At 38.7% G+C, this 60948-nt stretch overlaps 1 protein-coding gene across 7 annotated transcripts; it reads left to right on the plus strand.

Annotated features, from left to right (window-relative positions):
* The first annotated feature begins 32420 nt into the window (after positions 1 to 32420).
* TRAF1 (TNF receptor associated factor 1) lies at positions 32421 to 60207 on the plus strand. 7 transcript variants are annotated; one of them, XM_074211697.1, is made up of 10 exons: positions 32421 to 32815; positions 36116 to 36479; positions 37414 to 37498; positions 43222 to 43320; positions 49530 to 49601; positions 49864 to 49929; positions 51083 to 51520; positions 53270 to 53447; positions 56893 to 57041; positions 58970 to 60207. In XM_074211697.1, the coding sequence occupies exons 2-10, from the start codon at positions 36271 to 36273 to the stop codon at positions 59186 to 59188; spliced, it is 1515 nt and encodes a 504-aa protein (XP_074067798.1). In that variant the 5' UTR covers positions 32421 to 32815; positions 36116 to 36270; the 3' UTR covers positions 59189 to 60207. The 7 variants fall into 7 exon arrangements, with proteins under 7 accessions (XP_074067798.1, XP_074067796.1, XP_074067800.1 ...); XM_074211695.1 differs by lacking the exon at positions 32421 to 32815 and adding an exon at positions 32825 to 33095; XM_074211701.1 differs by lacking the exon at positions 32421 to 32815 and adding an exon at positions 32928 to 33095 and having other exon boundaries at positions 36357 to 36479.
* The last annotated feature ends 741 nt before the right edge of the window (positions 60208 to 60948 follow it).

Raw genomic sequence — 60948 nt, forward strand, 5'->3', positions numbered from 1 at the left:
AGTTTTGGCCTGGAAAAATGTCTCACCCACATCTTGTGTTGATTCTGTCTCTCCAGCATTTGATTTGAGGCATTATTTCAAAGTTATTTAGAGGAGAATGTTGGAGAGGTTCTTCCAGGTTGCTGACTATATTCAGCCTTCTTGACTCTGTCCCATCAAACTTCTTTACACAAGGGAGTTGGATGCCTTGCCTCTTTTAAATATAATGTTCTGCTTCTCCATACTACTTCCAGGCATGCCCCATTCTACTCAGGGAAGGGACCTCAGATGTCTAATTGTTGTCCCTCCAATTTGACTCTTAGTTGTATCTCTCCACATTTTCATTAAACATCCTTCTCTTCTTATTACTTCTTGTTACAAGGCAATAAATATTGTTCATAACCTTAGCTAATCTTACTCTGGAAGCCAGCATTGTCTTTGGCTGCCATAGTTCTTTAATTGGCAATTAATCTTTAATTGGAAAGATAAACTTCTTTACAAAATTGTTATGGATAGTGTCAATATTTTTCCTCAATTCATTACTCCTTTTCTTTTAAGTTTTTTGCAAGGCAAATGGAGTTAAGTGGCTTGCTGAAGGACACACAACTAGGTAATTATTAAATGTCTGAGGCAGGATTTGAACTCAGGTACTCCTGACTCCAGAGCCGGTGCTCTATCCACTACACCGCCTAGCCGCCCCACTCATTTCTCCTTTTGAGGATGTTGATCACTTGCTTTAAAAAGTCAGGTTCTACATCACTGTATTTATTAGTTGCTGACTTTTATGTTGAATTCTGGGTAGCACAAAAGTAGTGGATTCTCCATATAATTATCCTCAATTTAAAGATGAGGAAGCTGAAGTTTGGAGATATGAAGAGGCTTGCCTAAAACTATATGGATTGCAATAATAATTGTAGTAACAAAATAACAATAACAAAAATAATAACAGCAACAATAATAGCCAGGCATGGCTATATATGGTCCACACCTATAATCCTAACCACTGGGAATATAAGAAGAGATCTTGCTTCATGGGAATATAGCTCAGCTATACTGCTGAGCTTCTGCAGTGGCCTGTCTTGAAACTTCCCCCTCCTAACTTGAGCTTCCATTCCTTGGGTCCTTTCAGCCTGGCAGGTCTGATCAGCATGCTGAGTTACATAAATTAGGTCTCTGTTACTGTCTGGTTTATGTCCAGAGGCATTCAAATCACTCAGTGTTCCAGACTCTATGTCCCAACAAGAGAACTCCAAAGATTCCAAGAAAGTAGCTTTGAAATGGGGCACTCATGAATACTCCCCCAGCCCACACCACTCCCTGTTCGCCTCCACCCAATATTTCCTGTTTCTGCCCACAGTATGGAGCCCCCCATTCAGAGTAGAGTGCATTAATCAGAGGCCTCTTCTTCTTTCCCTGGATCCTACAGAACTAACTAACCAAAGAGTTACCTAAAAAGAATGGTAGCTATACCTAAGCTGCAGTTCTATCATAAAGATCAGCAAACCAGCAATCACTTATTCCTCAGTTTATGTTTACTGACCCTGATTGTCACTGGTACCCTCCATGAAATATCTTTCACCTCAATCTTCATTTCAAGGACCTTGTTTGTGATCACCTCATTTCTGTAGAGTGGTGGTTCCTAGCCAGGGGTTGGTGAACCTAAAAAAATCTGATAATTGCATCTCGATATAATAGGATTCTTTTTGTAAGCCTATAGATTTTCTTTTTTTGAACTTAAAAATATTCTAAAAAGGAATTCATAGGAGTCACTAGGGGAACACAATACAAATACAGTTTTTAAAAAAAAAAACCCTTGCACTTATAGAGATGTTGTTGCCACCATCTCCCTCTCATCAAAGAGCAGAAGAAAAGTTTTCAGATGAACATTAAAATCTCAGTCAACTCTTCTTTGTCTTTCCCAGAGTCAAAGAGGTCAGGACTAAATAACAAGTTGTATACTTGAAATTGATCTGCAAAATACAGAGAATATTTTCTTATTTCTCAAAAGATTCAATATTTAACTCTCAAACAGATCTGTGATCTTGCCAATATAAGCATTTCCTACAGAACTGGTTCAGTACTAGGAAAACTAGTAGCCTAATTGACCATAACAATAACAAAATCAACAGAAACCATGAGATTAATTCAATAGATGCTGGAAAAGCTTTTGACAAACTACAGCACTCATTCCTATTAAAACTACTAGTGAATGTAGGAATAAATGAAGTTTTACTTAAAATGATAAGCAATATCTATCCAAAACCAGCAGCAAGCATTATTTATAATGGGAATAAGCTAGAAGCTTTCCAAATAAAATCAGGGGTGAAATAAGGATTCCAATTATCATCACTATATTTACTAGAAATGTTAGCTTTAGCAATAAGAGAAAAAAATGAAATTGAAGGAATTAGACTGGGTAATAAGGAAACAAAACAAAAATTATTTTTACAGATGATATGGTGTTATTACTTAGAGAATCTTAAAGAATTAACTAAAAATTTACTTGAAATAATTAAAACTTTAACAAAGTTACAGGATATAAAATAGTTGGTTCTTGTCGTAGTTATCAAAGAAGACCAAAATCATCACTATGTTAGAGACAAGTTACAGTGTATCTGTCTGTGGCTGATCAGACCAATAAGAGCTCGAGCTTGGGATGCCCTCCCACAGATCGAGCACAAGTAGTCCATGTGAACATCTAAGGTGGGTACACTAAATTATGTATCTCACATTTCCTTTGAACTGCTTCAATTCTACCTTGCTTATAGAGTACAGCACCCTCTCTGATGAGGGCACAATATGCTGGATGGTCCTGTGCCAATGTCTCCCATGATGCATGTCCCTATATCACTTCTTCTGATCCCTCCTGTGAGTGCTTGCCCATGAGTTTTCCATAAAATAATCTTTTTTTTAGTAAGTGTGTGTGTTTGGCATTCTAACAATGTGACCAGACCATCATAGTTGTGTTCTCTACAGTAATATTTGAATACTTGGCGGTTTAGTTCAAGAAAAAACTGTGTCTGTTATCTTATACTGCTGGATTTTCTTCAGAATCTTCCAAAGACAATTTAAACCCCTTCTAAATGGGATTGAATGAGGTGTGGAGCAAGAGTGAAACAAGGTGTATTACTAGTACTGTGTCCTCTAGGACAGGGAAGAGGTATTTTTCCTGGAGTTTTCAGGTAGCAAATACCATATCAACTGTTTGTTGACCCTTTTTGAAGTCACATTGGCTCTCAGGTAGGAGACCATCTTTTTCAGGTGAAGAATCAGCCTATTTCAGAGAACTCTGGAGGTGAGCAATGCTATCCTTAAAAGGTGCTCAGCCATTCATGATGTGGTAGAATCCCACTGCTGATTCCAGTAAGGAAATTACCCTATGATGTAGAATGCCTGTGGGCAGGGTTGTGACTACTGCTCCCAGTGTATTTGCACCTGCTACTTCATCCTCCCATTCCACCAGTGGAAGACTTCATATGCTTGAGGTAGATACCCCCCCTTATTTCACTGAAGGGTTTGAGGTTACCCTCAAGCTGGTTTACCCCTATTTGCTTAGTTTATAAGCATGCTAAAGTTTCTTGGAACCACAAAGTGAGAGTTAAGTGGTTCAGGTAGACATCAAAGGTGAAAAGCAGCCCTAAAAGCATCTCCATAGATACTAACCTTCCTTGAACACACCCATATAAATCATCAGCATCTCTATACATTTTCTTTTTTTTTTAATTAATTTTTTTTTTGCAAGGCAATGGGGTTAAGTGGCTTGCCCAAGGCCACGCAGGTAATTATTAAGTGTCTGAGGCCGGATTTGAACTCCAGGACCGGTGCTCTATCCACTGAACCACCTAGCTGTCCCATTTCAATGCATTTTCAACAAAGCCCAGAAGTAAGAGATAGAAAGATAAATTCCATTTAAAATAATTGTAGACAATTTAAAATATTTGGGAGTCAAGTTGCCAACAAAACCCAGGAACTATATAAAGCACAATTACAAAACACTTTTCATACAAATAAAGTCAGATCTACAACTGGAAAAATATCAATTGCTCATGGGAAAGATGAACTAATAAAATAAAAATGACAATTTTACCTAAATTAATTTACCTATTCAGTACCATACTAATCAAATTTTCAAAAATTATTTCATAGAGATAGAAAAAATAATAACAAAATCCATCTGAAAGAACAAAAGGTCAAGAATATCAAGGTAATTAATGAAAAATACAAAGGAAAATAGCCTAGCCATACCAGACCTAAAACTACATTATAAAGCAGCAATCAACCCAAAGACTTCAACTTCTGGAATAAGAACTCACTATTTGACAAAAACTGCTGAGAAATCTAGTGCAGTTTTCTATACTATAGTATATAGTATATACTCCTAGATGAGGTTGAAATGGTTACAGGTTTTAGCTATAAAGGATGCTGCCATAAGCAGATTAGGAATGCAAGGAATAGTTTACCTGTCAGATCCATGGAGAACTGAAGAATTTATGATTAAACACGAGATAGGGAACAGTATGAAATTCAAAATGGATGATATTGATTACATTAAATTTAAAAGTTTTTCACAAATAAAACCAATGCAACCTAGATTAGAAGGAATGCAGGAAGATGGGAAACAATTTTTATAGCAAGTGTTTCTGATGAAGGCCTTGCTTTTCAAATATATAGAGAACTGAGTCAAATTTATAAAAATGCAAGTCATTTCCCAATTGAGAAATGGTCAAAAAGTCTTCAGATGAAGAAATTAAAGCTATCTATAATCAAATGAAAAAATGCTCTAAATCATTATTGATTAGAAATTCAAATTAAAACAACTCTGAGGTACCCCCTCACACCTATCAGATTGACTAATACTACAGAAAAGAAAAATGATAAATGTTGAAGAAAATGTGGGAAAATTGGGACACTACTGCATTGTTGTGGAGTTGTGAACTAGTCCAACCATTCTGGAGAACAATTTGTCACTATGCCCAAAGGTTATAAAACTTTATACCTTCTGATTCAGCAATACTAGATCTGTAGATCATAAAAAAGAGATCACAAAAAAGTGGAAAAGAATCACATGTTCAAAACTATAGCAGCTTATTTTGTGGCGGCAAAGAAGATTCCCCATCAAATGGGGAATGGCTGAACAAGCTGTGATATATAAATGTAATGGAATATTATTTTGATATAAGAAATGATTAGCAGGCAGATTTCAGAAAAACCTGTGAAGACTTACATGAAATGATGCTGAGTGAAATAGAAGAACCAGGAGAACATTGTACTAGAAAGAGTAAAATTGCATGATGATCAACTATGATGGACTTAGCTCTTCTCAGTAATTCAGTGATCCAAAACAATTCCAAAAGACTCTTGGTGGGAAATGCTATGTATATCTAGAGAAAGAACCATGGAGTCTGCATATAGGTCGAAGCATACTATTTTCACGTTTTTTTTTGTTGTTGTTTTTTACTTTTCCCTTTTGTTTCTTCTTTCACAACATGACTAATATGGAAATATGTTTACATGATTGCACATAGATAAATCTATATCAAATTTCTTGCTGTCTTGGGAGGAGAGATGGGAGGGAGGGAGGGAGGGAGGGAAAGAGGGAGGAAAAAGTTTGAAACTTAAAATCTTATGAAAAATGAATGTTGAAAACTATCTTTACATGAAATTGGAAAGATACTATTTATCACATACATGAAGAAGATAACTCATTTCTAATTGCCCATCCTGAATTATTTTGTTCACATTCTCCTATTAGTTTGCCATGGGGATTCCATCCAACATGCTAAAAGCCTTTCTCATTTTCATTCAACATCCCAAGGACACTCATGAAGCACATAGGCTATATATTGATTATTGCTCACTCTCAGCACATAGCCTCCTCATTTTCTTTTTTTACTTTTGCATTTCTGTGATGAACTCTTTTACTCCTTTACAATTCCCCATTTGTAGTATGGTGCAGTCAACTTGAACCTTCTATATGCCTGTCCATGGCCTCTAGGTCATATTTATTTTTCTTTTTTATATTAATTTATTTTTTCCAATTATATGCATAGATAGTTTTCAACATCCATCTTTTTGTAAGCATCTGAGTTCCACATTTTTCTACCACCTTCCCTTCCTGCTCCTGCCCCACCATGGTATCAATTTCCCTGTAAATGTGGATGTCATTTTCTATCATAGGATTGTCCATGATCACTGCACTGCTGAGAGGAGCTGCATCCATCATAGTTGATCATTTCACAATGTTGCTATCAATGTGGACAATGTTTTCCTGGTTCTGCTCACTTCACTCAGCATCAGTTCATGCAAGTCCTTCCAGGCTTTTCTGGAGTCTGCCTGTTCGTGATTTCTTACAGAACAATAGTATTCTATAACATTCATTCCCAAATTGATTGATATTACCTTAATTTCCAATTTTTTACCACAAAAAAGAATTACTATCAATATTTTGTACATGTGGGTCTTTCTCCCCTTTCTTGTGATCTCTTTGAGATATAGACCTAGTAGTGGTAATGCTAGATCAAAGAGTATGCACAGTTTTATAGCCATTTGAGCATAGTTCCAAATTGATCTCCAGAATGGTTGGATCAGTTCACGACTCTAGCAAAGATGCATGTGTTCCAGTTTTCCCACATCTTCTCCAACATTGATCATTTTCCTTTTTTGTTATTGTAGCTAATTTGATAGGTGTAAGATAGTACCTCAGAGTTGCTTTGATTTGAATTTCTCTAATTAAAATGATTTAGAGTATTTCATATGACTATAGATATCTTTAATTTCTTCATCTGAAAATGAACTGTTCATATCCTTTGACCATTTATCAACTGGAGAATGACTTGTTTGACTCAGCTTTCTCTATATTTTTGAAATGAGACCTTTATCAGAAACACTAGATGTGAAAATTGTTTCCCATCTTTCTGTGTTCTTTCTTATCTTGGTAGCCTGGGTATTGTATATACAAAAACTTTTAAATTTAATATAATCAAAATTTTCCATTTTGCAATTTATAATGTTATCTCTTGTTTCATAAATTCCTCTCCTCTCCATAGAGCTGACAGATGGACAATTCCTTGTTCTCCTAATTGGCCTATGCTATCAGCCTTTATGTCTAAATCATGTACCTATTTCAATCTTATCTTGGTATAGAGTGTGAGATGTTGGTCTACGCCCAGTCTCTGCCATCCTACTTTTCAGTTTTGTCAAATAATGAGTTCTCATTCTAGAAGCTGAAGTCTTTGGGTTTATCAAACAGTAGGATTATTATAGTCATTTACTATTGTTTATTTTTTAGCTAATCTGTGCCACTGATCCTCTATCCTGTTTCTTAGTCAGTACCAGAGTTTTGATGAATGTGGCTTTATAATATAGTTGTAGTTCTGGTATGGCTAGTCCACCTCCCTTTGCATTTCTTTCCATCAATTTCCTTGATATTCTTGAGCTTTCATTCCTCCAGATCAATTTTGTTAACTATTTTTCCTGGCTTTGTAAAATAAACTTTTGATAGTTTGATTGGTGAGTCATATTCATTTTCAATGCTTCAGAGCCTATGACATTCCATGTCTCTTCATCAATATCTTCAGAAGATATAAATATATTTCTTATGGAAGAAAACTTCAACAGATATCTAGTAAAGTTCAATACAAGAATCCTCCCATCAGCAACCTTGCCAGGAGAGGTTGCCAATCTTTGCTGAAACACCACCTCAACCCCACCCCCAGTTATGAGAAGCTCACTGTGATTATTAGAGAAACCCACTTCATTTTTGGACAGCTCTAGTTGTCAGGAAAATTTTTCCGTACATTAAGCCAAATTCTGACTCCTCTTTTCTTCCCTCCACCCATCCACTGTTCTTATGCCAGCCTACGGGGTCCAAACATAGCAAGTCTAATCCTTCTTACACGTGACAGTTATTTGAATACTTGTAGACATAATTGTCTATCCTTCCTAAATCTTTCCATCTTCAGGTGAAACTACCCCTAGTTCTTACAATCAGTCTTTGGTATCCTAAGGGTTCCCAGATATGCCACTATCCTGTCCCACCCTACCCTGGCTCAGGTCCACGTCATTTCCTGCCTTGATTATTGTAATAGTCTGCTAATTTATCTTCCTGCTCTTAATTCTTAATTCAATCCAGACCATCAGTTGTCAAAACAGTCACAGATCTGGTGTCACCCTTTCCCTACCTGATAAACTCCAGTGGTTCCCCATCACTTCCAGGATCAAATATAAAATCCTCTGTTTCTCATTCAAAGTATTTCATAACCTGGCCTGTTTTCTCCTGTCTTTTTCCCCTTTGCTTACTTAATCATTATGACATAATGATTTCCTTGCTGTTCCTTAAATATTTCATCTCCCAACTCTGTGAATTTTCACTGGCTATCCCTAATGACTAGAATTCTCTCCCCATTTCTGCCTCCTGGTCTCCTTGGCAGGAGTAGTGGATAGAGCACTAGTCTTCTAGTCAGGAAGATGGAAGTTCGAATCTGACCTTGGATACTTGACTCTTACTTGCTATGCGACCTTGGGCAAGTTACTTAGCCCTGATTGTCTGGTATCCAGGGCCATCTTCAGTTGTCCTGATTAATATCTGGCCACAGGCTCTGAAGATGGCTCTGAAGGAGTAAGAGAGACTGGTGATTTAGGACAGCACTCTCTTACTGAAATCCAATTCACCTGCTTTTCATGACAGCACCTCCCCTGATGTTATGGTCTTCTTCAAAAATTAAGGACAAACATTATTAAGTCTTAGCTAAGATTCCACCTTCTACAAATGCCTTTCATGATCCTCTTTAAAGCTAATGTCTTCCTTCCATTGGTTATCTCCAATTTTCCTGTATGTAGCTTGCTTGTGCATAGTTTTTTTTTTAATGTCATCTCCTCCATCAAAATATAGGTTCCTTGAAAACAGGTACTGTTTTCTGCCTTTCTTTGAGTTTACACTGTGCCTGAGATGGTCCAGTGGATAGAATGCCAAACAAAATATTGTCTACATTTTCCTGAGTTCAGATCTGGTAACTCCAGACACTTACCACTGAGTGATCCTGAGCAAGTCACTTAACCTTGTCTGCCTCAGGGTTCTTAATTCTTAGAATGAGCCAGGGAAGGAAATGGCAAACCATTCCAGTGGCTTTGCCCCCAAATGTCCCTATGAAGAGTCAGAAAGGACAAGAAACCAACATATGATAGATGATTAATAAATGCTAGTTGGCTGAATGACTGATCACTTGCCTCAGAACATACTCCAATTTTCAAACTTCCTCTTAGAAGTACAATTTGACCTAGAAATAGGCACAATAATCTAGATACCTCTTCTCTCCCATTCTTTCTTTGAGAATCAACTATTTTTTGCTGACTTAACAACCAGTCAGTCAATAAACAGCATTCATTAAATACCCAATGTGTGAGGGCCACTAAACTTGTCACTGTGTGGTGAAGAGAATGGAAAATACAAGCCACATCCTCCAGAGATTAACAGAGACAAAAAACAAAAAGGAAGGCATACTTAAAATAACTAAAGAACTTAAAAGTCAATCTAATTACTCAACTTCTTTGACCCTCAGTTTCCTTATTGTTAAAAGAAGTTAAACTAAATGATCTCTGAAACTCCTTCCAGTTCTAAATCTAGATACCCACCAGAAAATGAAGAATGTATAAAGAAACCCCCGAAGCAGAAACAAGAGAATATTGTACACATTAACAACTTTGTGAGTTGATGGATGCAGTTCCTCTCAGCAGTTCAGAGAACTAGGACAACTCTGGGAGACTTGCTATGGACAATACTATACACATCCAGAGGAAGAAAAACAAAACAAAATAAAACAAAAACCATATAGAATCTGAATGATCACCATGCTCAGCTTTTAAAACTTTCTCTTATGTTTTTCCTTCCTACCATGGTTTTCCTTCCTTTCCCTTAGTCCTAATCCTTGATACAGAAAATGCCTAATCTGTAAACATGTTAAACATAGATGCACATGTACAATGTTTACCAGACTATTCACCACTGAAGGGAGGAAGGTGGGAAGAGAAAGTAGAAGGAAATTAAATGACTTATAAATATGTATATGCAATTGGAATGAATGTTGAAAAACTTTCACAATATGTAATTGGAAAAATAAAATATTAATGGGGGGAAGAAATTCTCAAGGGAAAAGATCAGCAGAGTGGATGATGCCAATAGAGGAAGATTTCCTGGAGGTCATTGAGATTTTTTCTTTTTAAATGAGTCTTATTCATTTCCTAAGATTATAAATGTCAAAGATAATGCTACCCTGCATTAGTAGTGGAAGTTGTTTCACTTGGTAGTGCCTTATGCCAAAGTAATCAAAGATTGTTTCTATCCCTTATAATGGACTAGGTACTAGGGAATTAGAGACAAAAAAAATCCTGTTTTATATTCTGAGGGGAGAACACAATGGTCTATCATCATCTGCTCTTGAGAGGCAATATAACATAGGGAGGGGATACAGAAAATTATTTGGAGTCACAAAGACCTAAGTCTGAATCTTATGTTAATACCCACATTGTATTGGAACCATACTCAAACATGTCACTTATATTTCTAAAATCAGTTAATACTACAAAATAGATTTTGATTGACTGTCTTATTGATTGTTTACCTAAGAAAGTTTTGTATAAAAGGTTAACAATACAGAATAAATTTTAAATGTATCAAATAAACTTTTTTGAGTCAGTTATTAGACATTTACCTGTACAAAAAATAAAAGCAGTCCTATTGATGCTTTTTGATCCTACATCACAGCCATTCCCAGACCCAATATTGAACTCCCTTCCATCCCAGCACTGAACCCTTTCCAGTAACAAAGAAAAACAATTAAGCATAAGCAATGAATATAATGACCATATAGGACACTGTAACCCACAAACTCTTCTTCCTGAGCCTGACTGCCCTCTGTACAGTAGAGAGAAAGGTCTGGCTCATTAACTGTACTTCAAAACCAAGATTTTGTTCATTACAATGACTCAGAGTTTGGCTTCCTTTTGCAGGCCTTTTCATTTACTTTATTGAGGTCATTGTGTATATTATTCCCCCTCTCATGTTTCTCTGAATTTCTCATATTTGTCATTTCTTACAGAACAATAATTTTCCATTATAACTGTATATCATGTTCAGCCATTCCCCAATCAAACTTTGTTTCCAGGCCATTGCAGGACTGATGCACCAAAAGTGCTGATATACACAAGCTGGTGAAGAGAGTAAGATGTGTCCAGGTGCAGAGATGTTATCTTTCTGTATACATAAGCATACTCAGCATAACACTCTCCAGTGTTACATTTTGCAATTTGATAATTCAATTTACCAAACATTTATTGAACACCTGTTAGTACAGAGCACCCCAGCTTTGCACTGTGTCTACAGTGTGGGCAATGAAAATTTAGGGAAAACAAAGTGTTCACTCAGAGACAAAAATTTAATGGGTGATAAAACATAAAATAAAATTCTACTGACATACAATAATAAAGTGCATGAAAGATCTATAAAATAAAGTATAATTTGGGTTATGAAATGGAAGGTCATTCCATTATCTATAGGGATAGTAATAGAGATTTCCTGTAGGAGAAAACCTATGAGTTGGGTTTAAAGGATTAGTAGTAATTCAACAGACAAAGAAAGGGAAGAGGTATACAGAATAGTAGAAATGATATGCTGAGAGCATGGAGGAGAGAGAAATGAGATTTCTTGAATCATAGGGTGATGCCAGTTGGTGGAGCACTTATAAAGCCAATAATGACAGAATAGCAGCATTCATTATTATAATCAAATCTCAGTGCTAAGACATAAAACTTTGGTTCACATAATCCTCAGCCTATTTATTGCCCAGGATGTAAATCAGAGACAGTAACAATCTGAGCTCATGTCCCCACTACTCTGGGAATTATTCTGTTTAATATCCCTTTTAGAACATTTTTCTATGGAATTCATTGCCTTCCATATGGCTATTTTTGCCTTACATGTTCCTACAGAACCAATTCATGAATTAAATGGGGGGGGGTATGCTGGTATTTTATGAGCAAATATTTAATAATTAGACTATAAACTCTATAAGGGCATAGACCTCATTGCTCTTTGCCTAATATCTTCTACACATGAGACAATATGATATAATAGCTAGAACTCAAATCAGGAAGAACTGGATTCAAATTTCATCTCAGGTTTCTACTTAGTTGGGTGACCATGGACAAGAACCTTAACCTCTCTGAGCCTCTGTCTCATAGGGTTGTGAGAATGTAGGTATACTGCTTTGCAAACTTTAAAACATTATATAAATAATAGCTACTATTACTTTAGCAGGTGTTTAATCTTTTGAGCTTTAAACAAATCTTCATTTTTAAATTCAGAAAAAAAAGTCAGGTAACTGCTAATCACAATAATTTTATGCTTTAGCTAGCTACTCCAGGGACTAAGTTTGATAAATGAGGATCATCAGACTACCTGCACCTACTAACATGTAGACTATATTGTAGGAAATAATACTCAACAAATCAGTGTTATCACCAGAAGCCAATTTGCTATCAAGCCTCCCTGCCAGAAGAGGTCATCAAGTCATCCAGATAGTTGATAAATACTGTAAAACTTCCCTCTGGGTCTTGTGAGCTCTGTAAGATTGCAAGAGATCCAAGGTTCCAACATTTCCTAAATGGAAATAAGACTTTGAGATCTAGAGAAGATGCTATTGACAAAAATAGTGGAGGAGTGATGCCCATGATAACCATTGGTTCTGCATTCTGAAGCTCAAGATAACAAGAAATGATATGGTCCTAGATTAATTCCCACAGTTCATATGAGCCTGTGGAAATGAATAGTACTGACACTCAAATTCACGCAGAAAGATTAGTCGTTGTAATGAACCACAAAACTGATTTATTACAGTCATGGGAAATATAATGTCCCTGATTAAGTGAACCAGAGCCAGTTGTTGTTTCTAGGTTTGGACCCCTTGACATATAGCAGGGACTAAGTCAATGAGCATTGATTGATTGACTAAATCCTCCTCCTTTTAAAAAAATGATTTGTATTACTATATTAGTCATGTGAATGAAGACATAAAAAAATACAAAAAGTGAAAAATAGTATGCTCTGAACTGCATTCAGACTCCACCAGTTCTTTTTCTGGAGCAGGATAGCATTTTTCATTACAAGTCCTTTGGAATTGTCTTGGATCATTGTATAGCTGAGAATAGCTATTCACAGTTGCTCTGTACTAACAGGTGTTCAATAAATGTTTGGTAAATTGCATGGTGGTCAACTGTATAGCTATTCTCAGCTATACAATGATCCAAGACAATTCCAAATACTATAAGTATTTAAGCTATATACATTCCAATATACTATAGTATATTCCAATATACTATAAGTATATAAGCCATCCAATATACTATAAGTATATAAGCTTTTCAAATATCCAAGACAATTCCAATAGACTATTCCAATAGACTAGAGCAATAGTACACAATTACCATTCCTATGTACAATGTTCTCTTGATTTTGCTCACTTCACTTTGCATCAGTTCATATAAGTCCTTAAAGGTTTTTCTGAAATCATCCTCTCATTACTTCTTCTTTTTCTTTTTTTTTTTAGTTTTTGCAAGGCAATGGGGTTAAGTGGCTTGCCCAAGGCCACACAGCTAGGTAATCATTAAGTGTCTGAGGCCAGATTTGAACTCAGGTCCTCCTGACTCCAGGGCCAGTGTTCTATCCAATGCACCACCTAGCTGCCCCCTCTCATTACTTCTTATCTCATGTGACCCCAACTTGTTCAGTCACTCCTCAATTGATGGGCATCCCCAATTTCCAATTCTTTGCCACCCCCAAAAGAACTGCTATAATTCTTTTTGTACAAATATCTCTTTGGGATACAAACCTAGCAGTTATATTGTTCTTTTGAACCTAAAGACTTTGGAGTTACAGATTATGAAGAATTTTATTATAGGATCACAGCTCTAGATCCAGAAGTGACTTTAGAAGTCTAACTCCCTCCTTTAAAGATGAAGAAACAGGGCAGCTAGGTGGTATAGTGGATAGAGCACTGGTCCTGGAGTCAGGAGGACCTGAGTTCAAATATGACCTCAGATACTTAATGATTGCCTAGTTGTGTGACCTTGAGCAAGTCACTTAACCCCATTGCCCTAAATAAGACAGAAAAAAAGATGAGGAAACTGAATCCTCTAGAAAGGAAACTGCCCAATGTCACAAAGATCCTTTGGCTGTAGTTCTTTTTATGATGCCATATCTTGCTTTTCATTAAAGTAGCTTACAGTATAATTTTCCATGATATATTTTTATGAATGATGATTTAATCACATCTTCAGCTACCCTTGTATTTTTTTCATGTCTTCATTCACAACATGATTGATAGGGTAATAAAAATCATTTTTTAAAGGAGGAGGATTTAGTCAATCAATCAATGTTCTTTGATTTAGTCCTTGCTTATATATCAAAACTCTAGACCTAAAAACAACTGGCTCTAGGTCACTTAATCAGGGATTTTATATTTCCCAGAAATGTTATAAATCAATTTTTTGGTTCATACCTCTTTTCAATTTAATATAACCAACAATTATTAAATGCCTACTGTTTGCAAAGCCCTAAGGGATACAAAGACCAAAAAAAAGTGTACCATCAAAGAGTTTATATTTTTCTATATACCTAGACTGATTGATACACGAAGGGTTGGACTGTGGAACTGACATGAATCAATGGAGAAACAAACAGCAGCACAGGAAGACTCAGCTTTTCATTCAAGAATTATGCTGGTCCCCTACTTCTTACCTTCTTCCTCATTCTCTCTGGCAGTTTTTTATGGATTTACATACACAAGTCAGTCTGGATACAAGATGCTCTTCCTGCTTTTCTTGAATGGTTCCCATCTGGGGAAGAGAAGCTGTATCTCTGCGCCTATCCAGCTGTTGAAAAGCAACTTTGATGCTTTTATGTTGCAGCTGTTCCAAGCCAAAGTAATCGAAGCTGGGGCTCAAGAGGACCAATTGTTTCAAGAATGAAATAGCAAACATTTCTGCAAATGTCCTGCCCTGACTGAACTCTCTTAGATTTATCAGTTGTTGAATTCTCTCTCAAAAAAGGGGTAGGGTTATTCTATGTCAGTCAGTAAACATTTATTAAGTGCCTTCTGTATACCAGATACTGTGCTAAATTATGTCTGGAGGAATGGGGTGGGAAGAGATTTGAATTAAAGGGTGGAAGGAGGAAGATCTTAGTTCAAATAGAAAAGAACTCTTTAATAATCTGAACTGCCCCAAAATGAAGTTGGCTGCCTTTATAGGGTAGTGAGTTCCCTTTCATTGGATGTGTCTGAGCAAAGGCAGAATGACTACCTCTTAGGGATACTGAAGATTATATTCCTGCTCTGGCTAAGAGCTTAGATTTGCTGACCACCGAAGGTCCATTGAACCTAAAGATTCTGAGGTTTTTCTCCTGAGATCCCAGACCATAAATCCCAGACACTAAATAATTTTTGGTTGCTGAATAGTCTGACAGCCACATAAGGGAGGGGAGGGAAATGAGGAAGAGGAAAAGGAGGATAGGTAGTAGGCAGCTGAACATAGATTTCCAAACTATAATTCTCCATTTCTCAAGATAAAAAGAAAACCCAGTGTGACCTTTTGTGTTCCTCCCCTCCAGAGACTCCAGAGTCAAAAAAAAAAAAAAAAGAAAAGAAACAAGAGAATTAAACACACACTATGTTCTCTTTTCTGGTGGTGTGTTTTGTTATTTAAAGACAAAGAAACCTGGGCAGGGTAGATAAGGAAGAAATAGCCAGATAAGAACTGATATTCAAAATATAAAATTTTGCATTAGAAGGAAACTTAGGAAATATCAACCAAACTTGTCTGTCCACAAGCATCTGAGGCACTATGTTAAACCGTGAGGATTATCCTCCCCCACTTCTGGGGAAAAAAAAAAAACAGCCTTAGGGATAGAATGGTAGAATATCAAAAACTAGTAATAGAAGAGACTTAGAAGTCATCCAAGTATTTAACAATAACAGAAATTCAGGTCCAGAGAAGGGCAGTGGCTTGCCCAATGTCACACAGCAATCATTGGCATCATATGTGAGTCCAAGTGCAGCATAATTCCACAGGCAGGACCCTCCTTTCTCCCTCAAAACCAGCCCTGGGACTTCAGAAAGTAGGGTGCCTTCCATGGCCCTGCCAGCCTGTCTCTGGTTCCACAGAATATGCTTTTTCTGTCATTTTCTCTCATCTCCAGGCTGGAGCCCAGATATAATGGCCTGTTGGTATTTCTAACTGAGGGAGGCTTGGAGTGACAGATAAAGGGAAGAGGCCCTTGACTGGTACCTGCTTCCCATTTGTATAATCTTTATTATTTCAAGGCTCTAGAAAGTTTCATTGTATTCCCCAAAATAGTTGTATAAGGGAGATAGGACAAATAAGAAAAGTGAGGTTCAAAGTGGAGACTAAATCGGGAATCATCTTAGGAACACACACACACACACACATAGAAATACTCATTAGAGAACTGCTGATCAATCAATAGGCATTAATTAAGTTCCAGCTGAGTGCCCTTGTAACAGTCTATTGTAATAGTCATGGAGATATAAAGACTTCTACAAGTAATTATACTTAGCATCTTCTCCAGGGAAGCAGTGAGTCCAAGTGAGTAGGAATTAGGACATGGATTCAGGAAGAACTGAGTTTAAATATAGCCTCAGACACTTATTAGTGGTAGAGTTCTGGGTGATCATTTAACTTCTCTTTGTCTCAGTTTCTTTAACTGTAAAATAAGAATAATAAGAGCACCCAACTCCTACACTGGTTGCAAGAATAAAATGAGATCCATTTGCAAAGTGCTTAGTGCCTTGGACATAGAAGATGCTTGATAATTTTGGTTCCATCCCCCTCCCCAGGGGTTATCCTCTCAATTAACACTCATGAGTTAGTTCCCCCTATGGGTTGCTACTATCCTTGGGTTCAGAGGCATTCAGTGAGTCCACACTCTCAGATCCCTCATGAGTCTTCACTTGCAGCTTTATTCTTAATAGTCAGCTAGTTTAACTCTCAAATTTTATGGCTAAAACAACTGATCCCTAAGGACTTTGTCTTGTCCATAATCACAAAACTAGTGATGAAGCCAAGATTCTGATCTTGCAGTTCACATCCTCCACTCTTGCCACTCTATCACACCACAGCACCACACTATACCACACCACACCACTATTCATAGAAATACAGCCACAAACACATGAACATATAGCAACAAACAAATAGATACGTGTATATAGACACATAAATATAGGGGCTTGCAGACACATATATAATGGACCTGCTTCATTTGCACAGCTCATTTGTTGCTAAGTGTGGTGTGAAGGAGTTAATGGTGTGAATTTTGTCAAACATCACAAAGGCTGAGGAAAGGAAGGAGACATTCCTCTGCATTTTCATTAGAGATTTCAGTTACTGAGCGTGTCAAGGAGACCTGGAATGAAGCCAGCTGGCTAAGCTAGGATAGTGACTATCTATCGGTGAAACGTGTTCTCGATCTCCTCTTTGACTCACACATGGAAATCTGCCAGGACAAGGGTTTTTTTTTTTCCCCCAAGCCAAAAAACAAAAAAATGAAAAAAAAAACCCCAACCAACCCACCTCCTGGAGTTTCCTCTATCTGAAATTTATGATCGCATTTTAGAAATTTTCCTCCTCACAGTGGTAATTTTGTTCTGGAACTTTCCCTAGCTTGAGAGGCCTTATGTGTTCTCTACTGCCAGTTCATTCCCAGGACCCCTGGGCCCAACTCTAAGGGAATAAGTTTTAAGTTTCTACTGAATATTAGCCTTGGATCCAAATCTGAAGAGCAACCACAGCTTCCCTGGAAAACATGGAAATAGAGTAACTCCCACATCTTATGAGGAAAGAACATTGACAGCTCAGCTCTAGACAACTCCAAGAATGATGATTGTAATCCTGAGGACCCACTTAACTCTCAGCACCAATGTAAATATGAATATTCCCAGGAGTACAGGAAAGTAAAAGGGCCTGTATACTCTAGGAGACCCAAAACTGAATTCCATAGCTATAGTTGGAAGGACCTCCTCAGGGATAGGGAAATTAGGTTGGATTGTTTTATAGATTAGACTCTAAGGATTCAGTGCTTAAAGGAACTTTAGAGGTCTTCTAGTTGGATCCCCTCATTAACAGAGAGGGAAACTGAGGTCTATAGAGGAGAAACAGCCTAGACAAGATTATATCAACCTGATCCTAGGAACCTAGACCTTTTCATCTCCCCTTATACCTCCACCCAACGTATCAAGAGAACTGTTTCATTTTTACTGAAAAATTTTCTAGAGTGATCCTTCTTCATTCCTCCTCCTCATTTCACATCACTCAGATGCCTATTGAAATCATCTTCTCCATCAAGTCCCACATGAAGAGGTGACCTTTTCTGTGTCAAGGTAAATCCTAAATGCATCAATGACCCCATCCCATCCTATCTTCTGTAGCAGATTGCTACTTTTATCAGCTCCCCTCATTTGTCTCCAATCTCTCCTCTCTACTGGCTGCTTATAGCCTATCCTCAAAAAACCCTCACTTGATCTACCCAAACCCACTGGTTATCATCCAGTATTGCCTCCCTTTTGTGGCTAAACACTTGGTACCTACTCTTCTGAAATCTCTATAGCCTGACTTTTGATCTCAGCACTCAACTGAAACTGCTCTTTTCAGAATTATTGATGGTCTCATAGCTCTAAAAGAACTGGAATTTAAGAATAATTCAAAAGACCAAGCTGTTTTAATTAACTCTTCATTTTTTTATCCATAAGGCAAAGAAAATAGAGATAGTAGGATGAAAATACTTATTTTGCAGTAAAATGATATGCCTATTGTTATTTTTGCACAGATAAGAGCAAAAGTTTATTACCAAATATATTTCTTTTTTATTAAAGATTTTATTTATTTTGAGTTTTACAATTTTTCCCCTAATCTTACTTCCCTCCCCCCACCCCACCCCCACAGAAAGCAATTTGTCAGTCTCTACATTGTTTCCATGCTGTACATTGATCCAAATTGAGTGTGATGAGAGAAAAATCATATCCTTAAGGAAGAAACATAAAGTATAAGAGATAACAAGATCAGACAATAATATATCATTTTTTTTCTAAATTAAAGGAAATAGTCCTTGGACTCCACAGTTCTTTATCTGGATACAGATGGTATTCTCCATTGCAGACAGCCCCAAATTGTCCCTGATTGTTGCACTGATGAAATAAGCATGTCCATCAAGGTTGATCATCACTCCCATGTTGCTGTTAGGGTGTACAGTGTTTTTCTGATTCTGCTCATCTCACTCAGCATCAGTTCATGCAAATCCCTCCAGGCTTCCCTGAAATCCCGTCCCTCCTGGTTTCTAATAGAACAATAGTGTTCCATGACATACAGATACCACAGCTTGCTAAGCCATTCCCCAATTGAAGGACATTTACTTGATTTCCAATTCTTTGCCACCACAAACAGAGCTGCTATGAATTAAAATATATTTTCTTGTAATCACTTATTTAGGAATTACATCTTGCATGCTTTTTCATAATGCATTTGCTTATAAGTGGATCTTTTGCAAATAATAGTCCCATCGTGTTTGTAGTATCACAAGTGCGTCTCATTCTGGGTGGAAGATCATGTGCTTGACTTCAAATATGACTGTTCTAACCTTTGATTTGCTATTAGACAATCTCCTGGAAACTCCTCCATTCTCTTTTGGATGCATTCTCAACAGCTCTTTGAATTACAAACTTCTTAATGCATTATCCAGCTTTCAATGAAGGCCATATCTTGAACATTGTAAGAAAAATGCATAGGCCATCTCCTACTCCCTTCTTTAACTGAATAACACCTTGTCATTTTGTCAAGAACATTAATCCTTAACCTTATTTTTTTTTTGCTTGGGGCTGTCCTTGACTGGAATCTGAACATCTGGAAGCAGGGAACTCATAATAGATATAGATTTGGATCTCTTCCACTGGTATGAAGTCACAGTAAACTTCTCCATCAATTTCAGAACCAGACTTTTATGCAGCTGACTTCATCTTAGTTACTTCTAGAGGTTCTCTGTGGTTCTGATAAATAGTCTCAACTATGCTGTACCCTTGTTCTGCAAGTCTCAGAGAAAGACCAAGGGATATAAAATCATTATCACTAGTGATATTATGGGGCAGCTAGGTGGCACAGTAGAGTACCAGATCTGGAGTCAGAAAGCCTCATCTTCCTGAGCTCAAATTTCGTCTTAGACACTTACTAGCTGGATGACCCTGGGCAAGTCAGTTACCCCCTTTTGCATCAGTTTCCTCATCTTTCAAATAAGCAAGAGAATGACAAATCACTCCAGTATCTTTTCCAAGAAATAGTGACCCAAATAACTGAACAATAGATTATATTATAACTTTTGTTGAATAGAGATTTCTTGAATTTCAATACTATATCTGTAGGTACACTGGCATCACTGCCTCTAGTATCATCTTTTCCCAAATAAGAGAATCCATTGAGCATGTATTTGTTTTCAATACCTATTGCCAACCAAAACTTAAGGTTCTCTTAATTAACATGTTAAATAAATTGCCTTGCAAAGCAAGGTAGCTGCTCATCAACCATAACATGTAATTTTATGTATAATGTCCTATGGACTACATGATTTCATTATAATATATTATATATAACATGTTATATATAACAATTTATACCACACAATAATATTGCATAATTTTTATTGAACAGAGGATTTCTAGGAGCTATTCTATGTGCCTTTTATTGGGAGGGTTTTTTTCCCCACTGATAATACCATGAGTGACAATAAGACTAATGCACTTTTCTTATTTCTCTCTTGTAAGTGAGCTGTTATCATCATCTGTCACTTGCTGACCTTCAGCATTTGTACATCTCTGAATGTTTCTAAAAAGTGGCTTACTAAATAAAATCTAAAAAGCAGAAATGGGCTTTTCTTGATGATACAGGTTGTAGATTATGGTGTGGGGTCAAATTGAATATTTAGCTGTTACAAGTACCCTCAAATTGACTGAGAAGCAGCCACATCCATTGTGGACTTTCAGATATTGTAGTTCTTCATCTCGTGACTTGAACTAGAATCCAAAGAAAAAGTGCATTCATTGTTCATCACTTTTTAGATTATCAGTTATAGAAGAAACTTCACTAATGATGAATACTCCTTCTCTGTATCACATATTATAATTGTATCATTCATGTTTTGGGGGGATTTTTGTTTTTTAAAATTTATTTATTGTTTTTTAATTTTACAATTTTTCCCCGAATCTTGCTTCTGTCCCCCCACCCCCCACAGAAGGCAATCTGATAGTCTTTACATTGTTTCCATGCTATATTGATATAAATTGAATATATTGAGAGAAATCACATCCTTAAGGAAAAAAATAAAATATAAGAGATAGAAAAATTACATAATAAGATAACTTTTTTTTAATTAAAGGTAATAGTCTTTGGTTTTTGTTCAAACTCCACAATTCTTTCTCTGGATACAGATGGTATTTTCCATCACAGATACCCAAAAATTGTCCCTGATTGTTACACTGATGGAATGAGTAAGTCCATTAAGATTGATCATCACCCCCATGTTGCTTTTAGGGTGTACAATGTTCTTCTGGTTCTGCTCATCTTGCTCAGCATCAATTCATGCAAATCCTTCCAGGTTTCTCTGAATTCCCATCCCTTGGGAAGTCACTTGTCCAGGTAATTGGCACTCTATTGTCTCCTTAAGTCCCACTTAAAGTTATTTCTAATACTCTGTGCTGTCTCTTTGGTTTGACACATTTTGAGTCAATCTGTGATGAGACAATACCAATCTGACTTCCTCAAGGAAGGATTGCTTGTGAATGCTCCTGACTAGGATCAGAGTAAGGAATCCCCAGGAAAGAGAAAAATATGGAAGGTACCCTAAAAATAATAGGATTTAGATATGGAAGGGATTTCAAATATAACTAGTCTAACTTCATTACCTCTGATTCCATTTAACAGATAAGCAGATGTGACTGTTGCTTGTTTGTCCTTCATTCTTGAAAAAGACCAAAGACATCACGGGGTGATATCTTGACTTGCTCACAAATTGTATTTAAGTGAGGAACAGTTGTAAAAAAAATTATCAGTTTCTATCTTCCTGAACCATTGAAGTAGCGGGACAAAAGTCAAGATGACTGGCAATGATCAGGATACAGAGGATGACTTTGGTGTCTTCAGTGTCTTACCAATCACTAGGTGCTCCACAGGGCCTGCTTCAGCTGTCTTCATGACTAATGGAACAAATTGTTCCCATCTGCCCATTCTGCTAAGGGAAGTCTTCATATGCTTGGGGTAGACATGCCCCTAACTCACCAGTGGGTTTGAGGTCTGTCAGTAACCCTCAACCTGATTTAACTCATCTTACAATAAGGTTATACTGGGTGTGTCTGCTGCTCGTGCTATAGCTTCTTGGAGTCATAGATGAGAGTTGGGTGGCAGATGGACACTAAAGGTACATGAGCAGTCCTGAAGAGGGTTAGGCAGTTCCTCGCACCAAAAGTGCTAATCCTTCCTGAGCACCCCAAGCATTCCATAGGGCATACAAGGGGCATACAAGGGAAAGGGAGGGCATGCAGGTGAACCAGAATCTGGACCCAGGTCCTTTGACTTTAGGTGCTATGTCTTAACCCAGTATGACTTGATTGATTTGTGGTGATAATCCCCCATCCAGCTATATCTGCCATAAGTGCAGGCTCCCTGTGGCCAAGATAAATTGTAGACAAAACAATTAAGTACTTGCCATGTGCCAGGCAATTCTACAAATGAAAATCCAAGCCAAGGTAGAGAGAGACACATGACTTTCAAGGAGTTCTAATAGGAAATAACATGACATATAAAGGAAAGAGTGTGAGAAGTTCAGAGATTCAGGAGATTAGCTGGTTAGAAGTGAATATGGCAGACCTGAGTACTTCTGCAGATGATAGTTCTGGGCAGGAACTCAACAAATGAACTGATTGAGTTCCTTTATAGGGTCCTAGAAAATGTATTCTAGGAATTGTATTGGAGTTTGGAGTTCAAGAATGTGGATTGAAATATTGGCTCTAGAACCTGTGTGACCAAAGGCTTAACCACTCTGGACCTTAGTTTCCTCATTCTTATATTGAGGGGATTATATCTGATGGCCTCTAAGATCCTTCCCAGCACATAAGTGTGACTCTGAAAAAGAATAAGATCTTTTGTGGAATATTGGTGTTCATGAGCAGCAGGTGTAGCAGGCTGGTAAATAACATTGCTTTACCTGTGTAGAGAATCAAAAAACATGATATTTGAAAGGGACTTTATGGAACACCTAGGTGATACTGTGGATAGAACACCAGTCCTGGAGGCAGAAGGATCTGAATTCAAATCCAACCCCAGATACTTGACCCTAGGCAAATCACTTAACTCCAAGTGCCCTGACAAACAAAGAAAAAGGAAAAAAAAAAAGGAACTTCATAATTAATCTAGTCCAATCCATAGCTGAGAAGGAACCTTTTCTACAGTAGTAGCCCTGACCAATGATTTCTAGACTGCCAATGATAGGTAAAGTAGCCCAGTCCTCAAGTTTTCATTGTTTCAAATCTAAATCTACCTCCTCACAAATGCCCTCTCTGGGTTCCCAGTTCCACCCTCTGAAGCCAAGCAAAACAAGGCTCTTCCCTTTTCCACAGAACACTCTTCAAGTTCTTGAAGACAGTTCTCATTCCCAACCTACCCTCCCCAAGTTTTCTCTTCTCCAGATTAAGCATTGCCAGTACTTTTAATAGGTACATAAAATATGTGCTATAATGAAGATAGCACTGACCAGTTAGAAACACCTAATTCAAATCTGAGCTATTTTCCTTAAGTTCCTTTGTGACCACGGGCAAATCATATTCCCTGTCTGGATCTGGGCTTCCTCACCTATAAATCAGAGATCATATTGACTGCCCTGTTTCTCTCTCAAGGTCATTACAAAGTTTCAGTGATGGTAACAAAATGAAAGAAGTTTGGTAAAATACGAATGAGTCTCTGAATGTAAAGGAGAGAGAGAGAGACAGAGACAGAGAGACAGAGAGAGAGGAGAGAGGATACTACTCACTTAAGGAACCCCCAACTCTAACAGTATACACTGGGGTGATTGCTAATATACAAAATTCACTGTTCATATCACAGACATTTGCCCATAAGGTGGTGGTAAATGAGGCGTCTCACTTATTTGCAGTTGAACAGGCAGTATCTGGTCCAATGTAAACTCACTGGGCTGAGACCTGGGAGACTCGACTGCTAGCCAATCGCATTCGTCTGTGAGCCCTAAAACGCCTTCTTGCCCAAGAGTTCCTAACAGAAGAAACTGGACCAGACAGCCCCTCCAGGTCCGAGTCCCTCCAGGTCGGAGCCCGCCCAGGTCGGAGCCCGCCCAGGTCTGAGCCCGCCCAGGTCCGAGCCCGCCCAGGTCCGAGCCCGCCCAGGTCCGAGCCCCTCCAGGTCCGAGCCCCTCCAGTCCCTCTCCATGGCGTCTCCTCGAGGGCCGGGTCCTTCTCTCCGCTCCCCCGGGGTGACGCTTCTCAGCCAGAGCCGGAGACCTCGGCAGAGGGCGCTCCGGGAGAGCTCTTCCAGAGAGGGCGCGGAGCCGGGGAGGGGGAGCCAGACATCCTTAGAGTGGAAAATATGAGGCCGAACTGCTGCTTTTATGAGTCCCAGACTTTGAAAAGCAAAAGTGCTGAGTTGTCTTCCTGACCCTGATAGAATAGGACCCGGCAGCTGCCCAGTAATTTCCAGGAAACCATCGGCTAAAGTGCTGGCAAATACTCCAGGGGAAACTGCCTGCAGTCCAAGCCCAGTTTTTGCCTGCGCTGTAGACTCTGCGTGTGTGTTTATGTGAATTTAAGTGGGGTAGTGCGTGCACCGAGTTCTATGCTTACTGGGTGAGCGTCTCTATGCACAGGGGCATGGGGAGGGGGAGTGTGTGCGTTCTGGGTAGGGATGTGCCCATCTGTATGTGGCTGCGTTGGCACATGGGTCTTGGGCATGCATATATATATATATATATATATATATATATATATATATATATTACATGATATTTGGGGCTATTTATACACTACATGTGAGAGCATTCAGGTATGTGGAAATAGTCGTATGTATTTGTGTGTAAAAAAGGATCTGACTCAATATCTGATGCCCTTTCAGTTCCATCACAATGATGTACATTGTCGGTTTGTGTGTGTTCATGTGTGTCCAAGCGAGTGTATGGCATACATGTGAGTATCCGTGTGCCCGTGTATGCTACACATGGTTGCACATGTATGTATGGCTCTTGAGTCAAAGAATTCCTTTTGACATGAAGGGCCCATCCACACTGTGGAGACCTTTAGCTGATCTAATTATTGATCCCAACCCCAATGGGTCATGGGGACTGCAAAAGTTGACATTTCCTCCATGGTCTTCACATAAGCATTCAAACTCAGGTTTACATGGACTCCAAACAGAATAATTTTATTTAGATTACTGGGTGCACACAAAAGACTAATTTTTATTTTGTTTGGGTTTTGGGGGAGGGCAAGGCAATGGGGTTAAGTGATTTGCCCAAGATCATACTGCTAGGTAATTATTAAGTGTCTGAGGCTGAATTTGAACTCAGGTCCTCCTGACTCCAGGGCTGGTACTCTATCCACTGCCACCTAGCTGCCCCAAAAGACTAATTTTTAATAATTAATTTACTTATTTTTTCAACTACATGTAAAGATAGTTTTCAACTATCATTTTTAGTAAGGTTTTGAGTTCCACATTTTTCTCCCTTTCCCTCCCCTTGACAGAAAGCAATCTAATATAGGTTATACATGTATCACTCTGTTAAACATATTTCCATATCAATCATAATGTGAAAGAAGAACCAGAATAAAGAGGGGAAAAATGTGAAGGGAAAACATAAATTTAAAATTTTGAAAATTGGAAATAGTAAGCTTTGGGCTACATTCAGACCTCATAGTTCCTTCTCTGAATGTGGATGACATTTTCTACCACAAGCAAAGTACTCATTTTTGAGCCCACAGATATTCTAAAGTATACCACCTCATCATCTCCAATGGGTCAAACATACTTCTCTGAGAACCTAGACCATACCTGTGACCTACAGTTCTATCCTGGATGGGCCCAGTAAGAGGGAAGCCTGAGTTCCCTCCTCTACTGTGCTGCTCCCTTTTACAAATAACTCTCCTCCCATTTGGGCTTTGCCACGAAAATGGTTGCAACAGAAATATACATCTGGTCCCAGGTTCCTTCTCACCACTCTCACTTTCTTTACTGTTGTTTGGCTGCCCCACATTTCTTTGATCTTTTTAGCTGAAGTTGAGAGTGTGACATCTCTTTCCCACGTCTGGAGCATCAAGTGCCTTCAAATTATTTAGACTATAGACTGTTTTACACGTGGTCCCTAAAGCCTCACTTCCTACAAAAGAGTCTTTTGGGGTTAATGTAGGAAAATCTTTTTCTTGGTCTAAAAAGGTTTTTATTTTCCACTTTGGGGAGTCCATAATTATTTAACACCTCCTTCTCCAGCTTGCCAGAACACATGTTGCCTTTTTTACCAAGTCTTTGGAGGTTCAGAAAGGCAGTTGTACTCTCTTTACATTTTTCTTTTCCATCTTTTCATCTTCCTATGGGCAGTTGAGTGGGTTCATGCAAATTGCCTTGGGATGTTTCTTTTTAAGTTTTCTAAAAGGAAGGGAGAAAAGTGGAGCCAAGTTCCCAATAACTACTCTTAGCATAGGCCTTATTATTCAGAAGGAGAAGGGCAACTTTTCTCTAAACGTGTATTAAAATATGCATTTATATGTATGTAAACACAAACACGTGTGAAACAGTTATGGGTACTTTTGTTATCACATTTGAACATGTGTGTTTCTGATTCCCATTGATGGATTTATTCATTCTCAACCAGTAGAGAAAGAGTAGTCCATCTAAAACACTGTGCTTAGGATATAGTAGGCATTTAATAAACGTTTTATTACTTGATTGACTGCCCAGACCAATCCTATTGTTCTTCAAGGAGTAACACCAATGTCCCTATGCTTCTCTCCAAACCTTTTTAATGTTTGTCTCCCACAGGAAGTTCCAGAACTGCAACTGAAAGTTTGTTCATGATGCTTTTCTTTACAAAGATCAAAGCAAAACAGCCACTGATGAGATCACGATGTATTTCTGACTTCAAAAGATGACTCCAGTGTCTGTAAGGGGTTATTCATGGAGATCTGTCTTGACCTCATGATACACTTTTTTTTAAAAATGGAATACTCACTGTAAAAGATGCCATGATACCCCAAAGTAGAAAGGAATGCATTTGAATAAAGAGTGATTTCTGTGCCAAGATCATTCAGCCAACCAATATGGAGAAGTAATGACCATATCCATAATCTTTCCAGAAAATACAGTTGGCTATCAAGAGTTATTATGATGAGGGTGGCTAGGTGGCACAGTGGATAGAGCACCAGCCTTGGAATCAGGAGTACCTGAATTCAAATCCGACCTCAGACACTTAATGATTACCTAGCTGTGTGGCCTTGGGCAAGCCACTTAACCCCATTTACCTTGCAAAAACCTAAAAAAAAAATTAAGAGTTATTATGATGATGTAGGGGAAAGTGTGCTGGTCTTTGCATCAGGAGACATCTGTGTTCAAATCCTTTTCTCTGCTCTTGCTCTGTGACCACAGGCAAATCACTTAAACTCAGTTTTTTCTTCTGTGAAATTAGGCACAATAATAAATATTTGCACTACCTACTTCACTTGGCTAAGAATGTGTTTGGAGACAAACTGGACGGTTTTCCAAATTATCTAGCAATGAAATAACCTTCCATGTGAAGTAATAACTTCTGGAAGTATCCAGATAGCCACTTGATGGTCAGAAATTCTGACTGAACATGAGGATGGACTAGATGAGTGAGCAGAGTATAAAGGGAAGGGTCTTGGATTTAAACCCTTTTGATCACATGGATCCAAATCTCTATTCTTCTGTTTATTAATAATGTGACCTTGAGAAAACCATTTAATATCAACCTCAATTTTCTTATCAGTGAGCAGATTGGAGTCAATCATCTCTATGATGCATTCCAGCTCTATGATTGTCTGATTTTTGAGGCACATTTTAACCCTGAGTTTTATCTCAAATCTAGTATTTCTCCCATATACAAAAGTTTTTCATAAAATGTAGACCATAAGTTTGAGCTCCTTTCCAATCATCCTAAATAGGCATCCTGCCCAGTACAAAAGAGCTCTAGAGGTGCTCTATTATCAGAGCTCACTATAGCCACAATGACATCTTAATCTCTTTATAAGCCACATCCTGTTTTTGGTTTACTAAGTTTATGGGGAGGGGGAGAGTGGGAGGAAATTTACCAGAGGAAATAGTTTAATTTTGGAAAGTACCAAAAACTCATGTTGAATTTCTCAACTTAATTTGGGGGGTCCTTAAAATAGAGAGGGGTAAAGCAGGAGAGTATCAAAGAGCTCAAGGAAGGATTGGCTTATAGAATAGAAACTGATTCATTTAGGACCTAAAATTGAGTCAGCAGAGGCAGAGAAACTCATAGGATGTCCCCTTGGAACAATTCACATTTCTTTTGAGTTTTAACATTTACCAAAGACTTTCCTCACAACAACCCCTTGAAGTGGGTAGTACAGACAGCTACCATTATTCCCTTTTCTACAGATGTGGAAACTGAAGCTTAGAGAGCAGAAGTGATTTGCATAGGATTGTACAGCAAATAAGTATCAGAACCAAAACTTGAACCCAGGTCTTCTTACTCTAAGTAACTAACATTCAGCTAGCACTTTTTGCACTCTATCACTGAATGCCAATGTAAAAGGGTATATGAAATTGGAAAGACCAGCTTACCTGGATTGACATAAAATGGAAGGGTCTAAGGACTGAAGAATAAAAACAATTAAGAAAGAAGAAAAGTCTGATCCCCAAATCTTAACTTTTTTGTGATCCCATAGGGATCCAACCACATTTTGTAACTTGTTACCTTACACTTAGAAGAATATTTTAACAAGTTAAGACCATAGAGAATTCAAAAGAAGGAATTTCTATGGTTCAAATTTTAGGCACCTATAGAATGAATATTTTGAGATGGTAACTTTTCAGTGTCCCTTATATCCCACCAGTAGATCATAACCTACTTCAACCTTCATTAGAATATAATAATCTTGAGGTCAGGGATCCTGTTCTATTTATCACTTTAGCACTGAGTATATTACCTTGTACTCAGTAGGTACTTAATGATGATATTTTCCCTTCCTTCTTGAAGAAGACTATGATATCAGAAAGGTGAATTGGATTTGAGTGAAGGGTGCTGTGCTAAGTCATCAGCCTCACTTTCTCCTTCAGAGTCATCTGGGTATAGTGGTCAGATATGGATTAGAAAGATTGGAAATGGCTCTGGATGTGAGGCAATCATGGTTAAGTGACTTGCCCAAGGTCACACAGTTAGTAAGTGGCAAGTGTCTGAAACTGGATTTGAACTCCTGTCCTCCTGATTCTAGCACTTAAATTAACACTTAAGTGCTAATTGACTAATTGACTGAACTATGAAATAAAAGGACTAGACTGGAAATAGGGATTCCAAGGTCCATGAATTTATTTTTTTAAAAATATTCTTAGAGTTGTATTCAACATAATTTGTTTTTTGATAATCTTTGTTATTTCGTGCATTTAAAAACTCTATTTTGAGAAGGGGTCCACATGTGACTAGTTTTACTGTCAAAGGAGTACATGACACAAAATATGTTAAAAAAAAAAAAAACTTTGAACAAGATGGTGTCCCCTTCAGCTTTAACAGCCTATATTCAAAGAACCATTCCAACTCAAAACTGCATGCAAGGTTAGGTCTTGGGAATACAAAAACCAACTGAAATATTCCTTACCTTCCTGAAACTTACCTTCCTTCTATTAGAGCAAAGCCCATTCTGCCAAGGGCCATTTAGATATTTTATAACATCATTCAAGGATCATATAAAATAATCTACTTAAAAATAAGCCTGCCATAGTTGGTGACACATTTGATTAACCCCTAAAAGCTCCTAAATTTATTGAATTTCAAGTCTCACCTGTGGTTGCATTGGCAGCACCAGATCAAATGACTTCAAGGTCCTTTTATTGACTGCAGGCTGGACATCCTCTACCCTATACTAGAGAGAGGGATGGTATGATCTATATTAAGGTAAGTAAACACAGGATAATTTAAAGTGAGAGAAAGTGAAGAGTAAACACTGCAGTTGAAATTTAGAGTCAACTAGGAATCTGAAGAGGTGGAGGTAAGGAGGAAGGGCATGGCAGGGAGCATAGCCTATGCAAGGACACAGAACAGAGACAGGAAATGCAGGGGAGAGTTAGTAGATCAATTTAGTTAAAACACCGAATGTGTGACTGGGAAATAAAATGAAATCTATTGAAAGGTAGTCACGAAGAACCAGGTTATTCAAGTTCAAATTGTTTAAAAGAGGAATTTGTTCTTTATCTGGAAGAAAATGATAGTTGGGAAACAGGAGACTTGTGTCACTGGATGGCAGAGAACATGAGGGATGAGGGTGGGGAGAGGAAAGTGCAAGACTGGAAAGAAGATTATGAAAAGCTTTGTGGCACAGGATTTTATATTTGGTCCTGGAGCCTTGAGAAGAGCCACTGAAGTTTTATGAGAAGGGAGAAACATGGTCAGACTTGGGTCTTAGGTAATATTCATTTGTAGTTGCTTGGAAGCTCAGGTAAAGAACAGATGATCTTCCAACTCTTATATTCTATGTTCAAAAGTTCCTTTCAGCTCCAACATTCAATGTCTTAATATTCTGTGTTCTTAGGCTCATTTCCAGGTCTAACAATCTGTTATTTTATGACCTTGACATTCTGTAAATGGGTTATTTATAGCTGTATCTTAAAAAAACTATGTTCAGGAGTGACTATTATTAGCAAATTGGTTTCAGGGGAAAGGAAGAAAGGAAGAAAAAAGGAGGGAGGGAAGGGAGAGAAAGAAGGAAAAAAGGAAAGAAGGAAAAAGAGAAAGAGAAAGAAAAAGGAAGAAAAGAGGAATAAAGAAAGAAGAGAGAAAAAGGGAAGGAAGAAAAAAGAGAGAAAGAAGAAAAGGAAGGAAAGAAAGAAAAAAAGAAAGAAAGAAAATGTGACCAGCTGGCAAACTGTTTATGTTCTGGGAAACATACACCATCCAGTCCCCCATAAACATTTTTTATTTGGTTTGGTTTGATGAATGTTTTTCATCTCTAGTGTATGTTGAAAGAACCCAGGGCTTTTGGAATACCAATTGGATTCTCTCTGAGCTATTTTCTTCCCTGTTCCTATGAGAAATGAAAATAGTCAAGGTATTTTGGTGGCCTTCCAAAATGTATTGTCTTGCACACTAATGGGAAGTGAAGACAGGATTATAGTTACAGAGATAAGATGTGTTTGTTTGTTCCTAGTTTCCAAAAGTACCATGAAATGGGGAGCATTTATCCTGCTCTATTTTTTCCCAAAGTAGATAACATTCTCAATTAAATGATAGGTCTCAGAAGCAAGTTCAATTGTATTCCTTAGCCCAAAGATTCCCTGACTTGATGAATCCACATCCTCAATCTTCTCCCATGACTTCTAAGGGCTTGTAAAATTCTCTAAAATACCCCCAAAATTATTTAAATTAATTATGTTCATTTCTTAAAAGCCTTTTCCCAATATTTACCATATCTGTAATAAGTCACAGACTCTCAGCCTCAATTCTCTTATCTTCAATTTGGAGATAATAATAGAACTTCTTGAATTAGAGTTGTAGTGAAGATAAAATAAGATAACATATGAAATGCTTTGTAAACCTCAAGAGTGCTACATAAATGCTAGCTAATGTTTTTAAGGTTTACAAAGCATTTCACATATATTATCTCAAAGGCTATGAATGAGGAGCTCAAGGTGGACCAGAAGCTAGAAGTCAAAGGCGAAGTTCGGTTGTCTGTACTCTAAGATCAGTCCCCCTAGGTATGAAAACTGAGAGAGAGAGAGCTGAACTCAAGGTGAGTTTATTTAGCCACACAGCCTGTCATGATGATGATGATCATTTACTAAAGTTTGGGGGAGAGAATGCCTAGCCAACAGGAAAATCCGCAACAATGAAACCAAGATTCGTAGACTACTGAAAAATAGTAGTAGGGGGAACAGAGAGGGAAGTATAAAATAAACATTTTATATCACGCACACACACATATTAGAGAGGAGTCAAATGATCTATGTTATAGAACCCAGGTAAGTTAGTAAATGGAGTTTTTTTTTTATTTACTCCTTTGACAATTAGTCATAAAAATACCTGGAATAAACTTTAGAATGTTTTTCATGACTAGAAGAGACCTTAAGATATTTGCTGGTACAATCTCAGCATTTTACAATCGAGGAAACTGAGGTCGAGAAAGGGGAAATAATTTTGCTCACGATCAGAAGGTTAATAAATGCCAGAACCCTGACTAGAATCCAGTTCTCTCCTGGCTCCTGTACTAGTGAGATCTTCCCTGAGATCACTCTATCAGGCAGTTAGCATTTGTAGTCCCTACCACGTTCCACGCCCTGGGTTAAGCGCTGGTGATACCCAGCAAGGTAAAAAAGCAGAACCTGATTTTAAAGCACTCACAGTCTAATGGAGAAGACAATAGGCAAGTAACTACTTAGAAACAAGATAGACGTAGGATAAACTGGAGGTCGCTTCAAGAGGAAGATTCGAGTAGATTAAAGAAGGCTTCTTGCAGACCATGGAACTTTAGCTGAGACTTAAAGTAAGGTAGGGAAGCTTCACTCGGAGGAGACACACATGACAGCAAAGTATGAGCTGGGGAGAGGGGTATTTCCCTGGGGGTGGCAAGGAGTTGATCGACTGACAGGGCCAACGCTCCCTCCTCCACATTCCCCAGCCCCTCCCTGGGGTCCCACCTGGCTCAGCCTCCCCTTTTTCAGGCCGCACCCTCCCGGAAGGGGGCTGGGGCGTGGAGGGAGGGGGGAGGTCCACGGGGGACTCCACTAGAAGCTGTGACAGGCAGATGTCTGAGCCGCAAATACTCCAGGTAAGCCCGATCCCGGCGGGGGCAAAGGGGGTGGGGAAACAGCTCCCCCGGGGCTCCTCCTTAGTCTCCCAGACCTACTCTCAAGGCCATTGCACAACAGCTGGCTTTCCCTCCAAGCCCTCCGACTCCCCCTAACTTCCCCCCAACTTCCCTCTTCCATCTGGACCCTGGTGGTCGCGCCCAGAGGTCACACCTGGACCCATGTTCCCCTGCTGAAGGCGTCCTCCTACACATCTGGACATCTGCCTGGCTCGCTAGACTCCCGAGTCCCTGAACATCTGGTCTCCTTCCGCCCACAGCCGGATCCCCCCCACTCCCAGATCACATTTTAGTGACCTTAATTTTTGATCCCATGGCCTCACTGGGTCTGATCTAATCTCTTGAGCTACCCCACTCTCGATGTGGATTAGGGCAGCTCTTGACAGGTGATCGGGACTTCCTGAACCCTCAAAAATTGCAGGTTGAAATAAAACTAGTTGTTTTTTCTCATCACCTCTTCACATGACCGTATGCATAATTACACCCCCCCCAGTTCCCTCAGAATCTTATTTTTCAGTTGTATAAATCTTTAACTTTTTAGAAATGAGAGGAACACTGACAGGTGACTGAGAGGGAAACCAAGAGTTGGAGGGGGAAGAAATTTGGCCAAAATCCCAGAAGAAATTCATACGAGAACTGAGACTAGAACTCACATCTCTTTTCTACTTTTCTATCACCCCAGTACTGCCTCTTCTGTGTCTTTTGATGAGCATCACAGTAATTACATTGTTAGAGTTTTTCCTATTATAATTGAATACTTTTTTATTGCATATATTACTTAAAATCAAGGTATCTCCAAAGTCTTAGTGCAGTTTGAAGCTTTAATGACTTCAGATTGCACTAAGACTTTGGGAACATCTTGTATTTGACTACAAGTTCACAGGCTACACTTCTCAAAATCTCATCAATCAGTAATTGATCATATTTCTTACATGGTCATTTTTCCATGTTTGCTTTATTGGTTTGTGTTTCAGACACTTCATTTGGCACTTTTTAAGTGTATCTTGCATAAAAGTCTCTGTGCTAGATGGATACAAAGAAAATCTGACAACAATTCATTGTCTCAAGGAGTTGAAGTGAGCTTGAGAAGCAGCAGGCCTGCTTAGAATAGCAGTAGTAGCAGTTTAAGAGAGACCCTCTAAGCATACTTTGTTGTGTCAATACTGTCAAAAAAAAATACTTTTCAGTTGTGTCTGACATTTTGTTACTCCATTTGAGTTTTTCTTGTCAAAGATACTGGAGAGGTATGCTATTCCTTCTCCAGTTCATTTTACAGATCCAGAGACTGAGACAAACAGGATTAAGTGACTTGCCCAGGGTCATACAGCTATTGTGTTTATGGCTGGAGCTGAATTCAGGTCATTCTGATTCCAGACTTAACACTCTATCCACTGTGCCACCCAGGTGCCCATAGGCAAGCTGCTTCTTTACAGAATAGCTGGACCTAATCATCAGAACTGGTACATTATCCCTGTCAACAGATTGAGAGAGGATTTTTCCAATCTGATCTACCAATTGAATTTTAAAATGAAACAAGAAATGTTAGATCAGTAAGGCAATTTAGTATATAGAATGTTAGAACAGAACATTAGAGAAGGAAGGGACTGGAGGAGGCCCTGACTGAGAAGTAAACAACTATTCACATACTGAAGGGTCACCTCAGCCCAGAGGATTTGAATAGAGCACATCCCGCCCCACCCCCACCCCCACCCCCAGGTAAGATGCCAGGCCAGACTGAAGGCATCAATGGATCACTATTTCTATCCACTAGACCAATGTTCCTCTGCTTTCAACCTTTCCTCTGAGCGGTTAGGTCAATGGCTCAGAAGAGACCCATATAGACCCATTTCAAAGCCACACCTCTTTTAAACCAGAATGGGAAGGAAGCATTGCCTTCACTTTTATGAAGCTATTTCCCCTCCACCACCATGGGGAATATTAGAAAATGTACTTAATCTCCAATGCTTTCGAATTTCTTTGGAAAATAAATTAAGATTATAATCTATCAAAACAAAGTAAAAACTAAAGCAGAAAGTGTTCCAGTCAAACTGGACAACTAGCTGGACCCTGACTGTAACATTCTATCTTTATGTCTGAAATGTGCTCTCACTTCATCTGTCTTTCAGAATCTTTATCTTCCTTCAAGACTGAGTACAGTTTCCATTTCTGCTAAGAAACCCTCCTTGATCTCTCTGTCTTAGTTGCTAGTACCAGCTTCCCCCTCATTTCTTAATATACTTTTAAATCTTGTATTCCATTTATCTGAATACATTTTTACCCATACTCCTTTCATTTCCTTTAGAATATAAGGTACTTGAAAGCAGGATCTGGTTACTTTTAGTTTTTGTATGCTTGTTGAATTGAATTCAGAGTTTTGAGAGATCATAAGATATAAAATATCAGAGCAAGAAGGGACAGTATTTAGAATACAGAATGTCAGAGTTGGGAAAAAATCTTATGACATAGAGTGTTAGAAATGAAAGAGACCTTAAGTAGAGAATGACTGTCAGATCTAAAAAGGACTTGAGAAAACACAGTTAGAATTTGAATGTTATACACTAGATCTAGAAGGGACTTTAGAATACAGTCAATCATAGAATCACTATTTTAAAATATTCTCACTGCCACAGACCCATTGGTGAGATCAACATTTGACTGGAAAGTTCTCTTGGGCTACCTTGGTTACAGGGTTCTAACCTGATAGTGTCTGGGACTTTCTTAGTTCATCTCCTGCTCAGGGGAAATGATTCTGCTGAAGCAAGGAGGGGTTCCGGTAGAGGTTGTCAGATGGTATGACATGGTTCCTAAGTCTATGACAAATTCCTTTGCCTTTTTTTTTAATCAAAAGGAGGACTGGACTTTTTTTCTTTTTTTAACCATTGCAATTCAATGTCCAGGGGACTTTTCCACCCAGCAGGGTGATTTCTTACTCATACTCATTCAGATTCCCTTCCCCCCTCCCCATGACATTTCACTCTAAGCTAAGACTCTTCAAGTGACTAAATAAAGACAACAGCATCTCCCCTCACAAAAGAGAAGGTGAAAGGAATCACCTCTCCTCCAAGCACCTGCTTGCCTGCTCCCTGAGACCAGTGGGAACCAGAAGAACTGTCTCTATTTGCCAAGAGCTCTTCAGATGGCCGAGGACCCCACTGATACTGCCCCTGTGGGACCCCGCCTCACCCCTGATGAAAATGAATTCCCCTTTGGATACCCTACTAGTATCTGCCAGAGCACTCCCGAGCCCAAGTACTTGTGCTGTGGTTGCCACAATGTTCTGAAGAAAGCCCAGAAGATCCTGTGTGGACACCGCTACTGTGCTGCTTGCCTCTCCTGGATAGTGAGGTGAGGGGGGAGGGGAAGGAAGGGAGGAAGAACTGACTAGTCCGTCTGTCTGTGTCTGTCTGTTTGTCTGTCTTTCTGTCTCTCCAGGACCTTGGGAATCAAGGGAAAAGAAAAGAAACTGACCTTGCAAAGAGAATGGTCTCTTTGCCCCATTCCACATATGGAATATGAAACCAATACTGTAGTTTAATATTCTGTATTCTAACATTCTTTGTCCTTCAGCTGCTTCCACTCTGACGTTCTATTTTTCTAACATTTCCTATTCTGAGGTCTTATCTATCTTCATGATGTAGGAAATATGGATGTCTCTGAGAAAGGGAACTCAACGTCCTTATTCATACTCAGATATAAATGTTTGATATTAGATCCCTTCCTAAGAGCTGAAATCAAGAGATCCGTGTTCTAGTCCTGGCTTTGCCACATACTGGCATTCCAATTTTCTGAGTCTATTTCCTCTTATTATAGTTCTGATTGATATTCTGCTGGCTAACAGTCAATACTCTAAGGTCCCTATTAGCTCTAATGGTCTATTTCTTTGTACCCTAATATTCAGTGTTCTAATGGCCATTTAAGCTCTAACAATTCTGTATTTCTATTAATTCTATGGAAACCAGTATTGACTTTATGCTCTGTTATGAATTTGAACCTTCAAGTTGAATAATAATTAATTAATAATAATAATAATAATAGTAGCTAACCTAGGCACTGAACTTTGCAATTATTTTCTCATTTGATCCTAATCCCATTACTCAGAGTTTGGTCTTGCTTCCATAGTTTTGGTGCTTCTAACTCTTATTGTAGACAATGCCTCGAGGGGTATCCTGTTTTTATTTGTTCCAGAAGGTAGTATCTAGATTTTTCCAGTTTGGGAACAGACAATGAGAAGGACAAGCTGTCAATATATAAACCAAACTTACTGAATATATTTTGCCAGGATCAGCAAGAACCCTATCTGTTCAAGATGCAAAGAAGAGAATCCGCAGGCAGTGGGTGATGAAAGTTTCTTATCCGAAGAGAAGGTATGAAAAAGATGTGCTACCTTTGTCTTGAAATAGGTCTTACTTATCCAGAAAGTCCCTCTCATTAGCAGTCACAGTGCCTAATAAAATATCACTATTTATTCCTTTGGTAATCAAAGGGAATTTTTTGTCCCTTATTAAAATACAAAGCCCTCTGGAGGGGGAGCACATTATCCAAAATGAATGTGTAGCTAAGAACAAAGAGCCTATGAGAATGGCATACAGTATTGGTTTCCTGAAAGGGAGGGAAAGTACAAAGAGAGAAGTGAGTATTGAAGGGTAGATGAGAGATTTATAATTCCTCCTCAAGTGAACTTTTCAGTATGTTTATTGTCTTAAGAGTAGGAAGGGTCTTTTAAGATAATTTATTTCAACAGATGGGAAAACAGGTCCACAGAAGTGATATGATTTTCTCCTTTATCACTGCCCTCTCCTACACAGACACACACACACACACACACACACACAGACACAGACACACACACACACAGACACACACACACACACACACACACACACACACACACACAGAGACAGTGGAGCCTTGATGTTGGTCCTAAACCTTGAGTTAAGTGGGAGAGGGGACTGACAGAATCGGGAGTAGAATCTGAGTCTCCCAATTCTCATTCCAGTGCTTTTTCTACCACATCAAACTGCTAAATTTAAGATTCTGCTACCCCCACTCCCACCCCCAATGTTCTGAACCACCATCTTATGTCCTGTTCTTTCAAAACCCTGCTAAACCCTGTTCATGTGTTAAATTACCCCTATGCTGAGGACTGAATGACTAGTAATGTCTGTTCTTCCCAGTTGCATTTTGATAAGGGCTTTCAGTGCATTACCCCTCAAAGGTTGGATACTATTGGGGGAGACCCAGGCACTGTGATCAGATTGGCAAGAGAGATATTTTGAGTGTGAGGATGAGGAGGAAGGGGGCAGTTTTTAAAAATAGAACTCAGATTACACTCATGTCCATCATTCTGAATAGGGTGAGTATAAAGGAAACCAACAGTGCAGTCTTAGTCACAGATCCTGTGGGGAAGTACCAGGGACTTCTCTGACCTCTGACCCAGGCCTGTATTTGGGTGAGACATTTAAATATTTGAAGGAAACAAGACTATATTAGTGTTTTGTGAAATGGGTATTTCTTGGTCTCTAGTCCCTTAGAGTAAAACACAAAATGGAGGTCACATCCTCCAATTGCCTCATTTGGTAGAAGAGAAAAACTGACATTTCAAAAGGTTAAGTGACTTGCCCTATGTTACTCTGCTAAGAAGTAGCTAGAGCAATCTGTGAAGTCTGGGCTGCTGCCTTCAAGCCCAGCTCTTCCCATTACAACATCAGAGCATAGAAAAGTCCCCATACATGTGGCTCAGACCAACCTCTGTGAAAAGATATAGCTCACCAGCTGGTTATCAGATTGTCCTTATCCTCTTATCTCATTAAGCTAATTCTTCTCTGAAGCGTATTTAGGATTCATGAAGTGATTGGCTGAACAGAGGACACAGACATGAAAGGATTAATTTTAGACCTTGGGAGAAGCTTCACTTGCCTAAAATGATGTTCCAGTAGCTGATAAGGTGTGCATTGTGCAGAGATGTGGCCAGGACAGGTGATGAACTGCTTTTTTCAAGGTGGCCCAGACTGTTCCAAGTCTTTGAGACATGTGACTGCTTCCCTTACCCCACTTTGTATGGTTTACAAAAGAGATAATGTGGTACATTGAAAAGATAACAGGATTTAGAGTTAGAAAAGTTGGGTTCAAATTCTGCCTTTGCCATTAGCTATCTCTGTAATTTTGAGCAAGTCACTTTCCCTTCTTTGGACCTCAGTTCTTTGATCTAGAAAAAATGAAAGAGTTGGACTAGATTAATAGAATCAGCTTCCTTTAAACATTTAAAAACATTATTATTAAAAGGGGATGATAGGCTTCCCCAGACTGTCAAATTACATACACAAAAATGTTAAGAACCCTTGACTAGATATCACTAAGGGTCCTTTGAGATCTACATCTTAAATAATAGCCAAATGATGTTGAAAATTTGATGGTAAAGTCAAGGAGTCTTGGTTTCCATCAGGTAAGCACCAAGTGGTAGAGAGAGCTCTAGCATGATCATTAGAACAATGGAATCCTGATCCCTGGTCAGTCATTGTTTAGCTGTGTAATTTTAGGCCAATCTCTTTCTCTCTTTGGGCTTCTGTTTCCTCATTTATAAAGTAGGGTATGTAAATTAGAGCCCTGTGATTCAGTTTCCCCTGTTGGGGTTCAGGGCATTAGACAGGACAAGGTCAGGACTTTCCTCTGGTTTCTCTTCAAAGTTCTCCCTCTGAAAACTCATTTGAATAGTGAGAAATTACTTTGACCACATTGTCCAAGTCAGTTTTGTGTGTCTTCCAGTCATTTCAGTTGTATGCAACTCTTTTTGACCCCATTTGGTATTTTCTTGGGAAAACAAATGGAATGGTTTGCCATATCCTTCTTCAGTCTATTTTACAGATGAGAAAACTAAGGTGACCAGGGTTAAGCGATTTGCTCAGAGTCACATAGCTATTAAATGTCTGAGATCAGATTTGAACTCATAAAAATAAGTCTTCCTGACTTCAGGCCCATCACTCCATCCACTTCACTATCTAACTCAGTTTTAGGTGACAATTAAAAGGCAATCCCTGAACTAAAAGAACAAAGGTTGGGCATTCTCTGATCATGACCCCCAGAGGCAACTAGATGGCATAGTGAACAGAGTGCTGGTACTAGAGTAGAGAAAACCTGAGTTCAAATACTATCTCAGATACTTCCTAACTGTGACCCTAAGCAAGTCACTTAATCCCTGTATCTTTCAACTGTAAAATGAAGATTATAATAGCACTTGTCTCCTAGGGTGTTATGAGGATTAAATAAGATAATATTTGTAGAGCAGCTAGCATAGTACCTGGGAGAAAGTAGATACTGTATAAGTGGATATTCCCTTCCCTCTTCACAGACTAGAGTATCACAAGAGAAAGGAAAGGGAAAGGGATAGGGAGACTTGAGAGATTGTGGTGGGGGGGGGGGGAGTTTCTGTAGAACAGAATGTATTTTCTTTTTTTGTTAGAATGTAGTTTCCAGTACATTTAGCCAGGGTACCTTCTTTTAAGGGGTTTTTAGAGTCACTGTCACAATAGAAAGAGTCTGGATTTGAAAACTATTTCTGCTACTTACTATTTCATCTTAAGAAAACTATCTATTTTGTTCTCATTTTCCCTATACATAAAATGATGAAGGTGGACTAGATCTCCAAGATCCCTTAAGCTTTAAATCTCTCCTAGGATAAGAATTAAGTCAGACCTTAAGTATAATATAGTTCTCTGTATAATAAGGCATTTCCCCCCCCTCTAAATCATCAATTAAATCCCCTTAGACAACATTTTTGAGAGCAGAGTCCATTCTAAAAGTGCAAAGTATTACAGTGAAGCCCTATTTTACTGTTGCCCCAATCTGACTTGTGATTGACTTCATGGAAAGACTCTAAGGAGCAGGAATGTTAGAATGGGAGGGGAACTCAGAATACAGGTTATAACAGAATGTTAGAGCTAAAAGGTACTTTGAACATAGAATGTTGCAACTGGAAAGGAACTTAGAACATAGAATGTCAGATCTAGAAGTGAGCTTAGAACCCACAATGTCAGCACATAGAATAAAAGCACTAGAAAGGGCTTTAAAATAGAATGAGAACTAGAAGAAAGCTTAAAACCTAGAATGCCAGTGCCAAATGGAAGCTTAGAATATGGAGCTTTCTGGAACTTGTTTAGTCCAACTCCTTCATTTTACAGATGGAGAAGGTTGTTCTGGCTCATTCAGTGAGATTACTGCAGTCATGACTACAACCTCCCTCTCTCCATTTTTCTTCCACTTCATCAGGCTGCTTTATAGAGGGAAGAAATATTTAGTCAGTTCTTATAGGATAGGTGTGATTTTTCTGGGTAGGGGGAAACAAGGTTGAGTTTTCTGGATTCCAGGTAGAAGGTGCACAGCCCTTCTGGAGGTCCTTTGCTCTTGAAGAACACCAAGTTCACTCCATCAGGGCTTCCAAAAAGGTTAAGTTCTAAAAGCCCTTGGCAGTTCCCAAACAAGGTAAACAACTCTGAAGAGACAGGCAAGGGGCCAGTAACCCCCTACACCCTCTCCATTCTCTTTGGGGACAGGTACCGTTGCTAAGTCTGTACAAAAGCAGTATTGACACTCCCTTTACTTTATAATACTAGTATTCACGAAGGCAACAGCCCTGCCTAAGTGAGGCACTTCTGGCCAACCCCCTCCAGCAGACCCTGAAACTGTAGCTTGCTACAAGACTACTGAGAACACATTGGGAGCCCATGATTCAGAATAACCTAGACAGAAGGACAAGTGTTTTCCATATGTTCTCATCATGGGGCTGTTGGCATGTGTGTACATGTGTGTGTGTGTGTGTATTTTCACCTTAGAAAGTCCACCCCGACTTTTCATGGCTGAACACAGCCTCTGATTGACATAATGGTGGTATTTGTCCTGGGGAGCTCCTTTTATTCTGGGGTAAAGAACTTGGTGTCCTCAAACTTCTGCACCCCAAATATTATTAGAGAAAGTCAGAACTTGAAGAGTTCTTAGAAATCATCTGATCCAGCACATTCATTAACAGGAAAGAAAACTGAAGCCCAGAGAGAAGGGACAAGCTGACAGGGCTAATTAAATGTTAGATCTGGGACCCAAACTCAGGTCTCCTAAAACTCAATCCATCCAATCATGCCACTTCCTTCCATAATATTGCCTAAGACTACAATACCAACACCAACACCATCAGCAACAATAACTACTGACATAATAATAACTGACTCTAGAATTTACAACACACTTTCTACACAGTATCTATCTAAAGTTCAGAGAGGCATTGTAGTGTAATGAAAAGACCATTGGCTTTGGGAATCAAGCACATTTCAATACAGGTATTTTACTAAGTGACTCATGGCAAGTAGCTTTTCTGTACCTCCATTTCCTCACCTACAAACATTGGGGAGGGGCATACATGAAATAAATCTATACTATTTACTTCACAGGGTGTGAGGAAAAGGCTATAAGCTTTAAAGGGTTTTAGAAACGTGAGTTATTGGGGCGGCTAGGTGGCACAGAGGATGAAGCACCGGCCCTGGAGTCAGGGTTCAAATCTGGTCTCAGACCCTTAATAATTACCTAGCCGCGTGGCCTTGGGCAAGCCACTTAACTTCATTGCCTTGCAAAAACCTAAAAAAAAAAAAAAAAAAAGAAATGTGAGTTATTATTGTAAGCTACAACTTGGAAAGGTATGTATTCAGTATTTACCTGAGTTTATAAAGTCCAAGAGAATGCAAACCCCTTAAAAGAGCAGGAACTATTTCTTTGGTGCCTTTATATCCTGGGTCCCTAGTACAATGCCCTGTATCTGGCAAGAACTTACAAATGTTTGCTGAAATGAAAATTAAATTGCCAAACTGAGGTCAGTGGTGCAATTATTATTTCTCCCCAATGTCACCTGGCAATGCTCTCCCTAAAGCTCGTCTTTGACTTGAGATTCCATGCTCTGGCCTGTCCTGCCCCACCATATCTCCCCTGTCAGGGTTCTGAGAAGTATTCAATGTAATAATGGATGCAGAGGTGTGTTAAATAATATATATTCTGTCCTTGCAAAGGGCTATGATTCATGTGATTGTTGCCACTATTCTCTATTCTCCAGGCTTTCGTTGATACTGCCATTAATAAGGAGATCTCTGAGTTGAACGTGCATTGTGTGATTTCTGGGTGTGGCTGGAATGGTCTCATGAAGAATTTTGAGGTCAGTGTGTGTGGGTGGGTGGCTGGTTCAACATTGTCCCAGAATCTTGGGGTCTCAGAACAGAAAGGGATCTCAGAGATTATCTAATTCAGTCCATTCCTAAAACAACTCCTCTCTACAGTGGGCAAGTAATTACTTTCAGCCTCCTCTTAAAGACTTCCAGGGAGAGGGAACCTTAACTTCTAATGTGGCTCATTTCATCTTTGATGAACTTCCTTGTGCTTTTTATTCTCAGGAGAATTGTAAATCAGTGAAAATAGATAGTATTTACATGAGCTCTTTAGGGTTAGCAAAATATTTTACAACTTTATTAGTACTGAGGCGGCTAGGTGGTGCAGTGAATAGAGTACTGACCTTGGAGTCAGGAGTACCTGGGTTCAAATCCGACCTCAGACACTTAATAATTACCTAGCTGTGTGGCCTTGGGCAAGCCATTTAACCCCATTGCCTTGAAAAATCTAAAAAAAAAAACTTTACGAGTATTATTTCAACTGATTACAATAACCCTTGGGGCAGGTTATTATCCTCACTTTACAGAAGAAGAAAGTGACATTGACAAAATTTCAGTGACTTGCCCAGGGTAACACAGCTAGGAATTGTGGAGGGCAGGGATTGAACTCAGGTCTCCCTAACTCCAAGTCTGGCAAGATTCTCTATTCAGTATGCCATATAGCCATGATCAGAAAAACTCCTGAGTGCTAGCAAAGGCAGAGAAAGGCAGAGTAAGATAGTGGATAGAGCCCTGGACTTAGAGTTGGGGGAAGATTTGATTTTTTAATCCCTCCTCAGACACTTACTGTGTGATCTTGAATGTGTAACTTAATCTTTCCGAGCCTCATGTCCTTCATCTGAAAAATTCAAGGGTTGGATTTAATGACCTCTAAGGTTCCTTCCAATCTAAAATCTGTGAGTCTATGGGAATTCTTTATTTTTTTTTTGTCAAAAGGAAGCTTCTTTTTGGTATCTGAGTAAATATATCAACACACTGATTTATCTAACCTAAAGCTTTTTGGAAAGTTTACATGGGACAGACATGGATCACGAAGGAGGTTGTTTCTCCTACTTGGAATCTCTCACTTTTCTGCCAGTTATACACACCCTATTCAGAGACTGAAGTCCCCTATTCCAATCTCCATCCCAGTGCATAACTCCTCCCTATAACATCCCTCATTAGCATACTATCAATCTCTTTTTGACCCTTTCCAAGAACACAGAATTCCCTATCTTACCAATTATCCTATTTACTTGTGTACAAATCTAATTATTAGCAAGTTCTTCTTCAATCTCAAGGAATAACATTCTAATAGTGAAATTCATGATAGGCAGACCTCAGAATTCTACTACCATATAGATAAGAACACTTAGAATTAACAAACAATCAACAATCATTTTGCAAACAACTACTCAGGAATCAGGTACTGTGCAAAGATACAAGGACAAATATGAAATATTATCTGGCCTTAAGGAGGTTGTTTTCTATCAGGAAAGACAGAAAGCACATATAAGTTGTTGTTGTATAATCATTTCAATCATGCCAGATTCCATGAGCCCATTTGGAATTTCCTTGGCAGAGATACTATTTGCCATTTCTTTCTTCATTTCATTTTATAGATGAGGAAACTGAAGCAAACAGGAATAGGTGACTTGCTCAGGGTCACACATCCAATATTTCTGAAACTACACTTGGACCCAGGTCTTACTGTCTCCAGACCCAGAGGTCTATCTACTTTCACCGCTTAGCTGTCTTGCACATATAGAGTTATATTCCAAACATAAACAATGTATTCTTGAACAAGAAGGCATAGCTCTTGCAAAAGGCAGTCTTAAAGGAATTTATATATTCCAAAACTTGGAGGGAGGAGGGAGACCTATTCAGTCTTAGAAGACAACTGGCACAAAGTCCCAGAGATGGGAGACAGATTATAGTGAAGAACAAGAAAGAGAGATAGAGTGCACTGGAGTTCCTGGAGAGAATTTGTTAAATATTATTATTTTTAACAAATGTGAAAAGCTAGTAGCCAGGTCATGAGGAACTTTAAATGCAAAACAAAGGAGTTTATATTTGATCCTAGAAGTAATAGGGAGCCACTGGAGTTTATTAAAGCAGCCAGGTGGTGCAGTGGATAGAGTTCTGGACCTTGAGTCATGGACTTGAGTCTACATTTGGGTTTCAGATACTTAGTATTTCAGATACTTAGTAGTCATGTGACTCTGGGCAAGTCACTTAACCTGTATCTGCCTCACTTTTCCCATCTATAAAATGGGTATAATGATAGGATCTACTCTCAAGGTGGTTATAAGGATCAAATAAGATAATTGTAAAGTGCTTTGTAAAGCTTAGTGTGCTCTAGACATACTAATTATTATTAGTTACTATGAAGTGATATAATCAGACTTGTTATTTAGGATATTCATTTTTTGGTTGTGGAAATGAATTGGGGTGGGAACAGAGACAGAGAGACTAATTAGGAGACTACTTGAATAGTCCAGGCAAAATACAGTGGAGGTAGACTGTGACTGCATGAAAGAAAAGAAGGGGAAATGTAAAACTAGAAAGGACAAATTAGATAGTTGATTAGATAGTTGAATTCAGTGAAATTGAGAGATGGAGGATGATACCATGGTTATCAATCTGGCTGATTAGAAGGACAGTATGTACTTAATACATAGTCCTGCTTCTGACACTAGATAGTTGTATGACCTTGAGCAAATTAAGATCTCTCTATGCCCCAATTTCCTTGTTTGTGGAATAAGCATTATGCACTAGAAAATTTTAAGTCCTCTTCTAGTTCTAAATTCCATGTTCTATGTTATGATATTCTATATTCTAAGGTTTCTCCCAGTTTTTGTTATTTTGTAATCTAAATGAGGTGAGCCATGATAACCCTCTCCCATTTTAAAAATACTTAACTTTTCTACTGGTGCCCTCAGTCTGGTGTTGCCACCTACCACATTTTTTCTATTTATTGGCATCTGTGGTTTCCTGTTTGAAAAGGTAAGAGGCCAAGTCTTCTTGCTCACAAATCAAGCTCTTTTGCACTTTGAGCTAATGTGCCATAAGCACAGCCCCCAAAGAGGACATTTCCACAGCAGATAAGTCTGGGTGGCTTACAAAGAGGGGCAATTCTCACAGGGAGCTGAAGATTAAAAGTGCATAGTGTTCCAGAGAAGTTCCAAGGAATAGGGGAGAGAAATGGGGCCCACAGGAGTTTTTGTTCTAGTTAAAAGCTAGAATTTCTAGAGTTTGGTTTAGAGTCCTTCCAAAAGATTATAATAGTTTGAATGAAAAGCCAAGTCATTCTCCAAAGAAGGCCACCAGATTGTTCTTCCTAAAGCATATGTCACTTCCATGCTGACGAATCTTAAAGCACTCCCCATTACTCAGAGGATAAAAATCATTCTCTGTCCTTCCTCTTTCCCTTTTCTCTCTATTTAATAATCCAGCAAGACAGTTAACCTTGATTGCCTCATACCCAGAGCCATTTCCAGGCGTCCTGATTCATATCTGGCCACTGGACCCAGATGGCTCTGGAGGAGAAAGTAAGGCTGGTGACTTAGCACAGTTTCCCCTCATTCAAATCCAATTCACTTGCTTGCCATGGCATCATCTTCCTGATATCACGGTCTTCTTCAAGAACAAAGGACAAACATTATCATCATCATCAGAGCCATAACTAGAAATCAGGTCTCCTGACTCTCCTCTTACAACACATTGCATGAGGTCTGTCCAAAATGTATTCCATTGTTGTTTCTGTAGACCTTTGGTACAAAAAGTAAAGAAGAGTGATGCTGGGGTTAAAGGACCTGGTTTCAAATCATACCTCTTACACCCTCCATGTGACCTTGAGAAAATCATTTCCCTTCCCTGGGCTTCAATTTCATTATTTGTAAATTGGATTAGATAGCCTCTAAACTCCTTTTCAACTTGAGTTCTGTGATCCTATGATTCTCTTGTCTACCAAATAAAACATAATCCCTTCTTCTGGCTTGCAATGCCCTCCCCAGGCTGCTGCCTTGTCACACTTTATTCTCTCTCACTGACTCTTAACTCAATCTAAACTTGAATTACTCTGGCCCTCTGAATATGGATCAAGCTCTCCGGCTGTGATTTCATCAGGTCTTTCAAGATGCTCAGGAGAGATGGGTTTCAGGCACTTCACCTGAAGCAATGCCAGCGATTTTTTGAGGGCACAAAAGGTGCCTTCAGAATTTTTGTGCAGTGCCTTAGGGGCAAAAGTACATTCTTGCTGCTCATGTTGCAGGCATCGCCTGTGGAGGAGGAGGGTAGTATCTGGATTGTACCTACATCTGTCTGCACTACCTGCCTGGATTGGCTGAGGCACAGCAGACTTCCTGCTTCTACTCAAACCCCGCCCCACCCCCTGCCCTCCTTCTCCGGCCCCCGAATTGAACAGCTGTTTTGAGCTCCCTGCTGTTTTCGGCTCCTGCGTTGGGAACAGCATGTCCCTGGAAGGGGGAGCTGAGCCTGCGGGGAGGCACCCAAACACGGCTTCCTGCGAGTTAGGCTGGGCTGGGTTCCACATCCTTACCCACTTTGCTTAATTGTCCACAGAGCCTTTTCCTTATTCCATTTTTGAAGGAGAGCTAACAGTGTTGCTATGGATTAGTTCAAATTAAAAACCTATAAAATATCGAGCTCCTTTTCCTTCCTCTCCACCCCTTTCATTTAAACCCTTGTTTTAAATCTACCACAGAGGTTCATTGTCCACAAATATTTACAGAGGGTACACTAAGGGTACAACCATATGTTGGGCATTATAATGCAGAAGAGATGTGAAAATCATGACCCCTCCCTTGCAGGAGCTTACAAACTAGTCAGGGAGACAAGACATGCACATGGAAAATTAAACAATGCCAGGCAGACGGGTATAATTTAGTACTCAATGAGTGGCATTGGAAGCACATAGGAGTTAAGAGAAGAGAGAGATCAGTGGGGGCATGGCTGGTCAGGAAAGACTGCACAGAAGATGGGGCATTTGAGCTAGGGCCTTTAGACTAAGTAGGGCTTGGAAGGACAAAGAGGGGAGGAGTAGAGGTAGAGGTGGGGCATCATAAGAGATAGATTTCAACAGATAGATGGGGGCCAGATTATAAAAGGACTCAGCATCTCTAAAGTTTCTATCAATTTTGAAAGCTCTTTTACAAGTATCTATTTGATTTTTTACAACAGACCTATGAAAGAGGGCAGAGGTTGTTATCCTCATTTTACAGAAAAAGCCTAGGGAGGTAATTATAATTTACCCAAGGCTGCGCAGCCAATAAGTGGCAGAGAAAGAACTTCCTCTATCTACCAGATCAGAACTTGCTAGAGAAGCCAGATGCTTGGGCATCCAGACAACAGTGCTTCAAAGAGTATTGAATGTGAAATCAGGGAAATACCTGAGCTCAAATCTCTAGCTATTTACTAGTAATACCTAGTATTTATATTTATGTTTTAAGGTTTGCAAAGCACTTCACAAAATATTCTCTAATTTGATCGATGTGACAACCCTGTAAGATGGGGACTATTATTATCCCTAAGTTACAGATGGGGAAACTGAGGCAGACAGCTGTGATGTGATTTGCCTGAGGCCACAGAGCCAGCAGTTATCTGTGGCAGGATTTGAACTCGGATCTTGGTGACTCCAAGTCCATTGTGTCATCTAGATTCCAATAAGAGGATCTCTTCAACAAGTCCCTTTCCTTCATTGGACTTTAGTTTCTATAAAATGGAGATTGGACTAGATGATTATTGTTGTTATTGATTATTTCAATCATATCTGACTCTTCATGGCTCTATTGGGAGTTTTCTTGGAGTAGTTTGCCATTTCCTTTTCCAGCACATTTTATAGATGAAGAACCAAGGTGAGCAGGATTAAGTGATTTACTAAACTCACACAGCTAGTGTCTTAGTCTGGATTTGAAGCCATGAAGATGAGGCTTCCTGATTTCAAGCCCTTTGCTTTATCCACTGACTAGATGGTACCTTAAGCCATTTTTCTGTGATGGCTTACTCTTGGTTTTAGCTCTTAGTATTAGCAATCCCATTTGTCTTGGGTATAAGAAGTGACAAATAAACTAAAGATGATGGGGGGAGGAAGGAGGAAGCAGCCAGGGAAGGAATTCTTTTTCCTAATTTTCAACAATTTTTTTTCACAATCCTTCTAGTGAAATGGTCTCATTACAGTCTCCTTTTCACCTATGAACAGACCCATGTATGTGGAGGAATCTCCTTGAAGGACCACAAGCAGACCATAACCAAGATCAGCACAGAAGAGAAGGTAGATAAGATCCATTGAGATGTCTTTTTCTTTTCCTAAGATCCTTTACAATACCCAAAGAACATTTACTCAGACTTTGTAGAGTTGTCTCCAGCCTTCTGCAACCATTTCTGGAGGGGAGTTACACAATGATTCAGCCTGTGCCATGAGAGTGCCTGGAGTTTCCAAAAATGAAAAAATAATAGCTTTTTCTGTTGTTTGTCACAGACCAGGGAGGATTTGTAAGAAAACTACCCAAGTGATGGAACTTTGTTTTTTCCAGGATGGTTTGGTGCCAGCTGAGATCCAGGGTAGGTGCTCCTTTGAAGACATTGGGTGTTCTTTCAAGGTAGGCATCATTTTGAACTTAGTTCCCAACATAAGAATAAATAGGTTGAACAAATAGCACCGAGTTCCAGGTCCAATCCTTTGCACCCCACCTCTTCCTCCCATTTTTCTTTCACATGCCACCAGATTGATCTGAAAGTAAAGCTTTGATGATGTTCCTTTATTCATGAAGAACCTTTTTAAAATGTTTCTCCATTGACTACCATATCAAAATGACCACATTATCCTTCCATAACTTTCCTATTTTGAAGTAGTTCCATAAATTCTTCCTTTGAAGTCATAATTTTCCCACTCTCTCCCAGAATTTTAGATGGGATTTCCCAAGCATCTCTCAGGATATCATGATAAATTCTTCTGAGAGACAGTACTTTGGATATTTGAAAGCATTCCTTAAGTCTTCTCAGCAGGCTGAACATCCTCAATTCCTTCAAATGGTCATGACTTAGTTACGAATCCTTTAATGCTTTCAATGCCAGATTTGCAGTAGGAGTTTTGTTATTTCGTTGTGGGATTCAAAGTGCCTGGTTTCAAACTCCAATTCTGCTACCTACCATTTGTGTGACCTTTGCTAATGCCATTTCTCTGGGCCTCAGTTGCCTTATTTGTAAATTGGGTGTTTGACACTCACTCATTCAGATTATAGCTGTGACCCTCTTCTGTAGGCACTTCACTTTATCACTGTCCTTAAAATGTGGTACCTAAGACTAAATTCAAGGGATAAAGAATACCCCAAATGTTGGGTCTATATGAGATTTCACTGCTCCTTTGTTATCTAAAGATTTCACATGCCAACACTGTTTTATTCTAATTTTCTCATTTTCTTTAGTCTTTTAAAGATTTTTTTGATATTGAAAACCTTTGGTCTATCCATTTCTGATATGATGTTATATATATTTAACAGTCCTAAAATAAAATATCAGAGTATCTCATTTCCCCCCTTCATCCAGCCATTCTTTTACATATTTGATGACCCCCTACCTCCATTTCAATCAAAGTCCCTTCCCTTTGTAATTTCTCTTTTGGAAACCCAAATTAATGAGCTACTTCTATCTTTAGGATAAAGCTGTAAGTTGTTTCTCTGGGTATCTCCCCAGATGTGTGTTATCTCTCAGTCTTCTTTACACTCTCACCCTGACTACTTCTCTTCTCTGTAGGGTGGCCAAGAAATGGTGAAAGAACACGAAGCTAACTCACTGAAGGACCACCTAGGGTTGCTGTTACAGTTTGTGTGTCAAGTGAAGGCCCAGTCAGATGCCAAAGGGAAAAGAATAACAAGCCTCAGTCACACCAAGCCAAATGTGAAACCCCTGGAGAGAAACCTGTCCGATCTACAACTACAAGGAGCTGTGGAGGTCAATGGCGACTTGGAGGCTGACTGCTTCCATGCTGCCTCCTCTGATTCTGAGGAGGAGCTGGCCCTTCAGAGGTTCATGAAGGAGAAGCTGCTTGCTGAGCTAGAAGAGAAGCTTCATGTATTTGAGAATATTGTGACTGTCCTGAACAAGGAAGTGGAAGCCTCCCACCTGGCCATCGCTGCTTCGGTTCACCAGAGTGGACTGACCCAGGACCTCATCCTGAGCTTAGAGCAGCGGGTGAGATGCCCAAAGTTGACCAGCCCTATGTCTGGGCCAGCTAGACACAGGCTAGAGCAGGTCAAGTTAATTTATCAAAATTAACATTTGTTAGGTGCCAACAAGGTCTTGTGCCAACCAATGGGAGATATACAGTGATTAGAGAGACTTGAGCTTATAACCTAGTGGGCAAGAAAAGCTATGGATATACGTAACAATTGTGTGTGTTCATGTATATTTATATTGTGTATGTTATTGTATATCAATATTCATAATCTATTTTATTATTTGCATGTTACTAAGTATGGAAATGGAAAACCTACCAGATGTGAAATCAGATGATCAGTTTCCTCATCTGTAAAATAACTGACCTCTAAAATCCATTCCAACTATAAAACTAAAATCCTCATATAATAACTTTAATTACAAATACTAAGTCTTCTCTTATCCCCTTGGCAACCCTTTCCCTTTCCTCTCCCTAACCCTGACTTTACAAAATGCTTTCTTTTGGATATTTCTAAAGCATTTATCATGTAATATAATATATATATATATATATATAATAGTTATACTTTAACTTTCAATAGACTATAAGCTCCCTGAGGAAAGAAGCATAGTTTATCTAAATTTTGGATCTCTCCCAGCATCCTGAACACATGTAGCAATTATAAAATATTTGCTGAATGTTGTTGGAATACTGAGAGGAAAAAAGCCTTGACTTGGAGTCTGGAAAAACCTAGGTTCAAATCAAACTCTAGTTATGTCTCTTTGAGCAAATTATTTTCTCATCTCTAAAATAATAATACTTTCTCTAACCCACTTGACAGGATTTTTAGGAGGAAAGCAATTTGTAGACCTGACAGTGCTGCATAAATATGAGTTATCATAATATGTATATGCTATTTGTATATAGAAGGCATAGGGCATAAAGAACCAATTTCAGTTAGGAAGACCTGGATTCAACTTCAGCCTCTGATATATCCTGGCTAGGCAATTCCGAGTCAAACAAGAGGTCCACATAATTCCCTAAAACTTGGACAAGCTGCCTCTCTGAATTGATAGAGGGAACTTTCTTAGAGTTTCCAATACCAGGGAAATCAAAGGTCTAGACTCCCAAAATGTTATATAATACTAATATTTAGAATGAAATGGCTCATGGAGTAGTTGAGAAAAGCACTTTCAAACCTAAAAATACTATAGAAATGTGGTCTCCTACTATGATACAAATTTGACTATGTGTATCAGAATAATAAATGACAGTATATGCATCTTTAAAGATGCACTCTTCCCACAGGATTATTTCAAGGTATATGGGGAAAATATTATCCCCATTTTGTGGATGAGGATTCTGAGTCTCAGAGTGGGAAAATGACTTGCTCAGGGTCACAACAGCTAAAAAAGTAGCAGAGATAAGACTGAACCTAGTTCAGAACCAGAATTTTTTCCATTTTAATTCTAATGACTCATATTTCCTTGGCACTTTACAATTCATTACAATTTTTTTCATAACAACCCTGCAGGTATTGTTTCCCCTATTTTCACATGAGGCACCTGGGGCTCAGAAAGTTAATTAAAACATGGGCATAGTCACATGATTAGTAAAAGCCAAGACTTAGTCTTAGGTATTTTAACTTCCAAGTACAGCAATTTTTTTCACCACAGTTCTTCTATTATGCTCCCAAGAAGCCACAGGGCTTCTTGATGATTGATAATATTGGAACAACCCCAGAGTTGCAGAGGTTAATCTGGGAATGGGTCCCTATATTTCAGGTCATGGATTTGCAACAGACCCTGGCCCAGAAAGACCTTGTCCTGACCAAGTTGGAGCAGAGTCTCCATCTCCTGGAGGAGGCTTCCTATGATGGCGTATACCTATGGAAAATCACCAACTTCACCAGGAGATGTCATGAGTCTGCATGTGGAAGGATGGTCAGTCTTTTCTCACCAGGTAACAACTTCACTATTTTTAGTACAAAGCACAGATATAGGCATCTATCAGTGCTGAGAAAAGAATAAGGGCTCTAATTCCCCTAATACTTTAGAATTTACAAAGGCCTTTCCCTACAACAAATCTAAGAGGTGGTTGCTACAAATAGTATTATATAGAGGAGAAAACTAAAGCCCAGAGATAGTAAATGATTTACTCAAAAATGATGGAACCTCAACTCAAACCTTGTCTTCTGATTCCAAGATGCCACACTGCTTTACCAATAATAATAAAACTTTTCTAATATATCTAGAGATGTCTATGATGGCATTAACTGGAAGGTACAGACAGAATAAATAGAAAAATGATGTTTTTTAACTGGAAATGTATTTGGGATTTTGGGAGGGAGAAGGAAGGGAGATAATGATTAATACGTCTGCCCAGGAGTAAAATTTGTCCCATTAGGAATGTGGTTAGTGAAATGTTTGTGGATTGACGTAATTCCAATTGCCTAATTGGATAATCTACACTCACCTGTCCTATGAGCACTTTAAACTCAATATGTCCAAACATTATAATCCTACATAATTCCCCTGTATTCTATCACTAAAAAATAACCCTCTTCTTTCTTTTCATTCCCCTAGTTTTCTTCGTGGTGCCATCTTCCTAGATATCAAGGTTAACATTTCGGAGTCATTTTTGATGCCTCTTCCTTATCTAGTCATTTGCCAAGTTTTATTGATTTGTCCCCCCGCTTTATTCATAAAGCCATCATCCTAGTTCAGACCCTTTATATTTCTCACCTGGATTATTGCAATAGCTTTCTGACTGATCTCCCTATTTCTAGTCCCTGCCCCTTCCAGTCTATCTCACATACCACTATTGCTAGATTAGTCTACAGGAGACTCTGATCACCTTATTATCTTGTTCAAGATTTTCAATGGCTCCTCATTGACTAAAAGAGTCAATAATTCAGAGACTGACCTTTAATCTCTTATTGACTAACTGAATTATTCTTCTATAGATTTTTTGTTTTTCAACACCATCTTTTCCAAATATATATCTCCTCCTTTCCTATCTAGTGAGCCATCCCTTAAAACAAAGACCAAAAAAAGAGAATTAAATCAGTTCAGCAAAAGCTAACAAATGAAAGTCTGATTTTGTATGCAATATTCATACCCATAGTCCCCTACTCTTGTTTATTATGATTATAAAATTTCAATTTCATGCTCTTGATTTTTTTCATTTTCACTGTTGAAGTTGTGTTTATTGTTTTCCTAGTTCTGCTCATTTCATAATTTATGATAGCATCAGTAATGTTTTATTACAATGTGAATGTTAAATAATAATGCTAACTCAAAGAGCCTGAGAATTATAGAATTTTTAGTTATCTATTGCGCCACTGCTTTGTCTATCCCCTAAGCAATGTGAATGAATCCTTAGGCTTATAGATATTTAGAGTTATAAGAGATTTGGAGGATCATTTAATCCAGCTTTTCCATTTTAGATAGCTTATATAAGTTATTCATCTTTGGGCAAATGTTTCTTCATCTGTAGAATGACCATATTAACACTTTCACCACCCATTTCAAAGGACTTTTGTGAGAAAAGCAAATTGCATTTTATAGATGATGAGGCTGAGATTCCTAGGAAGGAAATGACTCACAATCTAATTAGTGGAAAAGCCAGTCTTCTAACTCCTAGCCTATTGTCCTTCTTATTCATCATTTTGCCTCTTATATCTCTGTAGTCTGAATACATTTGTATTTATCTCTGGACTTGTATATAAATTCTTTCATATGTTTGTTCATTTGTGTGTATGAATACACAAATATGTTTAATTAATGAGTGTATCTGTGCTTTTCTGTATCTCTCTAAAATGAGGGATAATATTAAACCCCAGTAGGGTTACACACAAATGTATGTGCATGTGTTTGTTTGTATATGCATACACCTATATAAAAATAGATTAGCTTGTATACATGTGTTTAATAAATGAGTATCCCTGAACACATGAGTTTGTGTGTGTGTGTGTGTGTGTGTGTGTGTGTATACACACATATAAATGTCCATATGGAAAACTGGATCAAATGGAGAAACTAAGGCCCAGAAAGATAAAGGATCTGCCCATGGTCATACAAGTATAGTTGTAACAAAACAGGAATTCAAACTCAGGGCTGTGAATCTAAATTCAGGAAACTTTCCACTGCTTTACATTCCCTATATACACACAAATACACATAAATGTGCACTTGTGTATATATGTATATGTGTAGGAGTGTGTATATACATCTTATACATATATACATATATATGTATATATATATACATATATATGTATATATGTATATATATATATATATATGAAACTGTATAAGGGAGTCTGTATGCATGCAAGTACAAGTCTGCAGTCCTGCCAAGAAAGCTAAGGGCAGCTCCAAGCTTGGGGTAGGAGGCCCCAGCAGCAGGGACAGTAAGCCTCTGACAGGACACATCTCTAATCCCCACACACATGTAGCTTTTTAGGTTGAGGTTTGCCAAAAAGGGAAAAGACAAACCATGCCTCAGGCTTCCTGCTTTTCAAAAACTAGATAGAAAAGATGAGTCAAACCCTCGCCTGGGTTTCTCCTCTGGCCTCCTCACCTCCTCCCTCCCACAAGCTTACCAGAGTTTCTGCTCCAAGCAAAAAAAAAAAAAAAGGCCCCCAGCCCTCCAGAAACTGCTATTTACAGTGACATCTGTTGGAATGTTTCTATAACCCAAGTCCAAGAGGCCCCATGCTGTCTCTCTTTTCCAGGGTAGTGTAACAGCCTCCCTTCTAATCCATTCTTCATAGAACTGCCAAAGTAATCTTTCTAACATATAGGTCTGGCCATGTCACTCCCTTTCTCAAAAAAACCTCTAGTGGTTCTCAACAGCCTATAACATTGAAATTCCTTAGCTTGGCATTTCATATCATTACAAGTCTTGGAATTTAAGGTGCTCTCCTTTTCCCCATCCCATTACTTATTTTTATATGTGCCATATCATTGCCCTCTTTCCCCAGATTAGGTCATAGGCTTCCAGACAAACAGGATCTAATTTCTGTATCCCTACCCCCAAGCACATCTTATGTATTCTATGTGTTTAATAAATGTTTTTTAGTGGTTCATTGGACAGAGCTTTGAACTTAGATTTAAGAATTGAGTGTAAATTCTGCCTCAGATACTTCCTAGCTGGATGACCAGATCAAATTTCTTCTCTATTCCAGTTTTCTTATCTATAAAATAATAATAGCACTTATTCCCAGGGTATTGTAGGAATCAAATAAAATAAAACACTTTGTAAAACTTAAAGTACCATATAAATTTTAACTATCATTAGGATTAATTTTAATTTTTATGAGAGATTATTTGATTATTACTTGAAGGATATGGGAAAGCCAAATATTCACAGAACTAACCCCAGACTTCTTTGTTGATTTCAGCTTTTTACACTGCCCGCTATGGCTATAAATTATGCCTTCGAATCTACCTGAATGGAGATGGGACTGGAAAAGGGACACACCTTTCACTCTTTATTGTGGTCATGAAAGGGGAATATGATGCTCTCCTTGAGTGGCCTTTCCGGAATAAGGCAAGTGGTTTAAGAAGTGGGAGGGTCTGGGAGCCAGCTAATCTGGGTTCTAACCCCAGGTCTCCAACACAGCTCCTTACAGCCTTTCTCCCATCATTCTCCAGGACTGTTATTCAGTTTCTGTGCCAGCTGGGTGCTCAATAAGATCACTTAACCTTTATGAATCTCAAGTGACTCACTAGTGAAATGGGGATAGTGATGAGTTTCCAGTTGAGGCAAGATTGGACCAGATGATGTTGAAATTTCTTCCAGGACTAAATTCTTTGATTCTATGTGCTTCTTCAGTTTACCCCAAGCCCATCTGACAAGTCTTGATTTCATATTTATTTTGTGTGGCTAAGCCACTTGGGGCTTGGTACTATTGAAGGATGAAGATACAGCCCCAGACTTGAATTGGGGAGTTAGAGCTCCCACTAGCATAACAATGAGAGAGTATAATGTACAACTCCGATAGTTGGTGCATAGGATTTCAGAGGAAGGACAGAGAGAAAAATCACTCTGAGATGGAATAGTCAGATAAGATTTCAAAAAGCAGAGTTCATTCAAACTGACCCATATAGGAGGCACAAGATTTGAATAAATTGCAAAAAGATGGAAAATATTAGCAACATTACATTAGCATGTAATGAGGTGAAACCTACACACAACACACATACATACAACAATATAACAACAACAACAACAACATTTTTTAAATGTATAGAGGATGGTTTGGCTAAAACCAAAGTTTCACATGAAGAAATCATAACAGATAAGTTTGGGACTCATGAAGAGTCTTGAATGACTAGATAATGAGATTAACTCTGATACAATAATCATAAGACCAATAATGATTATTCAATAATGTTTCTTTGATATGTAATACATATTGACATATAGATGATAGGTAGGAGGACTATAAAGATAGATACGCAGATGAAGAGAAAGAGAGGGGGAAAAAATAAGAGAGAAAAAGAGAAAGTTTATACTATATATCTTGTGTTCCTTTAACACTAGGAATTGGCAAACTGTGACCTGGCCAAATTCAACTCACTACTTATTTTTCCATAACCCTGGAAACTATGGTTTTTGAATTTTAAAATATACCTTATTTAAAACTTTATTTAAAGATATAATAACAATTGTTAGCTCACAACTTGTACAGAAAGAGGCTTCAGGATGGATTTGGCCCTCTAAATATAGTTTGCCAACTCCTATTGTAGACTCTAAACTCCTAGATATAAAGGCAATGCCTCCTCTTTCCTGAATCAAGCATACAATATGACTGCCTCCCTACCATGATGTGGACTCTCTGCCAGACTGATGACTGACTTGGTCTCCTCTCAGTTGATCTAAGTTAAGTTGCCCCCAGAGCCCTTGAGATCAGAGAACACAAAACCTTAGTGTTAGAAAGGCCCTCCTTGGTCAACTGGTCCAACTGATACTAGAAGAAAGAGACCCCTCCAGAGTACCCTCAGTAGGGCTGCATCATATTCAGTTTATCGTCAGCCCTCCAATGTTAACCCACTCAACATCTCCTAAGAGAGCCCATTCCATTTTTGAGCATTTTGTTGTTGTTGTTGAGGAAATCTGTAAGAAAATAGTCCTTATAATCCTAAAGTTAGAATATAAATTGTCAGGGCAGAAGGGAACATATAACATATAATACAGAACACAATACTAAATCTAGAAAAGACTCTTAGGGCATAGATTATTTAAACACTGAACACAAGGTTGGATAGAAGGGACCTGAGTGGTCATCTGGGCCAACTTTTACCTGAACTTCATGGTCTCAGAGGACTGTGCTTCCCCCTTCCCTGCCACATCCTAAGTCCCAGTACACTGAGCAGTAATTCCTCTTGCAACAAGACTGTTTGTTTTGCAATTATTAGCGTTGACCCCAGGTCTCTAAGACAACTCCTTACAGCCTTTCTCCCATCATTCTCCAGGTCACATTCATGTTGCTAGACCAGAACAACAGAGAGCACGTTACTGACTTCTTTCACCCAGACCCAACATCAGGCTCCTTCCAGAGGCCTCAGGGGGAAAGCAACATAGCTAGTGGTCGCCCTATGTTCTTCCCACTGAACAAACTACAATCCACCAAACATGCCTATGTGAAAGATGACACAGTCTTCCTCAAGTGTGTTATAGAAACAAACTCATAAAGCTGAGCCAAGACAGACCTTGGAGGAGTGCTAGAACAAGAAAACACTTCAAAAGAAGTTGATGAAAAGAATGACTCTCACTGTTGGAAAGAACCTTAGAGGCCAGCAAGTCTAGCATGGATCTCTTCTTTAGCATTCCAGACAAGTGTCATCTAGGCTCTGCTTGAACACTTCCAGTGATGGAGAACTCACTACCTCTAATAGCTCAGCCCATTCCATTGTTGGGTAGCTCTGTTACTAAGAAGTTCTTCCTTGAACCTCCTTCCTAGTGACTTCCAATAACTGCTCTTAGTTCTGTCTTGATCCACACAGAACAAGTTTACTATGTTAGAAAGGAAGAGGACTTGTTCCAAGGCAAAATGTCCAAAACTTGGGTTCAAGCCCCTATCACATAACCCACCAACTATAAAATCATGGATGAAAATGATTTACTCACTTTAGGAATCTTACAACTCTACCCTCACCACCAAAACAAGAACTATTTAAGATCTAGTGAACTGGGTACTACCTGTGGAACTGATGGACCTATCCTCACTCCATTGTGCTGACCAAATTCATAGTCTGTGTGTGCTCTTTTAAATAATCAACTGTTACTTTATGCTAGTTTGGTACACTATGCTAGTCTCCATTCCTTGCCTGGTAGCCTGTTTGACATAGATAGATAGATAGATAGATAGATAGATAGATAGATAGATAGATAGATAGATAGATAGATGATGGATGGATGGATGGATAGGTGATGGATAGATAGACAGATGGATGGATAGATGAACAACAGAGTAAGCTTTTGTTAAGTTCTTACTGGAGAAGAGGACCAGAGAGTGAGTAAAGGTAAGAATAAGGCGAAGCAAGGATCCTTCCTGAAATGGAAGTCCCAGGGCAAAAGAGAAGTGGAAATGACAATTTTCAGAAAATAAAGCAGACCTAGGTTCTAGTAGCTACCTTGCTAATAACAGTTATTGTGAAGAAAGTGCTTTGTCAATCCTAAAATGTTAGAGAAATGTGAATTTTAATTACAAGGTCTCAATTATTAAAAATTATAAATCTATGAAGTTTATCTCATTATTTGAATTTTTACTACATATTTCCTTTGGTCTTAAACCCATGACTATATTTTAACTTTGAAATTTAAACAATTCAGCTACTTCAGGAAATTCATTATTTACACTAATTGAGACTTAGCTGTACTTACAAAGACAATCCATTGATAGATGATGCTTCATATCATGAGGTCTGTGAATTCTGCAAGGTCTTTGAGGAAAGACAATTGGAAAGGGAAGAAGAATGGATGTGGAAAAGGAAGATCGAAAGGGATGGAATAATGTAGGTCCATAGGTAAAGTGGAGAACAAGACAAAACTGTTCATGAAGGTAAGGAAACAATAGAGGGACCATTTGGAGTGGGGAAAAAAATGCCTCTAGAGACTATCAGAATTCATTTAATCGAGGTAGAGTTGCCAGTTGGGGACATCTTAGGAAACATTTCTGATAGGGTAATTGTAACCCATTGTAATAATAATGTTTTTGAAAGCTATGGGGTTATACATATAAAATGCTCTGCAAACTTTGAAGCACAATACAGAGTTAACTATTTTTATTATTATCAATTTGTTTGATCCCTGTAAAACCTCTTTGAGAGAGTCTGGACAGGGATGCTTATCCCCATCTTATAAAAGGGGAAGCAGACTCAGAAAGGTTGTGGGACCTGCCCAATGTCATGCACACCAGTCATTGTCTTAATACAGTTCAGTTTTCTTCCTC

This window comes from Macrotis lagotis, chromosome 1 (assembly GCF_037893015.1).
Source record: "Macrotis lagotis isolate mMagLag1 chromosome 1, bilby.v1.9.chrom.fasta, whole genome shotgun sequence".
In the NCBI taxonomy this organism is placed as follows: Eukaryota; Metazoa; Chordata; class Mammalia; order Peramelemorphia; family Peramelidae; genus Macrotis; species Macrotis lagotis.

Coding starts and splice junctions, on each gene's coding strand:
- TRAF1 (XM_074211697.1), top strand. CDS start 36,271: ATGGCCGAGGACCCCACTGATACTGCCCCTGTGGGACCCCGCCTCACC. Junction 37,499..43,221: donor GTTTCTTATCCGAAGAGAAG/GTATGAAAAAGA, acceptor TCTATTCTCCAG/GCTTTCGTTGATACTGCCAT. Junction 57,042..58,969: donor AGTGGCCTTTCCGGAATAAG/GCAAGTGGTTTA, acceptor ATCATTCTCCAG/GTCACATTCATGTTGCTAGA.